The sequence below is a fragment of the Alexandromys fortis genome, unplaced genomic scaffold (genome assembly GCF_014885135.2).
Source record: "Alexandromys fortis isolate MF-2015 unplaced genomic scaffold, M_Fortis_MF-2015_v1.1 scaffold_266, whole genome shotgun sequence".
NCBI classification, from domain to species: Eukaryota; Metazoa; Chordata; class Mammalia; order Rodentia; family Cricetidae; genus Alexandromys; species Alexandromys fortis.
Window position 1 is genome coordinate 1,376,990 of NW_026068155.1, and position 72,089 is coordinate 1,449,078.

The 72,089-nt window shown below is 39.6% G+C and overlaps 1 protein-coding gene and 1 pseudogene across 3 annotated transcripts; one reads left to right on the top strand and one right to left on the bottom strand.

The window, feature by feature from the left end:
- The first annotated feature begins 16,132 nt into the window (after positions 1-16,132).
- Positions 16,133-47,524, top strand: Uprt (uracil phosphoribosyltransferase homolog). 3 transcript variants are annotated; one of them, XM_050127336.1, is made up of 8 exons: positions 16,133-16,167; positions 16,268-16,692; positions 29,581-29,623; positions 33,343-33,412; positions 34,476-34,538; positions 36,070-36,231; positions 36,885-36,983; positions 41,292-47,524. In XM_050127336.1, the coding sequence occupies exons 2-8, from the start codon at positions 16,304-16,306 to the stop codon at positions 41,396-41,398; spliced, it is 933 nt and encodes a 310-aa protein (XP_049983293.1). In that variant the 5' UTR covers positions 16,133-16,167; positions 16,268-16,303; the 3' UTR covers positions 41,399-47,524. The 3 variants fall into 3 exon arrangements, with proteins under 3 accessions (XP_049983293.1, XP_049983292.1, XP_049983294.1); XM_050127335.1 differs by lacking the exon at positions 16,133-16,167 and having other exon boundaries at positions 16,174-16,692; XM_050127337.1 differs by lacking the exons at positions 16,133-16,167; positions 36,885-36,983 and having other exon boundaries at positions 16,174-16,692.
- A 10,214-nt stretch (positions 47,525-57,738) lies between these two features.
- On the bottom strand, positions 57,739-58,039 carry LOC126491590 (transmembrane protein 254-like; annotated as a pseudogene).
- Positions 58,040-72,089: the final 14,050 nt, after the last annotated feature.

Consider the following 72,089-nt stretch of genomic DNA (forward strand, 5'->3'; position numbering starts at 1 on the left):
AAAAATTGCAATCTTACAAAAAGGAAATATGCAGATTCAAGGCAATCCCCATCAAAATCCCAACACAATTCTTCACAGAAGTCAAAAAGAACAACCCTCAACTTCATATAGAAAACCAAAAACCCAGAATAGCCAAAACAATATTGTACAATAAAGAAACTTCCGGAGGCATCACCATCCCTGACTTCAAGCTCTACTATAGAGCTATAGTAATGAAAACAGCTTGGTTCTGGCATAAAAACAAATACATGGATCAATGGAATCAAATCAAAGACCTTGCTATTAAGCCACACATCTATGAACACTTGATGTTTGATAAAGAAGCCAAAATTGTACAATAGGAAAAAGAAAGCATCTTCAACAAATGGTGCTGGCATAACTGGATGTCGACATGTAGAAGAATGAAAATAGATTCATATCTATCCCCATGCACAAAACTCAAGTCCAAATGGATCAATGACCTCAACATAGATCCAGTTACACTGAACCTGATAGAAGGGATAGTGGGAAATAGCCTTGAATGCATGGGCAAAGGAGACCACTTCCTAAATAGAACACCAGTAGCACAGACACTGACCTCAACAATCAATAAATGAGACTTCCTGAAACTGAGAGGCTTCTGCAAGGCAAAGGACATGGTAAATAAGACAGAATGGGAAAAGATCTTCATCAACCCCACAGCTGACAAAGGACTGACCTCCAAAATATATAAAGAACTCAAGAAACCGAATATCAAATAATTCAATTTAAACATGGGGTACAGATCAAATAGAGAATTTTCAACAGAAGAGTGTCAAAGGACTGAAAGACATTTAAGTAATTGCTCAACATCCTTAGTCATCAGGGAAATGCAAATCAAAATGACTCTGAGATACCATCTTATACCAGTGAGAATAGCTAAGATCAAAGACACTGATGACATCTTATGCTGGAGAGGATGTGGAACACTCCTTCACTGCTCTTAGGAGTGCAAACTTGTACAACCACTTTAAAAATCAGTATGGGGGCCGGGCGGTGGTGGCGCACGCCTTTAATCCCAGCACTCGGGAGGCAGAGGCAGGCGGATCTCTGTGAGTTCGAGACCAGCCTGGTCTACAAGAGCTAGTTCCAGGACAGGCTCCAAAACCACAGAGAAACCCTGTCTCAAAAAACAAAAAAAAAAAAAAAAAAAAATCAGTATGGGGTTTCTCAAAAAACTGGGAATCAATCTACCTCAAGACCCAGCAATATCACTCTTTCACATATACCAAAAGGATGCACAATTATACCACAAAGATATTTGCTCAACTATGTTCATAGTAGCATTATTTTTTTTCAAGACAGGGTTTCTCCGTAGCTTTTGGTTCCTGTCCTGGAACTAGCTGGAACTAGACCAGGCTGGCCTCGAACTCACAGAGATCCGCCTGCCTCTGCCTCCCGAGTGCTGGGATTAAAGGCGTGTGCCACCACCGCCCAGCTAGTGTTTATTTGTAATAACCAGAACCTGAAAACAACCTAGATGTCCCTCAATCAAAGAATGGATAAAGGAAATATGGTACATTTATACAATGGAGTATTACTTAGCGAGAAAATCAATGACATCTTGATATTTGCAGGCAAATAGATGGAACTAGAAAAAAATATTCTAACCCAGACCCAGTATATACTCATTCATCAGTGGATATTAGATGTAAAGCACAAGATAGCCAGACTACAATCCACAACCCCAGAGAAGCTATGTAAAGAGGAGGACCATAAAAGGGACACACAAGGAGGGCCTCAGGAAATAGTTAATATATCCTGAGTAAACAGGGAATGGGAGTAAAAGGGAGGGGATGGAGGTTGCAAACATGAGTGCTCAAGGTGGCCGATTTTGGGGGGGTAAAGGGGGGGCAATGAAAGAGATATCTGTTGACAGAGGTTTCTGTCCTGCCTGGTCCTACAGCCATTCATTCCCAAAGAAACACCCAGAGATCTATATTAATTATAAATTAGCTCAGGCTTCTTATTAACTCTTACACCTTAAATTAACCCATAATTCTTGTCTGTATTAGCCATGTAGCTTGTCACCTTTTATCAGTGAGGCATTCTCATCTTACTTCCTCTGTATCTGAGTGACCACTGCAGACTGAGCCTTTTCTTGCCCCAGAATTCTCCCATTCTGTTTGTCCTGTCTATATTTCCTGCCTGGCTACTAGCTAATCAGTGTTTTATTAAATCAATACAAGTGATAAATCTTTACAGAGTACAAGACCATTAGGAATTGGGGAGAAACCAGGTGCTAGGGAAATCCCCATGAATCTACAAGGATAAACCAGCTAAGACTCCTAGCAATAGTGGAGAGGATGCCTGAACTGACCTTCCCCTATTATATCAGTGACTACCCTAATTGTCCTCATAGAACCTACATCCAGTAACTGATGGAAGCAGATGCAGTGATCCACAGCCAAGCACTGGGCTGAGATCCTGGAGCTTAGATTCCCGGAGGAGGGATCATATGAGCAAAGGGGAATCAAGATCATGACTGGGAAAATCATAGAGACAGCTGACCCAAGCTAGTGGAAGCTCACAGACTCTGGACCCACAGCTGGTGATCCTGCATGGGACCGAACTAGATCCTCAAAATGTGGGTGATAGTTATCTGACTTGATTTGTTGGGGGTCCCTGGCAGAACTTATCCTGGGTGCATGAACTGACTTTTTAGAGCCTATTCCTTGTGGTGGGATACCTTGCTCAGTCTTGATACAGGGCTTGGTCCTGACTTAACTTGGTATACCAGACATTATTGACTCACCAAGGGAGGTCTTACCTTCTCTGAGAAGTGGACAGGGGTGGGAAAGAATGGTGGGGGGCAGGAGAAGGGGAGAGGGAGAACTGAGTCTAGTATGTAAAATTTTTAAATAAAAATGAGCTTTTGAGTATCTAATACAGTTTGGCCCCTTCATCTAGTCGTTACTAGGTAGTCGATACAGAAACCACTTGGGTTATGACAATGATTCCCAATATCCAGTTATATGGGCCGATACTAATCAAGTTGAGATAAACTGTTGGGTTTAAAATCTCCTCCATATTCTGTCAACTAGTATAGTCAGGACATTGGATGCATATATATGCATGGCCTTAAGAAGAAGAGAGTGAAGGTGTTGTGAATAGTGCTTGGAATATAATTGTTGTGGGCCTGTATTAAGAGTCCAGATGAGTATCAGTCATTATTTTACTCACAAATTCTGTATCTCATTTAGTGAGACTTCTAAAGACATTGCATAGATTATAAATATCAGATATCTTGAAAATAGAGTCTGATGTCCGGAAGGGACTCCGAAGTACCCTTCCTTCAGTTCATGAATGAAGATCACAAGGCCCACAGAACAGAAGAAACTTAAGTTACTACAAATATCAGAAGGAAGAAATGGAAATCTTTGCTCTTTTCTTCTTGTTTAATGTTTTATAAGGGGTACCCCAATTGAAGAGAACTCCCAAGATAGGCAAAAGCATAATATAAGTCAAATACAGTATAGTGAGTCCAAAGTTTGATTTACAAAGTAAGCATAGTAAGAGATCATTGACTCTTTCAAAAGATCTTGTTATTTATTGGTAGTAAGTGAAGTCAAGAAGACCAAAACTATGAACAAGGCAGAACTATTTTATAATACATGATGCTATACTTACCAAGGAAATTTCATCTCAGCAAGACAAAGGTATAGGCATAAAAACAGATTCATATTAGTTCATAGTCTTGCAACTCCATTTTAACAAATCAAAGCTAGAACAGGTCTAATTAATTTTTGTCAATCCAACTCATTGAAAAATGGTTCTGATACTGCAATTTGCAAAGTAGAAATTGCATGATCTCTTATGATTTTCTTTTTTAATTTTAATTTATTTTTTAAATGTCATTTTACTTTCCATCCACAATGATTTTCTTTTGACAGCTTAAATAAATTCATACAGTACTTTGATAATGAGATGATCCAGAATTATGTTTCTTTCTGCTACAGAATGGATACCTCAGAAACAGGCCTAAGTTGAGGTTTGAATGAAGAGAATTTATTCGGGGAGTTTTCTTGAGAATATCTGCCTTGGAATAAAAGATATGCCTAGCTTGATGATACCAGTCTTTAATCCTAGTAATCAGGAGGTTGAAAGGCAAAGACAGAAGGATCTCTGAATTTTTGTCCGTCTTGGCCCCTAGGAAAACCAGGGCTACACAGAGAGACCATGTCTTAAGAAAAGAAAAAAAGAAGAGGAGACAGACAGAGAGAGACAGAGACAGAGAGACACAGAGAGAGACAGACAGAGAGAGAGTAAAAGAAAGAAAGAAAAAATAAAAGGGAAATTTGTTCATGGAGAAGCAGTAACAAAGATTCACTGAGTCAAGTGAGAAGTTCTGGGGATTGAACTGGCCCTTGAGGTGCTTTTCAAATTAACGCAACGTTAATTAGTTACCTTTTTTGTTGTTGCAACTAAATATTTTTCACGAAGGAATTTCTGGGGGAGAAAGGTTTATTTTGGTTCCTGGTTCAGGAAATATACCATATCATAGTGGAAAGGCATGCCAGCAAAACAGCTCCTATTTGTGCACTGGGAAATTGCTTCTTCATATTTCAGAAGATAAAAAAAAAAAAACAGATAAAGGGGCAATGCTGAAAGACTGATGTCCCCCTTTTTTTTTATATATTCAGTCTGGAATCACATTCCTGGGGATGGGACCTGTTCACATTCAGGGTAAGTCTCCTTCACCTCAGTTAAATCTGTTTTGGAAAAGCTCTTGTAGACACTCATATCTCATTAATGTCATGCTTAGTAATCCAACCAGATTGACAATTGAAACTATCCACCACAGAAGGGCATGAATCCTTGTATTCACACAGGATGCAGTCTGCCCCTGTGGAAGAAAACAGCCTGTGAAACATTGAATACAGCCAATCTCCCAGATTCAGCCTAGGATATTTCTTAGGGAAGGAATTAGTTGCAAATCTTGTAAGGTAACATTCTAGGTGACAAAGGAATTAGCATAAAGCTCTTAATGGAAGATGTGGGTGGCACACCATAGTAGCCATCCCACTCTTCTTTCTTTGTAGCCCACCTCCCACAATTTACTTATACTAACATCTTCAAATAGTTTCATTCATCCCATGCCTTTCTCTGTACTATAAAGCCTCTCACAGAGTTCAAAAGAATTATGCTCTCTTTTTCTTTGATTTTTTAATAAACACTTTATTAATGAATAAGGTAGGAGGAAGTGAGGGAGCTAATCAGAAGCTATAAATTTGGGATGATGATCCCTTCAGCTCTTAGCATGTAGATTTTGCAGATTTTTATACATATAATGTATGCTCTTTTATATGAAATCTGCCTATACTGCCCCCTCACTTCCCTGGAGATTGTTTAGGATCTATCTCTAGGGAAGGCTTTGTGCTTAACAAGTAATTTAACTTCCAAAGACTAAGTGATATGTATTCAAAATGTTACTATCATTTTAAAAATGCTGAAATTTTTGATAGTATCAAATTTTGATAATATCCTCCAAAGCCTGGAGGATATATCCTCCAAAGCCTTTAGGATATTATGTTCAATGAAGTGGGTCAGGCACAGAAAGACAAGTACTGGGCCCATGTTTGTGCCAAATTAAAAAAAAATTGACTAAAAAGTTAGAGAGTAGGTTGGTAATTGCTAGGGCTGATAGTATGTAGGAATAAGGAGATAGTGGTAAAAGGATGTGTTGGTTAGCTTTTCATTTTTTAACTTGACATCAGCTAGAGTCTAGAAAGAGGGAATATCAGTTAGAAACAAGTTCAAGGCTGCACAAAAGGAGTACACCACTCTAATTGAAGAGTCCGAATAAGGTAAACTTTATTCTTGATCAAAAGGATATGTTTGGAAGAGTGAACACAAAGATAAGACATGTACTTGGTTTTTATTCTGTTTACTTGGTCATGACTGTGTCTTTTCCCCATTTGCTGGGGTCTGACCTCCAGGTCTTTCAAGACTGGCTACTTTTAAAAGAGTTCACAATAGAAATGAAGGCAACGAATTGCTGTTCCAGATCATCAAGTTCCTGAAATGCAATAAGAGCCTTTTTGCAAACAAAGAGTTTAGTAGGCTGTGATGGATTAAAACATTTGCATAAAAGTCTTACAAGATGGGAGATCAAAAGAGTTGAATTCTTTATCAAAACACAACATTTATAGTGTTTGATAGAAAATATTAATATTTACTATTTCTTAAATGTCTTGAGGAATTCTGTAAGGTGATGTGAGATTCCCCTCTGTATACTGTGAATACCACTGGTTAATAAAGAAGCTGCTTTGGGCCTATGGAAGGGCAGAATATAGCCAGGCTGGAAGAGATATAGAGCGAGAGTAGGTGGAGTCAAGGAGATGCCATGTAGCTGCCAAAGGAGGACACACCAGAGCTTTACTTGGTAAGCCACAGCCCTGTGACGATATACAAGATAATAGAAATGGGTTAATTTAAGATAGAAGAGCTAGCTAGAAATATACTTGAGCCTTTGATCAAACACTGTTGTAATTAATATAGCTTCCGTGTGATTATTTGGGTCTGAACAGCCAGGAAATGAAAGAGCAGTCTCCAGTTACAAATGGCATAACAATGTGAGGCAACTACACCCACATAAAAACTCAGAGAGCTTGGGAAGGAATTCTAGACACAAAAGAACAGAGTTAAGCACAACTTCTTGGTAGCTGCATTTTTTCGATAGACTCTGTTTCCTGGCTGCAAGCAGAGGTGCAGCACCTTTAGGAGAAGTCTTCCTGACTCAGGGTTAGCAGCAAAAAGTTGCATGGCTTCTTTAAGATCTGACATCCTGGTTCATGCTGCAAAACGCACTCTGGCTCTTTCGTGAAGTCCTACACTTTAAATGGGGTCTCTGAGTAGCATGTAACAAATTGCTTAATGGTGACACAGACCCACTAGATCCTTAGAGCTGGGGTAGTAAGAATGTTTCACAGAGATGGTAAACATGCCTCTGCCATGTTGGACTAGGCAGAACAAATAGGCAGGGCCATGGAGTTAGTCCTAGTCATGCCTGCTTAGCATTTAAAAAAAAAAAGAAAGAAAGAAAACAAAAAAGAAAAACTCCTGGTCAGAAAATGGTTACAGATATGCAATAAAGACAGATTCAGATGAAAAAAAAAAAAAGACCTCTGGGGCTGGAGAGATGGCTCAGAGGTTAAGAGCACTGCCTGTTCTTCCGAAGGTTCTGAGTTCAATTCCCAGCAACCACATAGTGGCTCACAACCATCTGTAATGAGATCTGGTGCAGAATACAGTATAATAAATAAATAAATAAATAAATAAATAAATAAATAAATACCTCTGAATGGGTCACAGTGTTGGATAAATGTACATAAATATACATAGGATTGGTAGAGAAAAGAAAAAGTATAAACAGTTATAAAATAAATAGGTTAAAAAATAAAACAAAGTCTTTAAGGAGACAGTAAATGCAATATAAAAAAGAATAGTCATAGATCAAAGGAGTAAAGAAAAATAAGCCACATGAAAGTAGAATATACATAGAAAGTCACGATTATGTATATTATTGTGTTTTCTTTGAATTTTTTGACTACAGAGAGAAATTTGATTCTAGGAGCTGCTAAGTTAAACCAACATAAAGGTATCTTGACTTCAAAATTTGGTTCTAAGGATATGTTGCTTTGGAAAAGAGGTTCTGCTTTTGTTTCCACAGCAGATGAGAACCTGCGGATTTGTTCCTGGCTATGTGGTTTGATGGAACAAGACCCCCCCCAAAGGTCTCTGTGAACCCTAAAAATACTTCACCCCCAAACAGCAGTTTGGAGAAAACAATGCCCAAATTTTCAAAATGATTGTTTATAAATGTTTTCATTTAAAGGGGTTGATTATAAATGGTTAATAGTCACAGTCAATTTCTAAAGAGGGGGGGGATATAATATATAGAGATGAATACTTTATATTGGTATGAACTTTGGTCTATTGATACAAATTTAAGGTCATTTTGTTACACTGTATATATGTGTTTCTGTTCTTGTTTAAGGTATTGTGTTTGTGCAGCCCATTTAAAAATATAACGTATAGTTAATAAATACAGATTAATAGTCATCTATAATAGTCAAGCTATAGTCATTTTAGTAAGTTTTCTAGATGTACAGAGATATATTTTAGATATGTATAGAAATATATTTTGGATAAATAGGTACTTTTCAAACTTTTCAAAGACCTACAGAACATGGCATTTCAAATGTTTTAAGTGCTTAGACTTTTCTCAGCATTGAGACATGTCTGCTTCTGGCAGCACCAATTATTTCAGAGAGATTTATGGGCATTGAAAAAACTCGTTATGGAATTTGCCTTCAATGTGACAAGGCTAGCCATTTGGGCAAGAAATTGCTTTTGCCTGGACTGCTTGATGGTATGCTATATGAACTGGACATACAGGACCCACAAAAAAGTGACTACTAAACATTCTTAAAGACAGGATCGTCCATCAGGGTTCTTGCTTCACAGAAGAAGCTACCAGACATTCTGCAGGATACAGAGGAAAGTGACTGACAAACTGCCAAGATAGGCAAAACACCTTTCAAATTTCCTACTTCATGAAAAAGTCTGCCAGATACTATGGGACTGTAGGTTGAAGATGGATGCCCCAATGTTACAGAAGAACTTTGGGTGACTATCCAGGCAGTGAGATATCTCTGTTGATTCTAGAGTATTAGAAGTTGCTTAAAATGTACTTCCTATTTACTTAGGTAATATTATATCCTTTTGGGGTCTTTGATGGAGTTGAAGAACAGATAGTGATATAGTTTTCCTTAGTTATGATAAAAGTTAAATTAGATATGAAATGTTCCAAATACAAAGACTAAATATTGTAAGTGTAATTCTTGCTTGATAACTCTTTTGTATATGTAATTTTATTACATTAAAGTTAAATATCTTTCTTTTTATTTAGACAGAAAAGGAGAGATGATGTGGGATTCCCCTCTATGCTGTGAATACCATTGGTTGATAAAGAAACTGCTTTGGGCCTATGGAAGGACAGAATATAGCCAGGTTGTAAGAGATATAAAGAAAGAATAGGCAGAATCAAGGAGATGCCATGTAGCTGCTGAAGGAGAAGGACATGCTAGAACTTTACTTGGTGAGCCACAGCCTCATGGCAATACACAAAATTATAGAAATGGTTAATTTAAGATATAAGAGCTAGCAAGAAATGCACTTGAGCCATTGACCAAACAGTGTTGTAATTAATATAGGATCTGTGTGATTATTTGGGTCTGACCGAACTGTAACATGAAGGTGGGCCAGGCTTGTTTTGTTGGGGTTTCTGTCCCACCTGGTATCCCATAACTGTTTAGCCCCAAAGAAAATCACACATAGGTCTCCATAAATTATAAGCTGATTGGCCTATTAGCTCTAGCCTCTCACTGGCTAACTTTCACATCTTGATTAACCCATTTTTCTGATCTATGTTAGCCATGTGGCTCAGTACCTTTTTTCAGTGGGGCAGACACATCCTTTTGCTTCCGTGGTCTGGGCAGGAATGGAAGGAATCAGCTTCCTCCTTCCCAGAATTCTGTTCTCATTATATCATTTCTACTTCCTATTTGGTTTTCCCACGTATACTTCCTGCCTGGCCAATCAGCGTTTTATTTAAAACATGATTGACAGATTACAGACAATTCTCCCACACCAGTGAACAAGAAATGAAAGAATAGTCTCTGCTTACAGTCGGGCATTTTCTTGATTAATGGTTGATGTGGGAGGGCCCAATTCACTCTGGGCAGTGCCATCCTTGAGCAAGTGATCCCGAGTTTCATTAAAAAGCAAGTAGGGGTGGAGGTAGGGTGGCTTAGCAGTTAATAGCATTTGTTGCTCTTAAAAAGAACCTGGGTTCCATTACAAGCACCCACATGGTAATTCTTAACCATCTGTAATTCCAGTTCCAGGGGTCCAGTGGCTTCTTCTGACCTCCATGGGTACCAAGCATGTACATGGCATACCTACAAACATGTAGGCAAAACACACATAAAATAAAATGGTGTTGTTCTTGTTGTTTTTAAAGAAAGCTGAGCAAGCCACAAGAAGCAAGGAGCAACCCATAAGCAGTGATCTTCCATGGTCTCTGCTTCTGTTCTTGCCTCCAGGTTCTTTCTGGAGTTCCTGCTCTGACCTCCCTTCATGATGGACTGGATTGGATAGAGTAAGCCAAATAAGTCTTTTGCTTCCCAAGTTGCTTTCAGTCATGGTGTTTTACTACAGCAATAGAACACAAACAAAACAAAGGGTACAAAATTTCAGCCAGAAAATGAATGGATTCTGGGATCTAGTAGGCAACACGATGACTACTATAGGACCCAGCCACGACAAGCTCAATAGAGACCTGAGTTTCAGTTTACCCTAAATCAATACAGGTTCGAAGAAAAGACCACCCAGGAACCACCCAGGAAGAGACCATCCAAAGGAAATTCCTAACGTTCCAACCATTGTAGACAGGATCACCTGCCAGCCCACACCCATCACTTTTCACCAGGACACCCCTAGACACATGTCAGGCAATGAGGGGTCCTAAACCTTAGATATCCCTCACCCCAAACTCTGCTATTATAAACACTCCATGCCAACTGAGTTCGAGGCTATTATACCAATACATTGGACAGATGAAGAGTCCAAGTTCGAACTTGGATAAAGAATAACTTGCTTTTACAAACAGGACTCAGTCTCCTTGTTTGTTTTTGGGGGACTCTGTGATCTGGGCATAGCAACTATCATTCATATTATATTGTATCTTTGACATGTCCTTGCCACAGAGTACAGTAGCCTTTTAGGGTGTAGAAGAGTTAATGCAGGGTTTTGTTACAAAGCTCGAGCTAGGCTAGGTCTCACTGCCTAGGCTGATCTCAAATACTCTGTCCTCCTGCTTCAGCCTCCTGAAGGCTAGAATTATACCTGGCATACACAGCAAGACTTTATTCCAATAAATAAAAAAATAACCAATGTAGGTGTTAAGTTTTAAATCCTGGTTAATGAGAATCCACTGCCACTGATGTAATAACCCAATCAAACCAAACAAATTAATAAATCCGGGTTTATTCTGAGCAAAGCATTTCTGGATGGCCCCAGGTGAAGTTGAGGAGACCACATGGGAACACATAGGTGGGGGCTTTTAATGCCCTTAGGGGTGGAATCGCTGATAGTGGACTTTCTCAAGGCTGAGTCTGGACTGAGGCAACTCCAGTGGAGGGAATTTGGGGTGAACCTCCACTTGAACATTCCAGACTCTTTGGGTATATGAATGCTAGGGGCTGAAGTGAAGCTTCCATCCAAAAATTCCAGACTCTTTGGTTATATAGGGGCACTGGTTTAAGTCTGGCTTCTTCCTGCTGACAAGGGGCAATGTGGGGAGGTGAAGTCAGGAGTTGGTGGGCTCATATACAGCAGAAGAAGCATTGTAGAGAAGCACTCAGTTAACTGTCATCTCAAAGACCTTAGGCATCTGTTTATTGAAGGAGCTGAGAAGGAAGGTTGCCAGGAGAAAAAACTAGAATATTATCATTGGCCCTATGAATGTGGCTAGCCATGGGAAGTATGACAACTTCCAGAATGAAAGGACTGGAGAAGTGCCCTGATTGTATAGGAGAGGCGAGGTAAATGAATGAGACATGAGAGCAGCTACGCCCTTTAAAACCAGCTCTCAGTTGCTGGGTAGGTGCCCATTTGAGCCTGGAGAGGTGGTACCAATGGTGAAGTCCCAGGAGCTGGTGCAGACGCTGGCGTTATCTGGAGGATACTCTGTACGTTGGTCTTGGCCCAGGCAGGATGAGTGAACCTGCAAAATAAGCTCGAAAATGGGTGGGGTCAAAATGAACTCTGGAGACCATTAGTTTTCATCATATCAGATTTCTTGATAGAGCAGCAGAACTTCTCCCAGGAACCTGCAGGTGTCTGTGAGACAGCTAGAACAGGTTTACATCTTGGTGTCACAGCAAAAGGTTATGGCTCTAGGCTTAAAGGCATGAACACTTTAGAAGACAATTAGAGGGAATTGAAAATTCTGAACCTCTGAAGATACATCTGAAACCTGTTAATTCTGGACTATAAAGCTTGTGGAAGAGGCACTCCTGTCCGTACTTTTAGCAGGCAACTTAACAAATGAGGTAATGAGCTACTAGTACCCTAGTCATCAAATGCCATCAGACAGATCTGAGAGGGATAAGTAAATGAGCAGAAGTGAGACAGCTTTCCAGTTACCCAGGCAATCCCAAGTCTCTCCGTGGTCTTTGGCGAACACCAGTCTTATAAGTGGCTTCCCCTTGGCTGCTATACCCAGGAGCCTGACAGATTTTCCTGTGTGGGTAGGGCTCAGTCTACCTGTCTTGGCAGGATGAGACAATCGGTTCTCCCAGTGTCCTGTCGTCTTTTCCAGGCAGGGGCCAGGCAGCTGATGAGGTCAAAGGCAGCGTTTACTGTGTGGGTGGATTTGCCACATTCAAAGTAAGCCTCCAGGAGGAAGTTCTTTAGCCATGTGTCTTCCTGGAGGAGCTACAGGATTCTGTAGGAGCTGGCATGTCTCTTTATCATAAGAATCATTTTATTAAATGCCATATTCTCAGATCTGTAAAGGTGCTTGGGAATCAGTGTATCATTAGCTGTCAGGCATATCTAAATTACACACATAAGTTAAAATTGGTCTGAAAGACTCCCGGTGCGGGGAGACTCTCATTCAAGTCTCGGGATAACACGACCCCTCAGTAACTCACGAGAGACCATCCTTGCTGCAATCACACGAGGCTTTAATGATGAGATGAGACGGGAACCAGTGCACTGGGGCCGAGACTCATAACCCACGCAGGGGGAGAGTTCGACCCCAAGTGACCCGGAGAAGCAATTTTTAAGGGAAGAAACCACAGCCCAGTGATCCGGAATTGGCAGGGAGTGTGTCACAGAAAATTCCGAAAATACCAGTGAAGATTACAAGGGGGCAAGCCCCTGCCTCTCAGGACCACTCCCAAGGTCATAATCAGCTGGTTCTCAAAACACATAACAATGACAATCGCAAAGGGGAAACTCCCTGTTTCTCAAGATTATTCTCAAGATTACAATCTAACTTTATCTTCAGCTAGTTCCTGAAACACAATCACTAACCGGCTAATCCTAGATTTGATTCTCCTCTTCCTGCTTGGATTTTTGGCTATTTTCTTCTTGCTGGGGAGGTCTGGATTTATCCAGGTCTTTCAGGTTTTTTTTTTTTTTTTTTTTTTAAATTAAGCTTCTAGGCCGGGCGGTGGTGGCGCACGCCTTTAATCCCCGCACTCGGGAGGCAGAGGCAGGCGGATCTCTGTGAGTTCGAGACCAGCCTGGTCTACAGAGCTAGTTCCAGGACAGGCTCCATAGCTTCAAAGAAACCCTGTCTCAAAAAGCAAAGCAAACAAACAAGCAAACAAAAGCATTCTGATGTGATGAGACTGCACAGCTACATATGAAGGACTTTTGTTAGGATGTATAATAGATCTAGTTTCTCAAAACCTTTAAGGATTGTCTTAAGTTCAGAACTTGAGCCTCTATATTCGGCAGTCTGACCAATTTAGTGCCTGGACTTTAATCCACCACAGGCTAAGAAATACACAACAAAGGCTTGCAAATAAAAAAAAAACTACTCTTGTATTCATTGCTTTTCAAAATGTGTTATCTCTTAAATATATCTTTGTAACAAAGAGAAAAATGTATTAAGCTGATCTAAAAACAAACAAACAGCAAACCACCCAAAATGAAGTCATGTCAATTACCGCAGGGGAATCGTCCGGCTTTTAATTTATATAGTTTTCTACCTGTATCAGAAGGGGGTAAGCGAGAAAGCCTGGATGAAATTACTTAATGTTGCTGTTTCCATCTAGTATAAAGGATTTGGTGCTGAGCAAACTCATCCCTGCTCTGCAAAGATGCAGGCTTTCCACCACCACTTGAAAAATTCAAGACCTTCATTTATTTGTATCTTTTATCTACTTTGACACCCAGCAAACTGCACAGATTGTAATAGGAAAGATGCACTCAGTATTTCATTAACTGAATGATTTTATGTGTGGGTAAAGACTGGATTTAGAGTTCAAAGACTAGAGCTCCTGTGTTAGCTCTACTCCTTTTGAATGAGTGGCCTTAAACAATTATTTGACTTTGTGAGACAGGGTTTGTGTTTTCTCCCTGCCGTGTGTGTGTGTGTGTGTGTGTGTGTGTGTGTGTGTATCCCAGGCTGGCCTTGAATTGGTGATCCTCCTGCCTCAACACTCTGAGTACTGGGATTATAGTTATATGTAACCATATCTGGATTTTTTTCCTTGAATTTTGAAATAAGAAAATGCATATGAATGCTTTGTATATTATAGAACACAAAACTTAATGTGCAATTATGATTAATCATTAGTAAATTTTATCCCACCAGAACCTCAAATATAGACCTGCTAATGCTTATTGGTTAATATAAACAAGTATACATTTAATATGAAAGTGAGGACAGAAGACAGACTGGCAATTGTACTATTCTAATTCATTATTCTATGGCATTGAAAATAAGGTCACAGGATTGATGAAACAATGGACAAACTCTAGGGCAGTTTTGGAGCCAGGATATCTTTGTTCATGATACAATACTGGGCTTCAGTGAATTCCCTTAGAGTATTCATTGACAAAACAGTCATTTGTTCTTGCCTACTTCACATATGCAGATGCAGGTTTTAAAACTAGAGACCCTTGCATTTGCATTATGTGCTAGGTGGAAAGGTGTACAAGCTTTCAAAAGTGTGTGGGATTGCATTCGAGATTTTAATTTCACAATGCAATGAAATTTATGTAGTCTACATTATATTCACAGATAGTAATGGACAGACTTGGAAGTAGGACACAGATGAGACACACAAAGCGGAAAACATGACTAATAACAACACCGGAGCAAAAAATGAGTGAATAAAATATAAAACAGACAACTAGGTCAAGGTTCATTTTCTGCCAAAGGCCTGGATAGTCCCATTATCTGTTATTCATATTTCTGTAAATTTGTGTGTGTGGGGGGGGTATACTGTGGTATAGGTAATGAAAATAGAAAGGATATCACAGCTGGGGAACAGAGGTTTTACTAAAAGGCAGGGGAGAGAATACTCCATGACATGAAAGTGAAGAATGAACTACTGGGGGTGGAAGAGGAGAAGTAGGGGATGCAGGAGAGGCGCGGGGGAGAAAGGTCAACCCAAATAAAGCATTATGAAGATGATATAATGAAACCTAATCGCAATGAAACAAGCAAACAAACAAGTAAGCAAAACAGATCTTTGAGTTACTTGTTAAAAATAAAGATTCTTTGGTCCTATTTCATGATTACTGGGTTAGAATCTCAACGGTAAGCTATGAGGCGTTGCTTACATTATGAATTTTGAGACTAGGGCTTGCTGTGTAACCCAGGCTGGCTTCAAACTCTTAGGCCTTTTGTGTCAGCTTCCACAGTGCTGGGATTACAGATGTGTGCCTTTCTGTCCGGTCAAAACTTAGCATTTTAACGAGCTCAACAATTGTTCTGATACACACAGATGTTTGAAAATTACTATCTTAGACATTTGTGTTCATCTCTTTTGTGAGTACCTATGCATTTTTGAAAGGCATCTTTCCAAGTATTGTTTGGAAGAACAAAGTGACCGTGTATCGAAAATGACAACAAATTTCCATGGCAACATGTGCAGTGTAGGGCCCAACCAATACTAGTAAGAAAAACTTTGCTTATCAAGCACACTTATGAGACTGCAGCTTCTAAAACTGTCTTTCTAGAAAGGCCGTACTTTTCAGTGGCCTACTAGGAGTTCTTCCTCCTTCCCTAACACGAATAAACTATTAGCTTGAAGACGCAACTGACTCAAGTACAATTTCTTTGCCAAGTCAGAAAGTCTGAAAGCATGGGCCTAACATGTGGGTCTGACTGCAGGAAGTCCTAGGGATTTTCCGGGGACTCAGCAACCAAGAATTTCTGGCTTAGCCGGGTTTGCCAGGCTACGTGTGAGAGTCAAGCAGGAGAGACTCAAAAGAGTTAACAAACCAGCACGCTGCAGACTGACAGAGAGACAGGCCAATAAGGTGTCTGAGCCGGCAGTACGTCTGGTGTGGGCGGGTGTGGGACAAAGCGTGCAAAAGGACCGCGGAGGCCTAGGGGTGAGAGGGCAGCCAGGGTTAGAGACTGCTGGAGGCGGGGGCCCGGAGAAAGCACGTGTCCGCATCCTTTTCTTTCTGCTCTTTATCTCTTTATCCTTAGGGTTGATAGCTGCGGGGACAGCCCGGGGCCCAGTGTATGGCCACGGAGTTACAGCGTCCGGACTCCATGCCCTGTCACAACCGGCAAGTAAACACTACTTCTACCCCAAGTCCCGAGCATCTGCGAACAGACGACCCTATCCTGGATCATGCTGAAGAAAATAACGCTGCTATGGCTAAGCTGACTCTCCTCCCTGGGCACGCCCATTCCAGCGTGCTCTCGGAGCGGGACTCTCAGGCCTGCTGTGGCATTAATCTTCACTCTGAGAACCACAGTGACCGTACTGACAGTGGCAGCTACTACGACGCACTTGTCGGTGACTCCCTCCTAGGGGATTGTGAACTGTCCCGACAGATCGGGGCACAGCTTAAGCTGCTGCCTATGAATGATCAGATCCGGGAGCTGCAGACTATCATCCGGGACAAGTAAGCCCAGAGCGGAAGGGGAAAAGGGAGTGGAGGGGCTAACAAGGTGAAAGTAAAAAGCCTGTGTTTGGATTTGGCAAACTGGCCTTTGAGGATTAGAGCCAGGCCTCTTTGGAGTGTGAGTAGGAGAGTCAGCTAGACACATTCAATAGCCCTCTCTTAGTTCTTGTGGCTAACACTGCTTTGTGTAGAAATGAAACCTTTTAGGCAGCTTTCAGCGTCTTCCGGCCTCTTTGTCTCTCTTAAGCAGAACCAATCCTCAACTATGCCTGGCAGGTACACACCCCTATGCCATCTGCTCAGTTCCTGACCACGTGGTAAATGTATAACCCAGAAATGGTAACTGCTTGTGGTTATTATCTCCTAACAGCCCAGGCTCACAGAAATAAAGCAATTGCAAGGGAAATGATATTGTGCTTCTCTGGCCCTCTGACTCATAGTTTGTGACTGCAGTGTGCCATGTTGTTTACTGTTCGGGAGTGCAGGTTTACTGGTCTCCAGAAAGTTGAACATTCCATTCTTATCAAGATTGCTTAACAGGCCTCAGTTAACTGCAAAGGCTACCAAAGAACGTGTTGGACCCTTCTAATCTCACAAATCAGTGTAGCAAGAAGTTCAAGAAGTTTGGAATATGAGTTTTATCAGATGAAATACAGCTGCCATCCTTCCTTCTTTCCTTCCTTTCTTTTTCCTTTCTTTTTCTTTTTTGAGACAGCGTTTCCCTAAGTTGCTGCTCATACTCTGGCCTCAAACTCAAACACAAGCCAGCCTCCCAAGTGGGTGGAACGACTGGACATGAGACAATGCCTGGCTCTTACTGGCAGCTTTAAATGAGTAGCTATAGCATATAAGATTACTATTTTTCCAGCGTGCCTTGACAGTTAAAAAAATGCCCTAATGGCCCGGTGGTGGTGGTGCACACCTTCAATCCCAGCACTGGGGAGGAAGAGGCAGGTGGATCTCTGTGAGTTCGAGGCCAGCCTGGTCTACAAGAGCTAGCCAGGTCAGCCCCCAAAGCTACAGAGAAACCCTGTCTCGAAAAACCAAAAGAAAAAAAAAGAAAAGAAAAAATGCCCTAACTTAAATCAGATCCTACCAACCATACCATGCTCTTGTAGTAGGCTCCCGAGTTTCCTCACTGCACTGTTCCTGACTCTCACATACATGCACCTTTTAAACACAGCAGCCTTGATTTGCTGACTGCCTCTCAGCAGCCTTCATTGGATTATCTGAACCTACCAAAGGTGGGAGTGTTTGGCCCCTTTCAATTCTGAGACATCCTTGTTTCTGCTTTCATTTGGAATTCCCTATATCCCCATTTAGGAATGGTCAGATCCTCTTTTTCAAGGCTACACTCATTCTTTCTGGCTCCCTTTCCCTGACCCATTAAAAAGGAAGACTTGTCTTCTATTTTGAATATTATTACATGGGCATGGATCTTACTTTGCGTATTAGGCTTTATTATGCTTTATGACAGAAATCTTCTTACATTTTTGAATTACAGCCATTCCTTGCCAGGAAGAGATGCTCAATCATTAAAGAGTGTTTCTCCCTTTTGTAGAGCTAGAGTTTTACTATATAGCTATTTGGTCCTTCTGCTTTAGCTTCCTGGATGCTTGAGTTATGGGAGCGTACTACTATGCCCGGACCTAGCTCATAAAATTTTATTTATGAAACTGTACTATTTGTTTATAAAGAATCAGTGTTGAAAACTGTGATCATGTGATCTAATGGCATAGAGGTTTTGAAAAAGATAGGGCATAGGCTTGGTAGTTGTTGGAACAACTGAAGTAAAACATCTATGAAATAAAGACAATTTGATGATTCTTTTTTTTTTCTGTAGCTTTAGAGTGTGTCCTGGAACTAGTTCTTTTAGACCAGGCTAGCCTTGAACTCACAGAGATCCACCTCCCTCTGTCTCTCAAGTGCTGGGGTTAAGGCGTGCGCCACCACTGCCCAGGAATTTTATGATTCTTAGCGTTAACTAATTTCGGTTCTTGGACCCTATTGTACTTATCTGTAGATGAGTTCCAGGGCTCAGGAAATGTTTGGTTATTTTATTTTTCTGTTGTCATGATAGTTTTAAAAATAAAATCTTGAAGGACTGGAATTTAGCTCAGTGGTGGAACTTTCACATTGTAGACACAAGACCTTGGATTTGATTCCAAGCACTGCAAATAAGAACATCTTTATTGCAATACAATTCATATACAATACAACTTAAGCATTTTAAAGTATATACTTAGTAGTTTTATGTATGTTCATGGTTGTTTATCATCACCTACCACAGTCATGGCCTTACAGGTCAATCCCCATTTCTCTAATATTCCCTCAATCCCTAAGCAATAATTAGTTTACTTTATATTTTCTTTGGTTTGCCTATCCTGGACATTTTATCTTTCTTCATGTGTGTGGTATATGTGTATGTTGCTGTTTGTGTGGGTACAGGTGTGCATGCATGACTTATGTGTGTGGAGTGCAGAGAGAGGTTGACATCTAGACCTTTCCACAATCACCACACATCTTATTTTTGTGTCAGTTTCTTTTATTTTTTTAAAAAAGAAAACTATCTCTTTTCATTGCACATACCAATACCAGTTCCCACTCTCTCCTTCCCTCCCATCCCCTCTACCTCCCCCACCCTCAATCCACTCCTCAGTGGCACATTCCTTTGGGAAGGTCCAAGGCCCTCCCTATTATATTTAGGCTGAGTAGGCAGATTCATGAATATCATAAATGTCACCATAGAGCCTTCATCCAGCAACTGATGGAAACAGCGGCAGAAACCCGCAGTGGAACACTGGACTGAGCTCCCAAAGTCTAGGTGAAGAGTGGGAAGAGTGAGAATATGAGCAAAGGGGTCAAGACCATACCTTATTCTTTTGAGACAGGGTTCGTTACTGAACCTGGAGCTTGCTAATTCAGCAAGACTAGTTGACCAGCAAGCTCCAAGGATCCTTCCATCTCTGTTTTTCCCGTGTTAGGATTAAAGGTGGGCACCAACCCATCCTTTTACATGGATGCTGTGGGATCTGAATTCAGTCCCTTACGCTGGCATGCAAACACTTTACTGACTAAGTCATCTCCCTAGTCCTTATATTTATTTAACTAATATAAAAACATAAACATTTCAATATCAATAGACAATTATTACATAATGGTTAAATCAGGTTAAATCTGTTTCTTCCTCCAAGCACTTATCAACCTTTTATGGTAAAAGCTTCCTAAATCTTTTAACCTCACTTTTTGAAATGTGCGGGACATTCTTCTTATTATTATTCTTAGTAGGTAGTCAACCTACTGTGTAACAGTACTATCTCGAACTCAGTACTCATTGATGAACCTTTCTACCTCCTTCTCTTCCTCCTTTCTCCCCCAGCCTGTGGTGAAATTCATTTCACTGTCAAATTCTTTGAGCTCAAGACTCTTATGAGTGAGATTGTGGGGTTCTTGCTATTTTGGATAGATCAAATGAAAGGAGTCATATATATGATGCTTATGTGGCTAGTTTCTTTTAGTGTAATGTTTTCGGGGTTCATTCCTTTTTGTGGCTGAATGGTACTACATTGTATAGATATAATGCAGTTTGTTTATGCATCCAACGGGTAGCGGATATTTGGGTAGCTTTCTGCTCTTCGGTTATGATGAATAAGGCTGCTGTGACGATTTGCTTATATGCCTTGTGCAGGGGTGGGAAGCTTCAGTTTTCATGACATTTCATAAAGGATCAGGATGTAAAGGTTAAAAACCATTAATACAGAGCTTGGAGAGAGTATGACATTCAGCATTTATATATGATAATATCTATATGTCTCGATTATATTTTATTATTTAGAAAAGCTTGGGTTATATAGCAACCTGGGAGTAAGTGGAATCCTTTGTATTTTCCCTTGAGTTTGAAAGAGGAGACAGTAGAATCCTGTAAAGGGATCTTAGGCAAGATGTTTTGGCTTTATCATTTCTAAAATGAAGATGTTGGTACAGTCTCATGGAACTCCTGAGAGGCTAAAACAAGATACTGTCCCTGAGCAGTGTTACAAACTGTGAATCACTGTGTGTATTTACAGCATTTAAATTCTTCAAGTTGGAAATTATGCATGCTTTTTACTGACATAGTAGAAGGGATTTGCTTGTACAGAGAATTCAAATTCTTTATTTGCAAATCAATACCAAAGCTAGCTCTTGTGGCTCTTGCTGCTAATCCCAGCATTCAGGAGGCCGAGTGAAAAATATTGCTGTTGTTGGGGGTTAGTCTGTAGTGATTAGCGAGGAACAAGCCAGCCATAGCTACCTAGCAAGGCCTTCCTCAAAACGAACAAAAATACCGAGAGAGCCTACATAATTTGTATCCAGCTTTGACACAGTACAGAAAGACCTACTGTGATTCTCCCCTAATGAGGTGATGCTTATTCAGGCTGGACACAGATTTTGTTTCTGTTAAGAAGCATAATCTGTTAACAGAAGCGTTCTCTTTCTTCTTCCTTTCTCTTTCTCTCTTTCTTTTTTTGACTGTCTTGCGGTTATGCAAACAAGGCCTGTTTTAGGTTCTGTAGGAGCCGACCGAGTGTCTATTGTATGTAGAGCAATATTTATGTCAGTTTAATTATGGAAGGTGCAGTCTTCCATATCATAGTCTGTCCTCTTTGAGGCATATACTTTTCTCTGTTTTGAGAGGACAGTATATGTATATATTATGTGTCTGATAATAGAAACCTTTGGAGTACATGTTGTTTCTTTTATTGTTCCTAGTTCTTAGACTCTATCTAGTAAAGGGATTGCTTTATGAATTGGCTCTGGCATGGAGAAATGGGGTGATCCAACAGGACTGCAAGTGTTGTGTATCTATAAAGCAAGCAAGATTGAGAACATTGTACTGATTTAAAATGACTTTATTTTTTGAAGTGTACAATATTTGAAACGTAATATGTTGGCTGTATTATTGAATTTCAAGGAAATGATTTTCTCTCTTTGAGAGTGCAGTAATCTAAACACCAAATGGAATGGATAATTTACTCAGCTACACATACATGGGTCACTGGCAAACAAACGACGAAAAAGCAATGACTCCTTCATTTTCCTGTGGTTTCTTTTTTTTGTTGCTGTTGAAGTGGATTAAACTACACATTCTTCTCTTCCTGAATAATAAACCCAGTAGAATGGGAGTGTAATGTACGTTCCCCCCTGAACACGGTTCATGACCTCATACGAAAGGCAATGAAGTGAATTTTTAAAATCATTCTCCAGGCCACAGTTTTCGGGCGGGGGAGGGGGGAAAGAGAGGGAGGGAGTTTGAGAGAGATTTTTGTGTCCTGAAATACTAGAGTAAAGCTGTATTGTGAACTGTTGAGTCTATTCTGTCTGTATCTTCTTGTCCTAGGAGAGGCTTTGGCATGGCTTCTCTAGCCTACTTAGATGGAAGCTGAATAATTATCCTAAGAGTTTGTCAGTCCATAAAATGGCACCAAACAACTACTACGTTCAGCCTTGTGACTAGTTTTTAGTCGTCCAGACAGGAGACATTTAACCTCAGGTTGGATGAAAGACCCGTGCCAGCCTATCACGAGTGTTGCTTAATGTGATGTGACTCATCTAAGTCATGTAATGTTCTTAAGCAGAGCTGTGCATGAAAACTAATAGTGAAGTCTGTTTTACAAAACAAGTTCCTGGCTCTCATCCTTGGAGGTGGTTTGTGCAATGTTGGGTGGGTCCTATATTTGCAGCATTACAAAAACCACAAATGATTATTCTGTCCTCAGATGAGATGTGGTTTTTTTTTTGTTGTTGTTGTTTGTTTGTTTTTGTACATTTCCCATTTGAATTTTCTAACCTGCTTTAGTGAAATAGGGAGGAAATCCCATCTTTTAGCAGCAGAAATCCCTGATATAATATGTCTCGGGTCTATCCTCGTCATGTCTCACCAGTGACATTGGACTCTAACAGGTGAAAATGATACCTCTTGTTTTTCTACCTGTTTCTTGGCATTTATATTGAACTCTGCTTGGAGAGTAAACAATGAATGGAGGTCTCTTTTATGAGGTTACTAATAAGGTCCTAACAAACTGGCTTTGCTGACTTGCATCTGGGGGGGTAGAAGAAGCTTTTTTTTTTTTTTTTTAAAAAAATTCCATTGAGTTAGATTTGTTCTAAGTATATTATTAGGGGTTTGTTGTTTGAAGGCGATGGGAGGAGCAAAATCAGTTGCAAGCCATCTGCATGCTACAGCAAGCCTTGGAGCTGTTCTTGATTTTAGTAATCACATAATGGAGACATAGAAGTTAACACTGTGTGAGTGCTCATTACACCGTAGCTTGAAATGAAATCTATCTTTTTGATTGAGCCTGCCAGAACTGCTTTTATGTTCACTCTCCTTCCACCTGTTGATTTTACAAACAAACAAAATGTTAAGTCTGAGTACTCACATTCTTCGGAAAGTTTATTAAATTATTCCTGTTCTTATCAGGTAAAACACAGGATGCCCAGTTAAATTTGAGTTCAAGCAAGCAATGAACACCTTCTTTAAAAATATAAGTGTAACATATATTGCATGGGATTTCTGAAGTTCAAATTTAATTGTGGATCCTGTATTTTTATTTGCTGAATGTTCACCCCAGTCTCCCTTCTCCAAATGTCACAAGCAATCCATGTGTATAATCTTCCAGGAAGAAGAGTGATGTATTTAAACTTTTGAAATGACATCCAATTCAGTGTTCCTATGATTTGATTTTAGTTAAGTTGTTTTGAGTTATGACTCAGGAGAGTTTGCCTTTAATTGCTTTTGGGAAGCATGCATTTTTTTCAAAGCAGGGTCTTGTTATGTGGCCCAGGCCTTAAACTTGTTAGGGATGCCAGACTGTCTTTGAACTTTGTGAACTACTGACATCATCCTCCTGAGTGTTGGTATCACAGCTTTCTACCCCCACACCCGGCAAAGGGTGTGTTGCATGTGGTAATCACAGTGGATTACTCTTTACAAGCTATATTATAAAATCATCTGCCTCTTCAGGAAGAAGGTTTTGTTGGTTTGCTATTTGTACTTTTTTTTTTTCGAGACATGGTTTCTTTGTGGCTTTGGAGCCTGTCCTGGAACTAGCTCTGTAGACCAGGATGGTCTCGAACTCACAGAGATCCGCCTGCCTCTGCCTCCCGAGTGCTGGGATTAAAGGCGTGCGCCACCATCGCCCGGCTGTACTTTATTTTGAAATAAGGTCTTGCTGTGTAGCCTGGGCTGGCCTGAAACTCCTGGGTTTAGCTGATTCTCTGTTGTGTGACACTATTCCTGGGTGAACAAACACCTATTTGTCCTAGATAGGGAGCCAGTGACACACTAAAGTAAGAAAACTACCAAAGTCCATCTTGGTGAGTGAACCAGCAGTAAGTTTTAATGGAGTTACTTCCAGGAGCAGAAATGACTCAAGGGCAGCTGCATCACCAAAGCCCACCTCAGCAGGGATGACAACTCAGAAAGGCTGGGAACTACACAGCCTGCAGGCAGCTCAATAGGCTGGAGAGTGTCCTTTCCAGGCAGCTCAGATGGTCTGAGGGTGAGTCTTGGCAGTCCTTAGAATTTATATATGCTTGGGGGTGTGAGGACCTAGTTTATCTGGTCAATTTCAGGGACTTTCTGAAGCTATTGAGTTGTTTATTGCTTAGCTTAACCACCTTCCCTGCAGGATGGAATTTTTCATTTCCCTTAATAACATCCTGTTGTTTCACTACCCCTTTCATATCCTGTGGCTTAACAAGCTTGCTTCCAGGATGGAAGGTTTCAATCTCCCGAGGAAACTGCTACAAGACATCCTCCTGCCTTTAAATCTTCCACTAGTTAGGCTTACAGGCATGTGTCACCACACCTGATGTGGTGGTGTGACTGAGAATGGCCCTCCTAGGTTTATAGTTTTGAATGTTTAGTTCCAAGTTGGTGGACTGTTTAGGAAAGATTAGTAGGTGAGGTCTTGGAAGAGGTGTGTCACTGGGTGTAGACTTTGAGGTTTCAAAAGCCCACACCAGGTCCAGTCTCCCTCTCTCTCCTTCCATCCCTCCCTCTGTCCCTCCCTCCCTCCTTCCCTTCCTCTTTATCTCCCCATCTGCTGCTTTTGGAGCAAAAGCAAGCTCTCACCTACTGCTTCAGCACTATGCCTACCTGCTTGCCCCCATGTTCCCAGCCATGTTTTTCATGGACTCACTCTCTGAAATTATAAGCACCTTTCCAGTTCAGTATTTTCTTTTATACATTTACTTACGCATGACATCTCTTCAATGCAATAAAGCAGTAACTGAGACACCTGGCATCTAGTTTTTTGTTTTGTTTTGTTTGAGATAGGATTTCCTTATGTAATGCAGTCTTACCTCCAACTCACTATGTAATTTAGGATGAACTCAAACTTTTGATCCTTCTGTGTCAGCCTTCTGAGTGCTTGTATTATAGGTATAAACTACCATACCTGGCTCTCTGGAGATTTTAAAAGTACTATCTAGACAGTCTTACTTAACAAAAAGGAAAAATGTGCTTTTAGGTACTCCAAGTTAAAATGAGTATTTGGTTTCTGGTATTATTATGCTCAAATCTGCGAAGTCCCCCAAAAGCCAACAAGAAGACTGATTCCCGGGAGCTGGAGAGATGGCTCAGTGGTTAAGAGCATTGCCTGCTCTTCCAAAGGTCCTGAGTTCAATTCCCAGCAACCACCTGGTGGCTCACAACCATCTGTAAAGAGGTCTGGCGCCCTCTTCTGGCCTTCAGGCATAATAAATAAATGAATAAATAATTTTTTTAAAAAAGAAGAAGACGGAGTCCCATATGTAAAAGCAAAGAGCCTTTATTTTATGTAAGTTTGCAAGCTCAGTCTCTCCGCATGTCCAACGTATTGGAATAAACAGAGAACTCCGCGCTCGGTTAGAGTTGGTTTTTCTAGTAGTAAAGGTAGGGGTGAAGGGTTTCTGAGGTTCAGGACCCCTGATTGGCTGACATTTGTCTAGGGGTGTCTTGGTGAGTGTGTGCTGGCAGGTGATTCTATCTACAAGGTTGGAACATTAGGCATTTTCTTTGGATGGTCTGTTCTTGGGTGGTGCTTGGGTAATCTTAGTTTATGGTCCTTCCTACAACCAGGTATTGCTTTAGGGTAAACTACTGGGACTCAGCCCTCCATTAAACTTACCTATGGCTGAGTTCTACTCTGGCAGGTGATAATGGTTGGAAGTAAAGAACTTCCTTTGGGTGATCTGTTCCTATTTTGCTTATCATGGATGGCTCCTACATATCCCCCTTGTCCCTGGTTTTAAGAAGGTATAGAACTACTTAAACTAAGAAATCCTACAGTATGAGTCTCGTTTCCATGTGATAAGTGCATTTTGAAATGACTGCCTTTGGTTTTCATCATGTTACTACAGTATGTGACACATGTATTTGAGGGGAGACTGTTTAGACAAATAAATATTCTTTGCCAGGTGGTCAGGAGGCAGAGGCAGGCAAATCGCTGTGAGTTCGAGTCCAGCCTGGTCTACAAGAGCTAGTTCCAGGACAGGCTCCAAAGCTACAGAGAAAACCTGTCTCAAAAAAAAAAATCTTAGTTACAGTTATGTCTTCGTTGTTGGACATGCTTGAAGCTTGTATCATTTTTTTTTTTTTTGAGACGGGGTTTCTCTGTGCAATAATCCTGTCTATCTTGGAACTCTCTTTGTAGATCAGGCTGGCCTCAAAGTCACTGAGATCTGCCTGCCTCTGCCTCTGAGTACTGGGATTAAAGGGATGTACTGCCACAATCCAGGGAGCTTGTATAATTTAAAAGATCTCAGTTTAGCTGGATGGTGGTGGTGCATGCCTTTAATCCCAGCACTCGGGAGGCAGAGGCAGGCGGATTTCTGTGAGTTCGAGGCCAGCCTGGTCTACAAGACCTAGATCTAGGACAGGCTTCAAAGCAACACAGAAACCCTGACTCACAAAAACAAACAAAATAGATCTCAGTTTAATATTAATTACAGTTCCATGCTTTGGATTTTGATTGTTCAATTGTTTTATTTATTTAAGTATGAGATATTTGGTTACCTAAATGTATTTTTGAATATTCAAGGATCTGGGTATGGTTGTGCACCCCTTTACTCTCCGTACTTGAAGGCAGAGACAGGGGGATCTCTGTGAGTTTGATGCCAGCCTGGTCTACAAGAGCTAGTTCCAGGCCAGCCAGGGCAATATAGATCCTGAATTAAAAAATATTTTAGGGATATGTGTCTGTGTGATTTTGCTTTATGTCAGTTTTATATTATATTATTTTAGCTTATTCTTAGAAAATGGTTGGTATTTTACCAAGCTTTTTTTTTCCTGTGGGACAATATTTTTTTGAATGGTTTTGAAATGATATAATTTTGTTTTGAAACAAAGTATATAGGGAGAATAATACCCGGAGTCTAGTTTCCATTAAAATGTGTATTTAAACAAATGATTCAGACCAGCATTGGGTCCAAAGGAAGAGCTCAGAGAATACAGGTACTTTGATCTATCTGATGAGGAAATTCTGATTTTATGAAGCTGTTCTCAACAGTGTTAAGAATTTCAACATGATGTTGAAGGCCACTATGTATTTCTTTTAAAAAAATGTAATCAATTTATTGAATTCTAGATTTACTTTAATTTCTAAATTGATTTAAAATAAGTAGTACGAGTTGAAGTCTGTCTAAAATAACAGAAGGCAAACTAGTAATTGCTGTTTATAGTGGAACAGTGAATGATTTCTTTTGTAGGTCAAATAACTGTCAAGAGAAGGCGATTCCTATTAGATTCTCAGTGTATATCTTTTGTAGTATGTAGATAATGTGCTTATTTTGCAAAGTTTATCAGATAAAGCTGATTTCTGGGGGGAGAGAGTGTATAAAAGGTGTTAAAAATGTCTGATTCCAGAGTAAAATAACAGATGGTGATATCTTTCATCACTTTCCCTGATATAACTCCTTTGTGTAGTAAATTGATGAGTGAAAGACATTGTCAAAACATATCATAGGTTATTTCTTTAAGAAACTCCAGGCTGGCTGGGTGGTTGTGGCACAGACCTTTAATCCCAACACTTGGGAGGCAGAAGCAGGTCAGTGGCTGTGAGCTTGAGACCAGCCTGGTCTATAGAATGAGTTCCAGGACAGATAAGGATACATTGAGAAAAACCTATCTTGAAAAACCAAGAAGAAAAAAAGGAAACTCCAGACTTAATGTCTTGGGAGATGCCTCAGCAGTTAAGAGTACTTGCTGCTGTTGCAGAGGACCTGGTTCTCATCTGGTTGTCCATATGGCAGTTCAGAATCACCTTTCATTCTAGTTCCAGGAAATTGAATGCCCTTTCTGACCTCCATGGGCATCAAGCATGTACATGATACACAGATATACATTCAGGCAAAACACCTGTATGAAATAAAATCAATATAAAAATGTAAAGAAATGCATAGTTTCTAAAATAACCTGAAAAGGTCAGGGTTTTATTCCCCCTTGAAAAGAGCTGTGTTAACAGCCGGAGAGCTGGCTCAGAGGTTAAGAGCGCCGCCCACAGTGCCCGAGGTCCTGAGTTCGATTCCCATCCCTGTGTGTGTCTGTGTGTGAATGTAGACATGCATGCATAATTAATTGGGAAAAAAGAAAAGAGGTGTGTTTTGGCTGCTTAGGCAAATTTGCATAGGTCTACCATTGAAAGCATTATTTTTTTCTAAATTTCTCTGCTTTTCATTTCATTGATAGGTGTTTTGAAAATGAGTTTTAGAAATGAAAGACACTGGTCTCATTCTAAAACAGCAGTACATGTAACAGAACCTGTTTTAAATGTTATCTCTATGTATATAGGTAGGGGTGTGTGTGTTTATGTGTATATAGAATTTTTGAGTCTAGAGCATAGACTGTATAAAGACTACAAACCCATATTCTTGCTATTGCTTAATTATGTTCATAGTTTAGGGAGTTAATAGCTAACTATGACAGAGCTGTGGTTACTGTGAGAAACACAATGATATTTGTATCTGGTATATTTTATTGTTTTCCTCTGTTAAAACAAGATGAATGATCTGCTGAGATAACTGGCACTTGCAGTTGTCCTATTGATGCTGTGATGGGAATATTTTAGTTTTATGTTTTAGATAGGAAAGTAGAAAATTCTAAGTATATAAGCTGATAATCCATTCTATCAAAATGTTTAACTTCCATGAAAGAGGGGAAAAGATTTTACATACAGAAAAGACACAGGTCTCCTAACATTCATTCTTTTGCCTGGTTATAGCAGCTGGTGGGAATGTGCAAGACTGAATTACTATTGCTTGAACACCTCAGGATAGGATGGTATCAACCCAGAGGAAATGTATAAGAAAATGACAGAAAAATCAAAGAAGAGAAAGGCTTCATTAGAAACCAGAGAAAAGGAACAAGTTATAAATGATTTGAGAAAGAGGGCTTAGCAATGAAGGTGCACATTTTTTGAAAGCAGTGACCACAACAGAAGACTTACTCTAACTCTTATAATCCCCAAAAGGACAAGCAGCAAAGTAGATGGGTTACTTAGCTCTATTGTGTGCCAGTAAAACTAGGTGAACGGAGGGCAGGGTAGTGTTCTTACTGTAAAGTTTCTTCTCAATTTGAGCTTTTCTGTCATCTTCCAGGGGATCTGTGTTCCCTGACAGCTCAGTGTAGATCGCATGATCTTCAATTCCTATCTCTAATATTGATGTCAAGTAATCAAATAGCTTTTCCCAATAATACTTATGAAGTCTTTTCTTTTTTATGTCCGTATCCTAGTAAAAATATATTGTACACATAAGCATTTCAGCCTGTACGATGTAATAGGTCTTAATATCAGTGTTACTATGTGTATTAATTATATTTTACTTTGAAGCTCTAATTTAGACTAAAACTTGTACTGTTTTTTTTAGGACAGCCAGTAGAGGGGACTTCATGTTTTCTGCGGATCGTTTGGTAGGTGGAGGCTTTCCATTTTCATTTCATTGTTATATGCAGTGATATAATTCTGGCAGGCCAGGGGGCTTTTCATTGTAGACTATTCTGGGGTTAAGAGAGATTGCCCTGAACAACCATCGTCTTGTGAGGCTTCTGAAGTTTCCTTTCCATTATAGCATTAAAGTGCTGCCTCACTCCCTTTTACTCCAAAACATTGCCTATGAACCCATTCCTTGTCATTCTTAAATGGATCTTGGCAGTCTGGTTCTCAGCAACTCATAAAATGCCTTATCTTAGGGCCATAAACTGTAGCACATTAGAAGAAAACTGTGTTCTGAGACCTAGCATTCACCCTGTGTATGAGCTAATGTGCAGAAACTAGTGTATTTTCTTTTGTAGTTTACAATGTTAATTGTATTTGTTTTGCTTCTACCGTGTGATATATTGAACATATATATGCATACCCCTTCTTCAAGGGCATCCTGTTAAGTCCTGAGCAAACCCAGTCCTCACATAGTGTCATCTCAGATGATCTCTTTGCCACAGCTTTCTGTTCTTGTGTTGATACCTAAGTGTGCTCCATTCTTGGAGTGAAATTGCTAAGTAGTTGCTAAGACTAATACTCTTCATTAATGAAAATAAACATTGAGTACATATTAGGCTGTGCACTAGACTATTTTGGGAGAGAGGAGATAAGACAGTTAAGGATATATAGATATGGTCTCTGCTCTTGTAGAATTTACGATCTTATCGCTCTTGTCAGTACTTAGCTTAAAAAAGAAATGTGGCTTATGAACCTTGTAGGTATAATCAAATCATAAAAAATAGAAAAGGAAGTGTGAAAAAAGGCATACAACTTTTAATTTTGATTTTTTTCTAGAGCACATATATTCTAAAAGAGTGTAGGCTATTCCTCTTCTGCTTTTGGCTTTAAATATTCTTGATTGAGAGACCCAATTCTATTTAAACTTACTTTGGCTTCCATGGATAGTAATAACTGATGTTAGCAACAAGAGAAATATGGTTGACATTCCTGGGACAGAAGCCGTTGTCTTTAATGTTTTCTTCTGTGTGTGCACGTGCTGTTTGTGGAGGTGCATGTGTGTGCATGTGTGGAGGCCAGAGATCAGTTTTGGTTGCTTCTCAGGAACCATCTTCCTCATCTTTTTTTTTTTCCAGATAAGGTTTTGTACTGGGATTTGGGGCTTGCCAGTTAGGCTAGGCTGACGGGCCATAAGCCCTCCAGAGATCCTCATGTCACTAGTTTATAAAGCATATGTTACCACTTTGCTTTTTTATATGCCTTCGAGAGATTGAACCTTGGTCTTTGTTTACAAAGACCAGTTGAGCCATCTCTTCAGCCTTCTTTTATGTTTTCAGCAAAACCCAACCTAATGAACAAAAAAAAGCCATTTTTTTTTGGCTTAATGACTGCTGAGCAAAGAATAGGAGTCTCTGTTCTCTGGGATAAAATTATTCATCTTTCTTTTGTTTCTCTTGTGCCCTCTCTCTATTTTCTTTTTGAGACAATCTCTCTTTTTTTTCCATAATGATCTCAAAATCCTGGGCTCAAGCATTCCTTCTGCCTCAGCTTCCCAAGTAGCTGGGACTACAAGCCTAATGACAGCTGCATATGTTCCTTTTTGTTATAGAAAGTAGGAGTCAAGTTCATGGATGTTCTAAAATGCTTCTCTGAAATAGCAGGCATTATATTCTAGCCAAGCAAGAGAGGTGGCATACTTCACCTAGGACATGGTAACTTGGATTTCTCCATTCTTTGTAGTTGGCTTTGAAGGACCAGTGATGGGGTGGGGTTGAGAAGAATCTGTTATGGTTATGGTAGCAACTATAGCTGTTTATCTTTTTATTGTTGAGGATTTCTAATACACTATCTCCTCAACACAAGGGTGATATCCCTGATAGTGGACAAGTGATCTTATCCTGAGTTGTTTTTTGTAGTTCTTTACATTTTAAAGATTTAACTGGGGGCCTTGCGTGTATTAAACACATGCTGTGCACCCCACCCTTTAAAAGGATTTGAGTCATTCTTCTTCTAGTTTTATGCTCTCCTCTTATCTATCTCCATACTTTTGTTTATGCATTTTTATTTCTTCTTTGAAAATTTCATGTATGTATACAATGAACTTTGATCATATCCACCCCTCATTCTGCCTTCAACTCCTCTCAGACTCTCCCAACCAACTTCATGCTCTCTTTCTTTTCATAGCCCGCTGAGTTTAGTTTATGCTGCCCACATGCCCCTGGGTGTGAGGCCACCCTCTGGAGTATGGTCAACCTTTCAGAGGGGCCACACTTCTAAAGAAAACTGACTCTCCCTCCTTCAGAAGCCATCAACTGTCAATAGCTCCTCAGTTAGAGGTGGGGCCTTGTGAGCTCCTCCACCATATATGTGCAATGTTGATTGGCTTGCTCTTGTGCCTGTCGTGTGTAAGCAAACACAACTGCGGTGAGTGTGCAACAGCCCTGCCACGTCCAGAAAACATTTCACAGCAGTCCTCTCCAAACTCTGGCCCCTGCAGACATGATCACTTCTGTCCCAGAGTTTCAGGGGATGGAGCAGGAACAGGGCTCATTTGAGGCATGTCACCAGAGGAAAGAGATATGTACTTTTCAAAGAAAAAAAAAAAAAACCTTGTCTGCAATTTTCTCCTAAATAAACATAAGTAGCCAAGGAAGGTGGTAGCTAGCAGCGAGTGTGCTCTTGCATACACTATTCAAAAGCTTTCTGGGCCATTCTCTGATTCTGCAGGGGAACAAAGTGATGGGCCATTTCCAATTGATCCCTTTAATGACAGCAGGGTGATGTGTTGTGATAACAGAGAATGAAGCATCGTACTTCTCCCTGCTGTTCCTGATTCTCAATCATTAATGTAATATTGATTGGAGAAAATGTGCACTACAGGCTCGGCACTGGCTTTGTTATAGTGGGCTCTGGTTGCTCATGTCTCGCTGTGAGCGACTATTTCTAGTAATTTTGAGGGATTCTTCCTTTCTACTTCATAGTTGCTATGCAACTCATAAAACTTTGTTTAAAAAAATTTTAAGTATTTATTTACTTGTGTGTGCATGTCTGTGTGTGTGTGCACACACCTGCTCATGCCATTGTGGATGCATGTGGAAGTTGTAGTACAACTTCTGGGAGTCAGTTCTATCCTTCTGCCTGTTTATCTGCCATCTAATTAGCCTTCATAGTACTTTTCTTTAACTGAGAAGTCCCGGGATAGTCTACTGGGTCCTCCTTGAGATCCAATAAATTGCTTCAGTCTGTCTATTCATTCATTTTCTCACAAGGACTTTTCGATATAGTTTACATTATGGTGTACCTTTGTTAGAAGTGAATCTAGGTTCATTTTTAAATTGCAAAGATTTCAAAGGTACTAAGCAAGGTAGAGAATTCTAGGTGGACACTTTCCACAGTAACCCATAATTTTATTACTACCAATGGTGTTTTTGCCATAACTCTTATTGAAGTTTTGTGCCTCTCATATTCTTGACTGACTCAGAAGGCACATAGAAGCCCTTTGGTGATAGTCAGTGTGCTACAATGGAGGTTGGGTACTTACCAAAAAGCAGCCTGACATTTAAATGTGTCCTTGTAGTTAAGCCATGGTAGGGGCCCCCTTCCTTCCTTTATGACCTAAGCCCTCAGCTCCCAAGGCTAGCAGCTAGCAGGAGACTCTGAAGGCCCTCAATTTATTTTTTCTTGGACTTTCTAGATCAGACTTGTTGTAGAAGAGGGACTGAATCAGCTGCCATACAAAGAATGCATGGTGACCACGCCAACAGGTAACAAGGACTTGTGCTCTCAACTTTTCCTCATAAAAATCCTGAACTAGAGTTGGGGGAGGAAAATGGAAAGAAGACATTCTGTGTAAAATCAGTGTGAAAAATGAGTTTAGGTAGAGCTGTTTTTTTTAAACATCTTTAAAAACTAAGAGACTTTTCTAAAGAAATATATGTACGTGACTTTTCGTTAATGCCTTGCTTGTCAATTCAAGTTAAAGGTTATTACATAGTCATGTAGCATGCAGGTGTTGCTTCTGATGGCAGCCCGCAGGGACCAAAGTTGAGAATTGCTGGCAGCTTATCTTCACCTCTGTGGGGAAGCCACTGGCGCTAACAAATACAAGAGACTGGTTTGGCATAGAAACTGCAGGTTTAAAAAGAAGATGAGATGTGGAAAAGGGAAAGAAAAGTCAAAATGATAAGATTTGGAGTAGGTGCTTTGCTCTAATAAGAATAGCCTACAATCCCCCTTTCAGAGATGGGAAATTCTGATTTGGTTTTTTTTTTTTTTTCATAACTGATGGAAAACTCTACTATTCAAAGGGTTGGCTATGAACAATTGAGGGCTGAGTTTGTTGCATCATAATTGACACAATTCAGAATGAGACCAAGTTTTGAGTAGCTTAATAACTATTTCAGCCTCTTTCTTCTGCTTTTTAAGGCAGAATGGAGGATCATAAGAAGGGATGGAATGAGGCGGCTTTCTGCTGTGACTCACAGTGGGGCCCCGGTGTGAATTGATGGGGTATCTAGTATTCATGGACTGCAGTGAGTCTCCTTTGAATTCAATTTGGAGGATGTGTATGGGAATATTGTGCTATAATAAGTCCAATTCTCACTTGAGGAAAACCTCCTCTCCCAATTACTCTCACAGGTTTCTTCTGAGGAATTAAGAAATAACTATGAAAGATCATGACTCACTACTTTCACAGGAAATCCAAGGTGCTATACATTGTGTCTGGGTTGCTTTGTACTCATCTGCTTTGAGCCACGAGTACCTTATAGAATATACCCATGTCTCTCATGATAAAGCAGCTCTTTTTTTATTTTTATTTCCCAACAGGGCACAAGTATGAAGGAGTGAAATTTGAGAAAGGAAATTGTGGGGTCAGCATAATGAGGAGCGGTAGGTTTGCATGTGTATGATTTCGTTTCTTTGCATGCATGGAAACGGTTGCTGTTTTCCAGGAGAGAGGCGGGCTGGCTTGTCATAATTGCATGCTGCCTTTGCTTAAATCTCAGCACCTGTGTTGCCTAGCCTCATGGTGCCTTGGAGTCATGGCCTATGTGCTGCTAAGTTTGGGTAATTGTAATTGCAGGCCTCATCCCTAGTGGCCTGCTCCCACGAGCAAGGCAGCTTTTAAAATGCCTCAAAGGAGGGTGGGAGGATAGCAGGAGGGGAGAATGGTTTGCAGACTGAAGGAATGTGGCATCAATTCAATTCTTTCTGAAGAAGAACATTTGGATAGCTGGCTGGAGAAGATGCTGCCTCTGCTTTTATCTGTGTTGCAGGGAACTCTGCCAAAAGCTGGACTGATTTCATATTGTAAATTTTATATTCTTTGTATATGTGACTGCATAGGCAAAAAGCACGTAGCTGTCATTAGCTCTAGCTGTTTCCACTTGCTGATCCTATACAGTCTGTATTGGTGCTTTGAGTCCAACTGATCATCTTAACTAGCAACTTTTGTGCAGCAAAATGGCATGCCTGTGATGAGAATGTGTGCCTGCTATACAGGAATGATTGCTCCTCAGCAAACAACTTTTTTTTTTTTTTTTTTTTTTTTTACAAGAGCTGGAAGCCTCACTTGTTTGCACTGGAAACAGACGGACTTTAAGAACATATAAACCTTCATTTTTCTCTTGCTCTTGTTGTGTTTGTGAACACTTGAACACCTCAATTACAAAAGGCGCTTTAGGCTCTGTTCCTACAGGAAGACAGCTCTTAAGCAGTGAAAACCTTCTCAGAATAGTGCTGTTCAGCATCTGAAGTTGTTGAACACCTGGATATGGTTTCTTCTCAGCTCTGAAAGTACCAACTTCGCTGAGAGTACCACCTTGGTCCTTGCACCTCTGATGTTTTTCTGTTGGCTTAGCGGTTGCCCATGAATCTACTGAGAGGCTGCCCCATGACCCCTCAGTCAGTGCTCCACCAGGTACTCAAGACTTCGCCTGATGGGGCTTCTGGTCCCACAGCCTTGCTGAACTAAGTGATGGATCCTGGCCACTTATATCTAAAAGGAAAGCCTATGGCCTATAGCCCCCACTTTTTCATGAATCTTTTATATTTTTCTCAGATGAAAGTCACAAATTTAATTGGCTTAAAATCATCTTTAAAAATAACGAGTAAAAGTATCTCTGTATAGAAGAAGCTCAAGGAACAACCCAGTCAACCTTTCATTTCCATCATCATGGAAGCAGAACAGCTCCATACCTTGTAAGCAAGCAATAAGTCTAGCTTACTGTGATTTCTTTGACGTTCATCTGCTTTCATTGAGTTCCCACTAAGAATAAAATATGAGAAGAATGCTTCTGCCTTGATAGGGCTCTTTTTGTATTAATAGCAGTGAGAAACTCGACTTTGGCCTGTTCTTGGATTTGCACGCTATCTGCTGCATCTTTTTTGTCCCTGATTCCTTTTCATTTCCTTCTTCAAGGTGAGGCAATGGAACAAGGTTTACGTGACTGCTGTCGATCCATACGAATTGGGAAGATCCTGATTCAGAGCGATGAGGAGACACAAAGGGCCAAAGTGTACTATGCCAAGTTCCCCCCAGACATTTATCGCAGAAAAGTCCTTCTGATGTATCCAATTCTCAGTGAGTGGCTTGAGTTGCATTTGTAATTTTTTGTTAGAGTTTAAATTCAAGTTAGTGTCTGCCTCCTACGCACACTTATATAAAAGGCAAAAACAGTTTCTAAATGTGTTTTTCTCTGTTGGATTTGGAGTTGCCCTGGGCAGTTCACTGGGAAATTTTTATTGTGTAATAAGGGAATATACATTAGTCAAACTTTGTTAGCTCCAAAGAACATCTGTTTTGAAATGAACACATTGAAGCAAAGGACCTAATGAAGTAAAATATAGAGAACACAGAAAATATATCAAAACATGTCCTGTCTCTACCCTAATGATCATGGCACTGATTTTCTCAAGGCTTTATCCTCTCTACAGGTAATTTTTCTGGTATTCTGTTCTCACCCCTCTACTTGCTCATACCATAGTCTCTCAGGGAGGTGAGCAGGGGTGTTAAATTTTGTATCTCAAGAAGTAAGTGAATTTAGGGCTTGTTGTACATTTAATACAACTGCTTCTGTTGTACCTATCATTAAAAATAACATTGACAAAGAACAGTCAGTCACTTTCAAATGAAGTGTTCACGAGTCAAGTCTTATTCCTGCCTTGACCTTACTCTCAGAACAGTCAGCTTAGGTGTTAACATTGCTAATGGGTTTCGTTGCCTTTTTGTTTTAGGCACTGGCAATACTGTAATTGAAGCTGTAAAGGTTCTAATAGAACATGGAGTTCAACCCAGTGTTATTATCCTACTCAGTCTCTTCTCCACTCCCCATGGTGAGTTGAACTTGCAGCTCCAGATAGTCATGAGATAGTGTGTATCTCTCTAGCCTCTCATCCCAAGGCAAATTATAGTTGTCAGTCCATATTAAATTTAAATCTAGTTTTGCTAGTTATGACTTGTGTTTGTCATCTCTAATCTCAGTGATAATATTAAACAATTTTTTGGACAATGTGTTGCACACTGGTCTTGAACTCCTAGACTCAGGTGATCCTTTTGTCTCATCTTCCTAAGCAACCGAGACCACGGACATAGATAAACATGCCTGGCTTGTTTTACACTATCCTGATGTTTAATATCTTATTCCATTATTTTATACATGTATATGTTTGTGTACCTCAGAAGCCAGAAAAGGGTGTTGCATCCCCTGGAACTGGAACTACAGATGGTTGTGACTTGCCATGTGGGTGATGGGACTCAAACCTAGGTTCCCTGGTAGAGGAGCTGGTGCTCTTAACCACTGATTTATCTAGTCATTCTGATGTTTAAATTCAAATGGGAACATATGAATTACTTCATTGAAAATAACTGCAGTTGTTTTCCCAAGTCCTATTTGACTAGGGCCTACAAATGGCTGAAAGGTCCCAAGCTTCAATGGTTTTCCACCTGAGCCTGAGAACAGCTCTCGAATAACAAGGAACTTATGGTGTTATTGAAGTAATCTTTGCAACGTGATATGAATATCAGCTGTTTTTTTGAATTAGATGTCTGTTTTAAGTAGGTGTGAGGAAGTCATCTATTTCCCATTTCCTTTAAGAGATATAGCTAAATTAAGACTCTGCCTTTCTTACCAAACAGTCTTGGGCAATTAGGAATACATAGTATGAAAATAATCATACAGGCATTAAGAATTTAGTTTCTAGGGTCTTCATTATGGAGTTGATTAGTATAAGAAATAATTTGAAAGTGTGTAAATGATGGCTGGGAATATCCCAGCACTTGGGAGGCAAAGACAAGAGGATCAGTGCAAGTTCAAGGCCAGCCCACCTTACATAGAAAACCTTACTATATAGCAAGACTGTCTCAAAAGCAACAACAAGAAAGGAATTATAGGGGCTGGAGAGATGGCTCAGAGGTTAAGAGCATTGCCTGCTCTTCCAAAGGTCCTGAGTTCAATTCCCAGCAACCACATGGTGGCTCAGAACCATCTGTAATGAGGTCTGGTGCCCTCTTCTGGCCTGCAGGCATACACACAGACAGAATATTGTCTACATAATTAATAAATAAATATTAAAAAAAGAATTTAAAAAAGAAAGGAATTATATATACTTGACTGATAAGGAAATGGGTATATAAGTAATATCTATTTAGAGGCTTATTACATACCTTGCAAAAGTTTGTTATTGGTTGTTTTAGTCTTCTTACCCTATTCGCTTTTTGGAGGGTCCACTACTCAACTTTTAAATTAATAACACATGGAGTCTTATTCTTTCTTATAAATCCCCATCCTTAGCTTGTCTTGTTTCTAGCCAGATTTTCTTAATTACTTTTTTATGTTAATTAATTTTTAAAAATGATCTTTTCTCATTTTACATGCCTATTCCATTTCTCACTCCCTTCCGCCCACCCACTCCTCAGAGAGGGTAAGGCGTCCCATGGGGAGTCAACAAAGTCTGACACATCACTCTGAGGCAGAACCAAGTTCCCCCGCCCCCTCCATATTTAGGTTGAGCAAGGTATCCCTCCAAAAAGAATGGGCTCCAAAAAGCCAATTCAAGCACTACGATAAATCCTAGTCCCACTGCCAATGGCCTCACAAACTGCCCCAGCCACACATCTGTCACCCACATTCAGAGGGCCTAGTTTGGTCCTATGCAGGTTCCCCCACTATCAGTCCAGAGTCAGTGAGCTCCCACTAGCTCAGGTCAGCTGTTTCTGTGGGTTTACCCATCATGGTCTTGACCCCTTTGCTCATATTGTTGCTCCTCCCTCTTCAAATGAACTCTGGGGGCTTGGCTCACAGCTTTATGGATCTCTGCATCTGCTTCCATCAGTTACTGGATGAAGTTTCTATGATGATAATTAAGGTAGCCATCAATCTGACTACAGGGCAAGGCCAGTTCAGGCACTGTCTCCACTATTCCTTAGGGTCTAAATCTGGGGTCATCCCTGTGGATTCCTGGGAATTTCACTGGTGCCAGGTATCATGGTAGCTCCATAATGGCTCCCTCAGTCAAGATATCTCCCATTCCCAGGGAGATCCATATATGTCTCTCTTAGGGTTCTCCCTGTTACCTAGCTTCTCTGGAGTTGTGGACTATATAGCAATATATTTTTAGCTTGAAATTATCCCATCTATCTTTTCCCTCTGGGCTTTTACTTTCTTTATTTCTGTATACTTTACTTTGCTTCTTTCTTCATGGCTTGCTGGGTGGCTGGTCCCTGATGTCCTCGTCTCCTTGTTCTATGTTGCTCCTTCTTATCCCCATCCAGATTTCTCCTCCTATCTATTCTCTCTGCCTGCCAGCCACACCTATCCTTTCTCCTGTCTTCCTATTGGCCATTCGGCTCTTTATTAAACCAATCTGATGTTTTAGACAGGCAGAGAATCACAGCTTTACACAGTTAAACAAATGCAACATAAAAGAATGAAACACATCTTTGCATCATTAAATAAATGTCCCATGGCATGAATAAATTAACATATCTTAAAATAATATTCCACATCAAAAGTTGCTTTTGAAAAAACATTTAGTGATATAAAAATATAGATAGCAAGTGTGAAAAAGCAGCACAAACAATAGAATTGCATACTGTGAAATGCATCCCTCCTTCAAAGTCTCAAGGACCTTTTAGGAGGGGTGGGACGATCTTAAGAGCCAGAAGTAGTGGATGACTTTAGGGAAACAGTGTTTTACAGACAGAACAGTTACACATATGAACTTATAGAGGATGTATGACAGTGTGCATAAGACCCATGCAGGCTCAGGTCAGATAGAATCCTAACATGGAGGTAGGGAAGGTGGACACGGAGTCCTACCATTAGCTGGGGCGCTGCTGGCCTTTGATAGGTGCTGGGAGAGGGAGAGTCAGCTTTTTTAATGGTTTGACTCCTACCAGATCAACACACCAGAGTTGGGTAAAACAGCCTGGGCTTGATGGTTGAAGGTGAGAAGAGGAAAAGAGAGAATGCAAACATCCACAAAGGTGGGTGGATAGGGAGTGGGGACGAGGTATGAATAAGATCAAAAATATATTGTATGGAATTCTCAAAGAATTAATAGAAATACAAAGAAATACTGTGAAATGTTACCAGTAAGTTTAGAGATGACCAATACAAATTATAACACTAATTACCAAAAGTAGACTTCAGCATAAAACCAAATAAATTTGACCTCAACATGAGTGGCTAGGAAGATACTCAATGGTTTCAAATTGCACATACAGTGCTAATGGTGCTTATTTTCCGGTTTGATTCTGAATGACTTTCACTTTTAAGCTTTTGGGGTTTTGGACATTTTCTCAGTGTTTTACTCACTAGTTAGGCTGTTCTCGCATTTCCAGCTAGCCTAAGTTTTAGGCAAACTTCAAGAAGCCACAGCATGTGTGTTAGAAGGCTATTCTAAGTAGGCTATTGTGTACTAATTGTGGTCTATTGGATTACTTTGTTCTTTTGTAACCTCAATGTACCTGTAATTCAAATACCAGCGGTGACAAAGGGTGATTTGCTTGATTGTCCATTGTATGTAGCACTGGTGACATTCAAAACATTAAGATAATCCAGTAATTATCCACCTCTAGCAAAAGAAAAAATAATCTCTTTAGTTGTAGTTGTATTAATTGGAACAGTGTATCATTGTTTGGCATTAAAACTGAAAAATCCACATTGTGTCGCAGCTATTACTGTGGTGCTTTGGTTTGGCGTCCCAGCTAGTCTAAATTCCCTGCCCAACCCCTCACCTAAAGCTCAAATCCTTCTTTCTAAACAGTTAGCATTCTCTGACATACCAAATACGCCTTCACACTTATTTCCTGGGGTTTTCATTGGAAAACTCTCATTTCATGGGATTATCCTTTTAGGGAGTGCCATATTACTTGATTCTAGCCAAAGCTGGTATGACTGAATAATTTGATTTTCAGACCATATTATTGAGTGGGCCGGAGCATGGTCTGAACTATTAACAAAACTTTTCACATAGTGGATGTTATATAAAGAGATTAAGCATGCCTAATTCAGTATCCAAAGATGATTGTTCCCTGTTTTCTGTCAGTATTCAAGTCTGGAGGCAATGATTATACAATTCCTGAATTCTAACTAGTGTTACCAAAAATCTTGCAGTAATAATTATTTTTATATTTTGAAGGTGCCAAATCAATCATTCAAGAATTTCCAGAGATCACAATTTTAACTACTGAAGTTCATCCTGTTGCACCTACACATTTTGGACAGAAATACTTTGGAACAGACTAAGTTGTTAAAGGAAGATGAAGTGCTTTGCATAATATTATGGTTGTAAATGAATTTCATATTTGTTTTTATTAATTTGTTTGAGAAATAATGGAGAAAATACATTAGGAATGCCTTTTAACATTGGAAGTAGGTGTAGTAACAAGAAATATAGGAAGTTTATGTTTGATTTCATCATTTCTTCCCATGTGGTACCAAAATCAACAGTGAAGCACACCCACGGTGCTTAGAAAGATGGAAATTGCAATCATCTGCTCATGGAACTCACTGAACCCTCACTCAGTGCATGCAAACTGTCGAACTTGTGACCCTCTTGGTTTGGAGGTTGCTTGCAGCTGCAAAGAAACCCAAACTAGAGTTAGTTCTTTGGCCCGCTGTAGTTTACATTTGCTTTACTGTGCTTTTAGCTCTAGGGTGTTTTTCTGTATGTGGCTGTTGTCGCCCTCCGTACTCTAGACTTCCTTGTACTATATGCACAGGTATCTTGGAAAAGAGAGAACAAGAATATATCCTGGAATTTTATATTGCCGTTAATGTCCTCACTTACTTTTCAGATCCAGGATGTCTGGTTAACTCTTCAGATAAACTGTTGTGTTCCTTATATAGATCATTTCCCAAACTGGGGATTGAGGGAAGGTGCTTGCCAAACTGTAATACAGTGAGAACGTTGGCAGGGCCTTGACAGTTTCTGGATCTGTAACATGGATGAATGTACAGGGACCGAACCATGAATGCCTGATGCTGACAAGAGAGAGCTACATCAGCCCTGCACAGGGAATTGGGGATTCTTTCCGAGGTGTGCTGGAAAGTGTAGAGGCTTTGCTGCATTTTGTGGCCAATAAGTAAATCAGCACGGTTCTTTTTATTAAGTTGGTTCTACTAGTTGTTTTCGGTTTGGAGCTTATTTTGCATGTTTTACAGCTATAGCTATATTAAAGTAGAGAAAAAAAAAACAATGTTCTTTAAAGATATATGAGGTTTGTGTGTGCTCATATCTAAGCTTCTGAAAGGGAGAGAAACAATATTAGACTCAATCTTTGCACTTTTGAAATGTGCTTGTAAAACCCCATCCCATTTTACGTTGATGTTAAAACTTGTGACTGTGGCTTCTACGTGATTACTTGCATAATTACATGCTCATGGCCCCACAGACAGCTGCTGTGGGGTTCTGTTCAAAAGCATACAATTGAGCAGAAGGTAGATTCTTAAGAGAAAGCTAAAACTGAAAAAAAAAATCAGTGAGGGTCAGGAAAGGAAAGCACCCTTGAGTAGATTGACTGGATTTTACCTTGTGATTCTAAACTACTAGGGTTCACTGTACTTTTACTTTTGTTGTTGTTGTTGTTTGTTTGAGTCAGGGTTTCTCTCTGGTAGCCCTGGCTTTCCTGGAACTTGCTCTGTAGACCAGGCTGGCCTTGAACTCAGAGGCCTGCTTCAGGCTCCAGAGGGCTGGGATTAAAGGTGTGCACCACCATGCCCAGCTACTTTAGTTTTGGAGACTACCATGTAATAAGATTAAAATTCATCTAACAGTTCTTCCATGGCATAATGTTGCCTTCAAGTTCTTACTGATTTGTTTTTTAAAGACAGATCTCACCGTATAGCCCTGGCTGGCCTGGGATTTTCTATGTTGACCAGGCTGGCCTGGAACTCACAGAGATCCTCCTGCTTGTTAAGTGCTGGTATTAAAGGTGTTCAGCACCTTTCCCAGCTGCCAGTTTTATTTGCATTTGTTAGTTAGGTGGCCCAAGAATGATGTGGGTAGAAAATTCAGATGTGCCAGATCTGTTGACATCATTCTCGCATTGAATCAGTTGGAAAGATGATGCCAGATGTGGAAGAGCATTCCTGTCACCCCAGCATTGAGGAAGTTGAGGGAGGAGGATTTGGTGTTTGAGGGTAGCTTAAGTAACTGAGCCAGATTTTTTCTCAATTTTTTTTTTGCCTGCCAATCTGAGAATTGCTGCAACTGAATTGAATTGGTGCTTCTTTGGGCTGCAGTATTTTGTTTGAAGTGCTTTCCAGAACTTGAGATAATTTCATGTCCAACTTTAGGCATGAAACCATATTTCAAGCAAATTCTTTTTTGTTTTGAAAGATGATCTTCTGTAGCCCAGGCTGACTTTGAACTTTCCGTGTAGTCAACTCTGACCTTGCCTCATTGCCTCCATTGAGTTCTGGGATGAAAGGCTTACAACCAGCATGCCCAGCTTAAACAAATTCTTTTTATATCATTAACCATTTAGATTCAAATGTTTGTTGCTTTTCAGCAGTGAACATGACTAAAAGTTAACTACATTTGATTCCCATGTGGGAAGCCTAGTATAAACAGTAGGAATTATTCAATAAGGTCATATTTCCCACTCATGCTTGTACTCTACACTCCTGCAGATATAACAATGGTCTCTGAATTTTGGAATGTTTTAGCAAACAAACTCTTACTTGCAGGGTTAATCACTTGCAGGACTCTATTTTCTAAAGTCAACATAAGATTAACAGACTACTGAAAGTAAGATTGACTTTAGTGACATGAACTTCAGAGCAGTATAAATTGTGTAGGTTCTTTATTGAAGAATAAAGGCTAGAGCAAAACCAACATGCAAATAACACATAGCAGTAATTCTCAAGGTATGACATGCATCATAATTGCTTAGAGGGCTACAGATTGCTTGGACCCCATCCCTACAGTTTCTGATTCAATATCTTGATTTTCAACATTTTTCCTTTTTATAATATAAACATTAATTTTAATGATGTAAAACTCCCTATAAAGATTTAGCTGTTTTTTATGTGTTTTCATTTTTATTCAGGTAAAAATATTTTCTCATTTTCTTTTTATTTCCCCAACCCAGGGTCATTTAAAATCATCAATAAATTGCAAATATTCGTGCAATTTCTCCATAATTTTCTTTGATACTATTTCCTAATTTACTTCCATTTTGGTGAGAGAATATAATTGTTATGTTTGAATCCTTTTAATTTATGAGGGTTTTTGACATAGGATCTTGTCCATAAATTATTGTTATTTGGTAAGTCTTCCATGCTTTCTTAGAATGCATGCATATTCTATATTGTTTACTATGAATGTCAGGTTATGTTCATTGATAAAGCTGTTCAAGTTTTCTACTCCTTGACTGATTTTTTTTCTGTCTACTTGTTCTATTGATTATTAGAAGGATATTGAAAGCTCAGATTGAAGTGTTGTATTCGTTTTTTTTTTTTTTTCTTTCAGTTCAGTGAAGGTTTTGCTTTGTGTATTTAGAGTACTCTTGTTAGGTACAGACTGTTAGAATTGCAGTAGTCTCTTGATAATATGACCCTTTGCCATTCAGAAATGTTCTGTTTTGTACTTGTTAATACTCTTTGTGCCGAAATCTGTTTTAGCTGATGGTACTAACAATTCCAGTTTTCTTTGGACTAGCTTTACTTTTAAAATGGTTGTATTTCATCTGAATTTCTTATAGGCAGCTTTAGGGCTGTGTCTTGCTTTTTAAAACATCCAGTTTGACAGTGTCTGCCTTTTGGTACAGTGTTTAGATAATTTTCTTGTCATGTAATTATTGGCCTGATTGGTTTTAGATCTTCAACTTGCTCTTTGCCTTCTATTTGTTCTTTATTTACTTTTTCCTCATTTCCACCTTCTTTTGGATTGAGTATTATTCATGATTCTACTTTATGTCTTGATGACATTTGTGTCAATTCTTTCCACTAAGTCTACCCTCCAGGACATTGACCCAGTCCCTTCCCCTCTTTTTGAGGAATAGTCTCTCTATTATGTAGCTCTGGCTGTTCTGAAATTTACTGTGTAGACCAGGCTGTCCTTAAACTTATAGTGCTGGGATTAAAGGCATGTACCACCACACTTGGTCAGCCCAGTCTCCCTTAAAGGAAGACTGTTTTGTATTTTTCTGAGCATCTACATTTAATATAGCAGTTATATAGCAGATAAGTTATAATAACATAAGTATATCCAACATTTGGAGGTTTTCATGTAAAATATAAACAAACTTGAAGCGGTTAATCCATCCTATAAAGCCATTATATACACCTCCATATTTTTATATTAATATGATTATTTTCCCTTTGTCTTATTTGAACTTTATGATAAGCTTATATTAAACTGCTTATCATTTGTTAGCTATATCTAGTTTCTCCTCATGTCAGTCATTTTCTACTGATATGTCTTAAAGAAACTTAAATTGTTCGATACATATAATTATCCATGCATTCTGTGACCTGTTTAATGTACTTGAACTTCACCAGCAACACTCACCTTCCACCATATCATGCAGAAGTTGTTTTACCTACAGGTCACTGAAATACCATTATACTTTTCCCCAAATAATTGGCTCTTAACCGTGTGCCAGATGTTCTTAGGGAAAGATGATGTCACAGCTCAGCTGGATTTATGTCCAGGTTCCAAGTCAGTATATTAGTGTATTTGTGCTGTTGTAACAAAATACCAGACTGAATGGTTTTAACAACAGAAATAGTTTTGGAGGCAGGCCACATGTCCACAATCAAAGTGTTGATATGTTTGTGTACTTTTCAGAAGCCTCTCTTTGACTTGGCTTTCCACGGTCTTCCACCTGTATGTATGTCATTGGTGTTCCTTTGTGTGTTCAGATTTTCTCTTCATATGATTATAGTCAGATTGTATTAGGGCCTATTCAATGGCCTTGTTTTAACCAAATCACTTCCTTAAAAGCCCTAGCTCCAATATAGTCCCAACCTGAGGTATTGGGGATTAGAGCTTCAATATGGATGGAGGGGGCACATAATTGTAGTGACAAAACTAGTCATCGTCTTCCAATCCACAGGCTTTTGCTGAGACTGTTTCCATGTGTGTTATATGGCAGGGCCTGTTTTTTCTTTGTTATTATTACTTTTTTGAGATAGGATTTCACTATATAGCCCTGCTTACTATGCAGACCAGGCTGGCCTCAAACTCACAGAGATCCACCTGCTTCTGCCTCTGAAGTGGTGAGATTAAAGGGCAGCATTCTTATGGCAAATCTAAGGGTGTAATTTAGAATTATTTCTACTTCTGCTGTGAAATCAGGTGCAACTTCCTTTGCTCCATTCTTGGGGTGAGAACAAGTAAGTGCATATTAATATAAGTTGTTTTGACCTTCAGAGAACTTATAAGTTTGGAGGCTTATAGGAATTCCACAAGTGTTGATATGTCATTGCGTATCATGAAGGGCTATATCTGGGTCAGGCTCCAATTATTTTAAATTGTTCTAAAGACCCTATTTGTTCGTGATACAAGCCTTTACCTAGCTGTGAGTCCTAACACTGTCCAGCTTGATTCAAGGAATCTGCCTGGCCCAGGTTGCTAAACCCTTACCATCTTTCCAGGCTGATTCCTTTCCTTTTCTTGTCTTCTGGAAGAGTGACCCTTCGGCTCTTCTAGTCCACTTGACTCACCATTCTCTTGTGAATGCCATTCTCTAAGAGGAAACTCACTTTGCTCCAGCAGTCACACTACTGAGTATGTAAGCAGAGAGAATGAAATTATCAGGCTGCAGAGACATTTGCACTCCCATGTTCATTGCAGCAGTATTGTCAATAACTAACCAATAGGAACAGCCAAAGTGTATGTCAGTGATGAATGTATCAATAAAGTATAGTACATTTGTACAATGGGATGCTATTCAGCCACACATAGGAATGATTTTGTGACAAAATTGGATGGAACTGGAGATTATGTTAAGTGAGTGAAACTGTGAAACTGTATGACTTCTACTACGTGGGATCTGATGACAACTGATCTTGTGCAGGTTGACAGTAGAGTACTTGTTACCAAAGTTTGGGGAGGGATGGCTGAATGAGGAAAGGCTGAACAAGTGTCACTAAATTATAGTCACTTATATAGAAGAAAGTTCTGCTGTGCTATTACATAGTAAGGGTGTCTGTAGATCATCATTAATGTACTATACAGAAAAAAATTAGAAAATATTTTGTTAAGTTTTTAATATGAAGAAGTAATAATGAGGAAAAAGATGAACATGATTTAAATTTATATAATGTGTACATGTACTGAAATATCATGGTATCCCATTAATATGTACAAATTTTGTTTTTATGGATCACTTAAAATAAATTTAAATAAATGAAAAATAATAACGCATGCTGTCTTTCTTTTTTTTTAAGAAAAGGTTTTACTCTGGAGCTCAGACTATTCTTGCATCACTACATAGCTTAGGGTGACCTCAAACTCACAACAATCCTTCTACCGAGCCTTCCTGGCAGTTTGATGCCTAAGCTGGTACCTGTTTCTCACATAGCTCTCTTCTGTCCTGTGGACCAGTGTCTAATCCATCAGGCATGTTGTTGCCATTGTAATTGCCTTAGCACGATTAGAAAACATGTTTTGTACCCACAGATACTGCATCTCCCTACTAAGATTATGTGGATGGTAGTCATGCTTGGAAATAATTTATTCTTGGATAAAGAAAATATGGTACATTTGCGCAATGGACTGTTACTCAGATGTTAAAAACAATCACATCATGAAATTCTCAGGCAAATGAGTGAAACTAGGAAAAAATCATCCTGAGTGAGGTAACCCAGACCCAGAAAGACAAACATTTACTCACTCATAAGTGGTTATTAGTTGTTAAGTAAAGGATAACCAACCATAATACAATCCACAGCCCCAGAGAGGCTATATTAGTGACTACCCAAGTTGTCATCAGAGAGCCTTCATCCAGTAACTGATGAAAACAGATGCAGAGATTCACAGCCAGCCACTGGACTGAACTCAGGGAATTCTGCTGAAGAGAGGGAGGAAGGATTGTATCAGGCAGGCCAGGGAACCTGCATGGAACCCATGTAGACCATCTACATATGTGTGATAGTTGTGTAGCTTGTGAGACTCCTAGCAGTGGGATCAGGGAATGTCCCTAATGCCTTGGCTAACTTTTGGGAACCTAGTCCTTATTCTGGGTTGCCTTGTCCAACCTTAATAAAAGGGGAGGAGTTTAGTCCTACCTCAGTTTGATATGCCATGCTTTGTTGATACCCATAGGAGGTCTGCCCCTTTCTGAACAGAAACAGGAGTGGGTTGGGAGGGGAGTTGGGAAAAGGGGATGGGAGGAGAGAGGGAGGGGAAATTTTGGTTGGGATGTAAAATAAATGGATAAATTTAACTAGTAAAAATACACAAAAAAAGAAAAATAATTTATTCTCTCTTTTCCTTTGGCGTTCCACCTAAGATCCTCTTGTCACTATGCGCCATAGCCATCCAGCCTGGTGTCATTTGTATTTTAAGAACAATACTTAGAGACTCACTTCTGCCAGGGCATAAGACTTGGGACAGAAGGCACAAGTTAATGAATTAAATGTGAGGAACTCTCCTCTAAAGCCCTTGAGGGCCACTTGTACTTATGCCAACAAATACGTGGGAAAGAGTTGTGGCAAGGATGGCTTTCATATCTAAGTGAGGTGCCATCTTTTACATGTCATTTTCACCAACAAGATGTTCTGTGCTGAGTTTAACAGGCTCAACACAGGTATGTGTATGCCTTTTGGCAGCTCCAGGACTCCTTGGCAAGGTCATCATGTCTGTCCACACCAAGCCGCAGATTAAGGAACCTGGAATCGACGTTATGTGGGGAGCTAAGTTCAAGCTCCCTGGCCACCAGGAGATCCATATCTCAAAGATGTGGGGCTTCACCAAGTTTAATGCAGATGGATGAAAAGACATAGTAGCTGAGAAGTGGCTCACTCCTGATGGCTGTGTGGTCAAATATATCCTCAATTGCAGTACTCTGGACAAGTAGCCAGTCCTGCAATCTTGAGGTCTAAATCTTACGTCCAGTCAAAAACAAAAACAACAAAAAAATTTATTCTGCATAAGCTATAGAGATCCTGCCTAACTTTTCTTGTCTCAAGGTAGTCATTTCCCATGGGAATTTGAGCTAAGCAATAATACCTTCTGCTTTAGACCTTTCATGAACCCATTGTCTCAATCTTTTTAAAGATTCACCATATTTTTAATTATGTATATGTGTGCCTTTTTGTGTGGATATGTGCTCGTGAATGTGTGACCATGGAGTTCAGAAGAAGGCTTCAAATCTTCTGGAGCTGGAGAGAGGCAGATGTGAGCTGTCCAGTGTTGTCTTGAGAACCGGTCTTAGGTCTCCTTTAAGAACAGTACATGCTTGTATTCACTGAACCATCTCTTTAGCCTCCAACTCTGTTTTAATAACTTTAAATCTGCAGAAACAAGGGTTATTTGTATATATGCAGAGAACACTTTGACATCACAGGCAATGACTGTATTCATAATAGCTAAAGATCTTTTTAAGTAGTGATCAAAGTCGATAGTTATTCAGCTGTCAGGCTCTCCGTTGTATATTGCATAGTTTGATGACCAGACTGGAAGTAACTTTCTGGAAGTTCATTCTCAAATGATAACCTCTGTAGTAGATGTAACTTGGAAAAAAAAAGCCTTCGGAGGTGCCTGGTACCAAGCCTAGGGCCTAATGACACGGTAGGCTAGTGATCTACCAACCTATAGGCCAACCCCTATAACCTGCTTTTTAAAACTAAAACCACACAGGTTTGTTTATAGCGCTCCTTCATAGCTGTTATTATTTGAATCTGAAATAACCTTTATAAAGGCAATTTAAAAAATTAACTTATTTCTATAGTTTTCATACAAATAAATACTATATGTTGAAAAAATATCCCCATCCATGTCATCATCCCACCTTTGCCCACCTGTTACATGATATTTTGTTTGTGTTCTGACAAAGCTTGCCTGGTGATCAGAGGTTGGAGGTAGCCACTAGTTAACCATAAAAGCTGAGCACTCATGGCTCATGCCTTTAGTCCCAGTACTCAGGAGTTGGAGACAGGAAGTGAAAAGGTGGGGTGTAGACAGGACCTCAGCCCTTTTGGACTGAGGAATGAGAGAGGAAGGAAGCAACTGACGGCTGCTCCTCTGCTTCTCTGACTTTTCAGGTTTTATCCCGATATCTGACTCTCGGTTTTTATTGATTAAGATTGATTAGATTTACACTTCACCCAGTCATCCTCCTGTCAGTCATTTCCACTTCTGTTTTCCTGTCATATATACTTGATTTTACATGCCTGCATTTTGCATACTTGTTCCCCAAGTGGAGGTGCTCTTTTGAGGGGCAATGGAAGCCTTAGGAGGTGGAGTCTAGCTAGTGACAACAGGTTGCTGGGGCAGGCCTTTCAAGATTACGTATAGCCTAGCTTCTAGTCACAGCTGCTTTTCGTTTTTCTGATCTCCTGGGATGTGAGGAATTGCTACAACATACTCCCATAACCATGAATTCTGCCATACCTTCTTTTTTTTTTTTTTTTTTTTTTTTTTAGTTTTTTTTCGAGACAGCGTTTCTCTGTAGCTTTGGAGCCTGTCCTGGCACTAGCTCTTGTAAACCAGGCTGGCCTCGAACTCCCAGAGATCCGCCTGCCTCTGCCTCCCAAGTGCTGGGATTAAAGGCGTGCGCCACTACCGCCGGCCTGCCATACCTTTTTTATCACAGTGGACTACTGGGGATTGAACCCAGGACCTTGCCACGTAGTAGGCTAGTGATTTATCAGTGGGCTGTAGCCTCGGGCATACAGTTAATTATAAGCATAGGAAGGAACGTCACATTCATTGACTGTTGACTCTCAGTGACAGCAGTAGCAATCTCAGTCTATCTAGCAAGTGTGTTCCTTTCAGGCCATACTTACCTTGTAGAGTTGCACCGATAGAGACTCACTGGGAGATCTTAGCCACCAGGCAATGGAGCTACATTCTTGATGAGTCCAAATTTTGTAAGATCGGGTGAAATTATAATTTATCCCATTAAGCCCTTACAAATTGTGGCCTAAAAGTTTAATGATATAATTGCGGTAGTTCTTTCTGCATCCCCGAGGGATGAACTGTAAGGCTGCGGTGGATGGCTGTAAACTGGGATAATACCAAACCACGAACTCCATTCCTTTCTATCTCAGTCAAGCACTCTTCATGCTGTGCCCATAGTTTTTGCAGTTTGAGATGTGACTGCAAAACCAACACAAATTTCTTTCTCCTTCTTTGCGATTTCATGGGTGGAGATTCATTCTTACCGCGGGTCCTAGCAGCTTCAGAATACTTCATTGTTTTCTTAAGCCAGAACTTCTGCTTTTTCACTTAAAGGAAGCACTTTATCACTTTTCTTTGGCATAGCCAAAGTGAAAGTATCTCTACTCTAGTACTTAGGAATGATTATTAAGTAAAATAAGTGTTAATCAAAATTGAGCACTCTGATACTGGTTATGAAAATAATTACTAGTGACTAAATTAGTGGTTGGTATATGCAGCATGGAAACACTGAACAAAGCAATGATTCACTTCTTGGAAAAGCAAAGTAAAATGGCATGAGTTTATCACAATATTTATAACTTCACATTTCTTTTTATTTTAATGTATTTTTAATATTTTATCTTACATTCCATCCATAGTTCTCCCTCCACCCAACCCCTTCTCCTGCCCCACCCTACCTTCCCCCAGTCCATCTCCCATCCACCTCTCCCAATGGGTAAGGGTTAACTGCAATTTTCAATTCTTTTTTTTTCTTATATTTATGTGTGTTGTACTGTGGTATAGTACTGAGGGTTGAAAACAGTGTCCTGTGCATAGTAGGAAAGCTATTTACCATTGACCCATAGCCTAGAACAAATATAAAAGTTTGTGTTATGGACTCTCAATTTTACTTCATTACCCTTTGTTTGTATCCTTATGCTAATTTTGATTACTGGGGTTTTATAATACATCTTGGTATCAGAAAGTGAGTTCTCTTACTTTGCTATTCCTTTTCTTCATTGTCTAGCCTTGTAATTCGTTATGCATTTTAGGACTCAGAAGAGGCATTGGGATTTTGATAGAGATTCCAATGAAGCCATAGGTCACTTTGGGTAATAGTGACATCTTACTATTAAGTTTTCTAATCTGTGGACATGGAGAATCTTCCCACTTACTTGTCTTCTTTGCCTTTTTTTTGATACAATGTTTTGTGATTTCCATGCCATAAGCTTTTATCTCCTTGGTTCAATTTACATTTAAACATTGAAAGCCTTTTATAATATTCTAAATGGATTTTTCTTGATTTTCTTTTAATTCATTCATTGCTAGTGTATAAAAATGCTAGGATATTGTGTGTTGACTTTATATTCTGCAATTTTGCTGAATTCATTTAATAATTTTCATTTTGAGTATATGTTCATTAGGATTTTTCCATATACAAGGTCATGTCATCAATGGACAGGGATCATTTTCCATTCCTTTGCAATTTGGATAACTTCTTTCTCAAAGTGGCTGGAACTCCATTCCAATGTTGAATGAAAGTGGTGAAATCAAATATATTTTATTGTTACTGGTATTTGGAAAAATAATTCCATATTCTATCATTGGGTATCATTATAAAATTTATGTCTTTATCTTAATTAGCATTTGTTTCCACTTTTTGAAAATTATTTATTTTTATGTGTATTAATGTTTTATATGCATGTATGTATGTGCACTATGTGGATTCACAGTGATCAGAAAGGCCAGAAGAAGGTGTCAGATCCTTTGGAACTGGAGTTACAGATGACCATGGGCTACCATGTCGGTGCTGATAACTGAACCAGGTCCTCTGCGAAAGTACCAAGTGCTCTTAACCACCGAGCTATATCTCCAACCTCTCAGTTAACAGTTTTTAAAGTATATATATATATACTTCATATATCACTCAATTTTTCTTTGTGTGATAAATGTCCAGTCTCTCAGTTAATATTTTTAAAAGTTTATTTGGCCCATTACAACCACTTGATTTTTCTTTGCATGATAAATGGTTTTTAACCTTTTATTTTCAAACTCTTTTTATCTTTAAGTCTATATTGTCTATGGAGTTTTAGCAATATATAGCTTTTAGTTGGATTGTTTAATTCACTTGTGCTTAATATTATTATATAGTTGATTTTATATCTATCATTTTATTTGTTATTTTCCATAAATATCATTCTGGGTCATCTGCTCCATTTGCCCACTTTTTAAAAAAATATATTAAGGCAGTGGTTCTCAACCTTTCTAATGCTTTACTGACCCTTTAGTACAGTTTCTTATGTTGTGAAGACTCCCAGCATAAAATTATTTTCATTACTACATCATGTCTGTTAATTTTGCTACTGTCATGAATCATAATGTAAATATCTCTGTTTTCTGATGGTCTTATGTGACCACTGTGAAAAAGTCTTTCGACCCCCAAAGGGGTCATGACCCACAGGTTGAGAACATCTGCATTAAGGGAACATTTTCTAATGGTATACTTGAATTACTTCAATTATTTTATATTACTTTTAGTTATTTCCTTACTGGTTAGTATACATGTTCCTTAACAAATGATAAATCCATGATCAGTTGAAAATGTCATAAATGGAAAATAAATTTAATATATCTAAGTTACCAAACAGCATAGCTTAACAACTCAGCACACTGTAAGCGATTATGTGGTTAATGGGAACTGTGGTTCATTGCCACTACCCAGCATAGCAAGGTCATATTATATTGCATATTGCTATCCTGGAAAAAGATAAAAATTCAATATTTGGTTTCTACTGAATACATATCACTTTTTCATCATTGTAAATTCAAAAATTGTAAGCCAGCTCATCAGAAGTTGGGAATCATCCATATATTTTCACTTGCCAGAATCTACTTTATATCCTACTAGATAAGGAGAAAAAAACCCAAAGTGTTTCCTGCTCTCACACACTCCCCACAACACTGCTGGTATCAGATATGTGGGATTTCGCCTCACACACCAAGCAACCAATTTTCCAGGGTGTGAGTGCCAGCTGAGTGTCTGATTTGATTCAATTTTGACCTGTTGTACCTGAAAATAGCATTTGATCCTACAGGTCAAGTGCTTCGTTCTCCATCACTGACCACCATTACCACTTTGCAATGCCAGTTGCAGTCTCCAGACTGTTTTACCCATTTCTGACCAACCAGCTTGAAATTGAGAGCTCCTAAGATCACTTCCTTAGGCTTGATTAAGTTGCCACGTAGCTCAGTACTTGGATAAATGCTTGTTTATTGGTTTATTGTAAAGTCAAAGATGTGGATAACAGCCAGATGGAAGAGATGCATGGAGTCATGTATTTATGAAGTGAACAGCTTCTGTGACCTTTTTCTAGGTCCTCCTTGCTTCAAGAAGCTCACTTGTTCAACAATTTTGAAGTGCTCAGAGTCCTGCCTGCCTGAGGGTTTATGAAGGTTTCAGTACATACAAATGGCTCATTACATCACTTGCTATTGATGATGATCTCAATTTTTTTTTCAATTATAAACTGGCCCAGTATCTCAGGCTCTTCTTATTAACTAATTCTTATAACTTATATTAGCCCATAATTATGTTGTCTATGTTGGCCATGTGACTTGGTACCTTTTTTGGTGAAGCAGTCTCATCTTGCTTCCTCTGAGGCTGGGTCAGGACTGCAGACTGAAACTTCCATCTTCCCAGATTTCTCATTCCCTGCCTATACTTCCTGCCTGGCTACTGGCCAATCAGCATTTATTTAAAATATAAGTGACACGGAACAGACCATTGTCCCACAATACTTCCCTCGCCCTTTTTTTAAGAACTCTGAATCGAATCTCCTTTGTTTATCTATTCTGTTGACCATTATCCACAACAACTTGTAACCAACATTCTAAACAAAGGCAAACATCCATAATCCATTATTTTTTGGTAATATGGGCATAGTTTTTCAGGCTACTTCCTACTGATTGGGGGTGCTGATAATCTTATGGGGACCTAAAAAATTGAATTTTGGTCAAGTCTTGAATGGAATATTCTGTGAGGCTTGATTATCTCAGCCAGCAGTCTTGAAACTGTCTTGGATACAGAACTCAGAGAAAACTCCAACAGAGGTCCTCTGAAATGCTGGATCATCTGGACCATCTGCTCCTATTGGAGATTCTTCAGGGGGTCTTCTTTGATCAAACCTGATTTTTCTTAACCTGGAATGAGTCCATAGTCTTTCATTTCCTGTGGAAACAAAAGCAAAACCTCTTCTCCAAAGTAATATACCTTTTGACTTCAATTTTGAAGTCAAGGTATTTTCAAAATACCTATCTTGGATTAATTCAGCAGCATTTATAAACAAGTATCTTTTAGCAGCTGTTACTCCTTCCTCAGCATTTAAACAACTCAAAGAAAACATAATAACGTACAGTATCCAGATTATCTGTATGTTCTCCATGTTTTACGTGGCTTTATTTTAAACTCTATTTTTTGATTTTGATTTTTTGGCTTTTTGAAACAGGGTTTCTCTGTGTATCTTTGGCTGTCCTGTAATTAACTCTGTAGACCAGGTTGTCCTTGAACTCACAGAGATCTGCCTGCCTCTGCCTCACAAGTGCTGGGATTCATGGTATGTGCCACCACACCTTGAACCCACAGAAATCTGTCTGCCTCCAACATGTTGGGATTAAAGATGTTTGTCACCACACCCAACTATTCTCTTTCTTTTTTATTTTTAAGGATTTTTTTTCTTTTTTCTCCCAAGCCTACAAATATAAACACACTGTAAACCATTTAGAGGTTTTCTTCATCTGAATCTATCTTTACTATATATCTCTTTTTCTGACCACATAAGTCTTTAATTTGCTAAGTGATATGGCTAGGATTAAAGCCATGGCTTTGATGACTGGATCTAGGCCATTCCTTAGCTTTCTGAGATTCCAGCCTCATGGTAGAGGTACCGGCTGGAGCCCTGTTTATTACCACAACTCTATGACATTTCAAGGTCCCTGCCACCACCAAAAATCATGTGGTCAGCTTTTCATCAACACCATTTTAGTGTTTTATGGCAGTACCCCTTAAAAGAGCTGCAAGATTTTACAGCTAATGCTGAATCAGGAAGCCTTTCTTAAAAGAGAGTGCTCGCCTCTAGCAAGCAGAGCCCACTTGAGAAAGTGCTGCTATCAATAAATCATGCTTTATTCTATTCTTTTCTGTTTGGAATTACTTCCCAAGCTCTCTCAGGCTTTATGTGGATGCAGGTGTCCACATTGGGTGCCATTCTGTTGACCAAGGTTTTCTGTCCTGCCAGGTCTTGCAGTCATTCAGTCCCAAAGAATCACACAGAGGTGTACATCAACTATAAACTGATTGGCCCAGTATCTCAGGCTCTTCTTATTAACTAATTCTTTGTTTATTATTATTATTATTATTATTATTATTATTTTTAAAGAAATATCCAGGTTTAATGGGATTCCTGTGCTCTCAGGTGGCCCTGAGGGGGAACCAGGAGGCCATGAGGAAGGAAAAAGGACCACGTGTTTCTCCTTTGGGAGCTCACATAAATACTCTGGGATTTGGAGTCCAGACCAATACAGCTCGCAGGTCTGGGGGCTGGGGGCTATGCTTCCAACTTAACAGTCACCTCCTCTGGTACGTAGCATCAGGAAGGACACCCCCAATGTTCCAGACTCAGGCTCAGCAGGTCCCTCCAGTTTCTATGCCAGGCACTTGCTTTGTTTTTATCTTTCTCTGTAGCTGGAGAAATGGAAACGGGGTGTGGGGTGGGGTGGTGGCTCTGTGTATGTGTGTGTGTGTATAAGATCCTGCTTTGTGTGGAACTGGTAATATGTGGAAGTTTTACTTTATCTTAGTCCCAAACCAGGGGGAAAGGTGGGGGTGGAAAGCTATCAGTGGGGAGGAGGGGAGGGAGCATTAGTCTGAAGGAAGGGCAAGAGTGAACCTATAAAAAAAATCCAGTTTGTGTCTTAGCCAAAAGACACAAGAGGAAAGTGCCTTGGCCAAAGACCTCAGGAAAGAGGTCCAAGGCCTTCTCCAAACAGGTCATCTGCAGAGCTGGAATGGCAGGGTCTTTCTTTTTTTTCTTTTTTCTTTTTTTTATTGAGAATAGGAAAAAAAAGTTTCCGCCTCCTCCCAGCCTCCCATTTCCCTCCCCCTCCCCCCACTCTTCTCCCCCTCCCCCCACTCCTCTCCTCCTCCCTCTCCAATCCAAAGAGCAGTCATGGTTCCCTGCCCTGTGGAAAGTCCAAGGTCCTCCCCCCTCTGTCCATGTCTAGGAAGGTGAACATCCAAACTGGCTAGGCTCCCACCAAGCCGGAACATGAAGTAGGATCAAAACGGCAGGGTCTTTCTTAAACAACAAATGGTCTATCCAAGTTTGGTCAGAGCACCCCAAATAAGTGCAATTTAGACAGGTTTAGACGGGTTTCTGTGACAGACCCTGCCTAGAAGGCAGAGAGGTCATCCCAGAAACAAGGACCCACAGAAAGGAGGACTTAAAGAAGTGGAAAAGAAACTTGGCTATCTCCATCAATTGTGTTTTTTGTGCTTTAGTCGGTAAGCGATCAGGATGGAAAGAGAAGCTATGCCAAACAAGAAAGTCTGTAGGAACCATTAAGTACTTTGTAAAGGGACCCAGGGGTCCGAGGCTCTGATAAGGGACACTCTGAGGCCAGAAGACAGCCCACCTGTAGTAGGTGAAGGAGACGGTGATGACTGTGAACCAGAACAGGCTGCCCCTTTGGAAGTAGCCTGCACCTGGCGCCGTCCCCATGGCTGTAGCGACTCGGCTGGGCTGTCTTTTACACCGGGCGAGGCAAGCGGCTTCCTGTGCACCAGACCTAGAAGGCTTCGGTGGCGGGTGACCCCGGGAATCCGGTGCAGGAGGCACCTCCCTATTTCAGCTAAAGAGGCTCCTGTTTTGCCGCCCTCATAATGGCGAGGCTACTTTCCGAGCCTATTATAATTTAAAAAAAAAAAAACAATCTAAGTCCCACTCCCTTCCCTCCTCCCACTCCCTCCACAGACCCTCCCCCTTCCAACCCTAAAGAAGTGCCAATACACCCCACCCGGTGGAAAGTCCAAAACCCTCCCTACTACATCTAGGTTGAGCAAGGTTTACATCCAAAGAGAATAGGATCCCATGAAGCTGGTATATGCAGTAGAGACACATCCCAGTGTCACTATCAGTGGCCCCACAGTCTGCCCCAACTGTCAACCCCCTTCAGAGGGGCTTGGTTGTTCCTATGATCATTCACTCCCAGTCCAGTTGGAGTTGGTGAGCTACCATTAGCTCAAACAAACTATCTCAGTGGATGACTCCCTCATGGTCTTGAATTCCTTGCTCATACTTTCACTCCTTCCACTTTTCAACTGGAAATGGACTGAATTAGAAAATATTATCCTGAGTGAGGTAACCCAGACCCTCAAAAAATGAATATGGTATGTATTCACTTATAAGTGGATACTAGTCATAAACAAAGAGCAAGCAGCCTATAGTTCAGGATTCTAGAGAAACTAAATAATAAGGTGAACCCAAAGAAAAACATATATAGACCCACCTGGAAATTGGAATCAGACAAAATTTGGCAAGGGGTAGAAGTAAGGGGAGAAGGGGGAGGTTGAAGAGAACTTGAGCAAGTTGGTCAGACTGATGATTATCTTAAATATCACCATAGAACCTTTGTCCAACAACAGAAGGGAACAGAGGCAATGACCCACGTTGGAGCATTGGACTGAGCTCCCAAGATCCAGTTGAAGAGTGGAAGGAGTGAGAGTATGAATAAGGAATTCAAGACCATGAGGGGGTCATCCACTGAGACAGTTTGCTTAGCTAATTCTTTAACTTATATTAGCTCATAATTCTTGTCTATGTTGGTCACATGGCTTGGTACCTTTTTCGATGAGGTTTCTTGCTTCCTCTGTGGCTGAGTCACAACTCAATGATCTCAACCTTCATCCCTTTTCTTTTCCCAAGAAAGCTGACTTGGGGAGAGTGGGATTGACATTTTCACTATTCTAATAATGAAGTTCATTTCCCAGGCAATCAGTTTCCATCATAAGGCAATTCAGGACCCCTCAACAATCAGCCATCTCATTACCATACAAAAAGTCACTTACAGCTTAAGAGACTTTAAGGGCTTTAAGAGAGTAGTGCACCAGGATCCAGAAGAGAGATCACATATGTGTTTCTTATTCTATCACAGTACCTCAAATCTATACCAACTTAATTTCAATGACGTATGGGGATGCTACTCCTTTGTAGCACTGTCTTCCCTTCCCATCCTTGAGCTATTGTATATACTGTGTCTCTATGTATTAAAAGCTGACAAATATATTGTTTGCAATATTTTTTTTTGAGACAGGGTCTCTCTAGGTAGCCCTGGCTATCCTAGAATTCACTAAGTAGACAAGGCTGGCCCAGAATTTGCAGAGATCCTCCTGTCTCTGCTTCTCAAGAACTGGGATTAAAGGGGTTACATGTGTGTGTGTGTGTGTGTGTGTGTGTGTGTGTGATCACACCTAGCCTGCAACCATTTTTAATATAATTTTATGCTGTCATTATTACTATGGTTTTTGGTGGTGCTGAAGGTTTCAGTATGCTAATCAAACATTTTGTACACTCATCTCAGTTTTATAAATTTTAATGAAGCCAAGTAAAGAAAAAACAAGTATATATTTGTAGAATCTGTTAGGTTTCCATTGCTGTTACAAAATACTTGGGGAAATTAATTTAAATGGAAGAAAAGTTGATTTTGGCTCATGATTTCAGTCCATGGTCATTTGACTTCATTGTTTTGGGCATCATGGCAGGAAGTAGAGTGGGACAAAGCTGCTTGCCACATGGAAAGGGGGGAAAGATGAAGAAGAGGAGGGGGGACAGAAGGAAGGGAAAACTAAAAGAAGAAAGGAGTGAGAAAGGGAGAAGGGGCAGAAGGAGGAAGGGACAGAGGGACAGAAGGAGAGTGAGGAGACACACACACTCACACACACGCACACACACACACACACACACAGAGAGAGAGAGAGAGAGAGAGAGAGAGAGAGAGAGAGAGAGAGAGAGAGAGAAACCCTTAAAGGTATGCTTCCAAAAGTGTAACTTCCTCTATTAGGCACTATGTCCTAATAAAGGGTCTACAATTTATACATAGTTCTATCAGTTTGGAATCAAGCCTTCAACACGTGTACCTTTAAGTGGTATTCAAGATCCCACCATATGAATTAATGCTGGTCTTTCCCCAGGCTTCCTTCCTTCCTTCCTTCCTTCCTTCCTTCCTTCCTTCCTTCCTTCCTTCCTTCCTTCCTTCCTTCCTTTCTTTCTTTCTTTCTTTCTTTCTTTCTTTCTTTCTTTCTTTCTTTCCCTTTCTTCCTTCCCTCCTTTCTTTCTTTCTTTCTTTCTTTCTTTCTTTCTTTCTTTCTTTCTTTCTTTCTCTCTCTCTTTCTTTCTTTTTTTTTTTGAGATAGGGATTCTCTATAGCTTTGGAGCCTGTCCTGAAACTCACTCTGTAGACCAGGCTGACCTCGAACTCACAGAGATCTGCCTGCCTCTGCCTCCTGAGTGCTGGGTTTAAAGGTGTGTGCCACCAGCAACACTCCTCAGGTTCTTGTTTCCAACCTTGCCATGTGGTCTCTTTCTCTGGCACTTCTCTCCTCCATTGTGATGCCAAATATCATGAAATCTTCACTAGAGCTGAAATGATGGCAAAACTGTGCCCTTGAACCTCTAATACCATGAGTGAAATAAACATTTCCTGGTAAAATAACATACTTAAGTATTTTATTACTGTCTTCTAAAAGTTTTATGGCTGTATTTTTATGATCTTTGATACATTTTGAGTTAGTTTTGTGAAGCATGATTAATAGACTCAGAGAGAGATTGGGATTCAACTTGAAGATCTGAAAAGCAACACAGTCAGGTACTGGCTCAATTCGAAATGGCAGCCCTGCCTCCAGGAATCTCAGAATAAGACTGTGTGTTGAGAGCTGTTTCCTCCCATTGTATAATTCTCTCTAGGGCTGGGATTAAAGGTGTGAACCCCCATAATTAGAGTCATGTACTGCCCGGTTTCTATGGCACCTAGTGTGGCTACTGGGATTAAAGGTGTGTGTTACCATTAGCTGCTTTGTAAGCCTGACTAGTGGGGCTGTTTTACTCTCGGATTTTTAGGCAGGCTTTATTTATTAAAATACAATTGAAATGCCACTACAATTTTATTTATGGCATAATGTACATGTCTGACTTCATTCTTGTGTATGTAGATACTCTGGAGACTGAACATTCCCTTCTCACTGAATGAATTTCACACACTTGTCTAAAATCAACAGGCTTATTTGGGGACCCTCATTTGTATTGAATTGGCTAAATGTCTATAGACCTGTTTGATTTCTGTAGCTTGTTAGTAAAGTTTACTGCTGAAAGCTGTAACCCTTTCTTTTTCAAACACAAATTGGAAACCATAATATACAAGTAAAAGACCCCCAAAAATGCCCAAACAAAGCAATATGAGATAAAAAGTCTTCAAAATTGTCATGGAGTTTATTTTGTGTTGGTCATCTACTGATAGTCTGGGGGGGGGGGTCTACACTTAAGTGTGGTTAGTATATCCAATGATACTCTTTGGAGAAAACTATTTTTTTTTTCAAATGGGTGCCAACTGCAGACAGCTTATGTGGTAAAGGATGAAAGCCCGTGTCTACTTTCCCCTCTCAGTGCTGGGACCCTGTCTGGCTTGAACCTGTGTAGGCTCTGTGCTTGTTGCTACAGCCTTGAGAACTGTCAATCTTGATTTGTTTAGCTCTTTGGGGAGTATTTTCAAAAACACTACAGGTGTAGCTCTTTGTAGTTGTAGGTGGTTTGCTTAGCATAACTTATGGTCCTGGGGTAGACTGCCAGTACTTCAAACGAACAATGATTATTCTGGCAACTTGGACCCCTTACAATCATCATATGAATCTGTGGATCAGCTTACTGATATTTGCAGAAAAAACAGTTGGAATATTGATAGAAATCAATTGTGTCTGTGGAGTGCTTTGGCTAGCATCACCATGATGACAGTACTAAGTCTCTCTCTATCCGTGAGGACTGGATGTTTCTCCATTTATTTATATTTTTGTTAATTTCCTTGCATGGTATTTACTATTTTTCTGTGGGTAAATCTTTTACCTCTTTAGATAAATTAATTTCAAGATATGTATTATTTGTTTGATATTTCAAATGGAATTATCTTGTTTTCTTTTGGAATTGCTAATTGATGATTTATTTATAGAGACAAAGCTAATTTTCACAAGTAATTTTGCTGAAGTAATTTTATTAATCTTTTGCTTTCTTGTGTATTCTTTGGTATTTTCTATTTTTTTCTTACTTGTGAATGAAAGTAGTTTGTTTCACTTCTTCCTTTTCAGGTTTGTCTAATTTCTTTTATGCTTTCTTGTTTGAACCATTTCTGTATAATAATGTAATGTTGAATTTCCAAATAAATATGAAATTTTTGTTTTTTTCTTGTTATGGATTTATAGTTTTGTTATCTTGCCTTTTGTCGATTGCCTCAGGGCAGAATACCATGGATTATTTGTCTTAAACAACAGCCATTTCTTTTCTCTCAGTTCTGGAGGCTAGAAATCCAGCACCAAGGAGTGAGTGGACACCAATAGGGTTTTTTTTTTTTTTTTTTTTTTTTGAGGTCTGTCTTTTTGATTTGGAGAGAGCCACATTCTTGTGGTGTGTCTTCTACTCTCCAGTCCCACAACTGACATTTCCACCCACACTACTGGGGATTGAATCTAGAGCATTTCACATGTCAGGCAAGTGCTCAACCACTGAGTTTCATTCTGAGCCTCCCTTTTAGTTTTTTTTTTTTTATGATACTAGATTTCTCTAAATTCCCTACGATGTCCATGTAGTTACCTATTTCTGTCTTCCAAGTAGCTGGAATTATAGGCCTGCGACACCCATCAGTCTTCCATTGTATACACACACAGCTGTTCTATTGGATGAGGACTCCACTCTTCTGAGACCATCTGACCTTAGTTTCTTTCTTTCTTTTTCTTTTTATCTTCTGCAACTCTAGAGACTAAACCAGGGGCATTTTTCCATGCTAGGCAAGTGCTGAGACTCACCCCAGTCTCCTTAATGACTGTTTTAAAAGATTTTATTGCTGACTGTATTATAATTGAGGGTTTAGATCTTCAGCATATGAACTGATGAAAATGTGATTCAGTCATTGCATTAGAGTTTGCTAGTTTTTTGTCCTGAAGTAGTTAGTCCTTTTGTTTAGCGACTTTCATAAACTAATTTTGTATGTTTCTTGTTGCTTTTGATCAGTGAAGTCATTGTTTCTTTAGCTCATGTTTAGTTAATATTTTGACAGAGATTTCCCTGAATATTATGAGCTTAAAACTAAGTGGAAAACAAAAGAAGCAAAAAGCAAAACCTAAACCAAACCAAGTACCTCTTCCAGTTTTTGCACATAGTTGTGGGTCACAGAAGCCCTTTAACTCATATCAGACTTGCACTGAGTCCAGAGATAAGTTTTGTTCTTTTTGCATCTTTTCTGTCGTGTTCATCTTATCCTGGATAGACACACAGATTTCTAAATTCACTATATACATGGGGGCTTTAGAATATTTTAATTTTCCAAACCGTTTCCCCCAGTTTCTGCCCAGGTTTCAGATAGTCTGTTGTCTCCACTGTTTTGCCTCAGTTCTCTGTAACTTATTCATCTTCCTTGTGATATTTAGCAGCAGTGCCACGTTTCCTACACGAGTTCCAAGTTTGTTTTCAGTTTGGACTGGTGGCTTCTAGAAATCCTACATAAAATGAGAACAGAAATATCATCAGTTTGTGAGTCAGCACTATTCTGTCTATAGCTTCCATCTTCTAGCTAAGTCTTGGGAGTTTCCAGCCATTGTTTGTACAGTTTTTCTGCTTTCCTTCTTTCCACTCCTGGTGTGTGTGTGCTCCATATAAGTTAGTGCACTTAATGATCTCCACGCTCATGTGAATTCTTACTTTTCTCATTTTTTTCCATCTCTAATCTTTCACTCGCATAATCTCTGTCAGCAACTTCATTGAGTCTTTTCTCTTACAGCTCAGACTGATTATCAAGCATCTCAGGAAAGCTTTCATTTCAATTTTTATACTTTTCAATGTGAGCTTTCGTTTTCGAATTTCTGTTCTATTGATTTTGCTTAGTAATTCCGATATCATACTCATTACTTTACACATAGGTTTGTTTAATTCTTCAACTATATTATAGATATCATTACAGATGCTCAGAAGTCTTTGTTAAATCTGACCTCCAGGCCTTCTCATAGGCCACTTCTGTTGCCCAATCTCCTGTTTGATTGTTTACACTTTCCTGCATCCTTATCTGTTTAATATTTTTATATTGAAGATTTGACATTTCAGATAATATATTTTTGACACTCTGGGTACTTATCTCCCTGCATTAGGGCCTTTTAAACGAAATACGTGTTTTGTAGTTTCAAAACTCAGCTAAACTATTTTAGTGAAGTCTTTTTCTACTGCAATTTAAAACATATGATGTCATTCTTCAGAGGATATAGCACACAACCCTCACTGGATGATACAATTTTAGCAAAGCTCTTTTTCATTGTCATTTCCCCTCATGTCTTTGTTAAGTTGTCTATCTGTAAGTATTATATTCAGCAGTTTAGCCTCTACTAATTCCTATCTTGATTGTTGCAATCTTGATGATAAAAAGGTTTTGTTTTTTTTCATCATCTTTGGTGCATTTGATGGCATGGTTGATATTACTGGAGACTGAACCCTGAGCATCATGCATATGTTCTACTGCTGAGCTACACCCACAGCCCTGGAAGTAATTGGATTTTCTTTCTACCACAGGAAAGCTTTTCTTCACTGTCTCTTTCCCTGATTTTCTCTGGTCTATAGTTTCTTTCATTTCTCTCACTCTCAGCATCCCTTAGTAGCCTATAGTTATTTGCCTAGAGTGGAATCCTCATGAACTTTCCCTCTTTCATGTTAACATGTCCATGGGTGTCACCCTTGTTCAGTTCAGGTTTAGGCAATCATAAAGGAGAGACTTTACAGGGAGACACAGTTTCACAAACAAACGCCTTCTACCTATGGCGCCTATGATTTTCCTATCCCCTCTTTCATAATGTTCTCTGAGTCTTACATTGGAGTTGTTATGTAACTCTATCAGCTGGGGCTGGTCTCTACAACTCAGCATTTTGTTTTGTTGTGGTTTTCTCTAACGATCTTGTTGTTGCAAAGACAAGTTTCCTTGATGTGGGATGAGAGCTACACTCATCTGTGGGTTGAAGGACAAATACATAGAATGTAGTTAGGAGATCATGCTGGTTTAGTAAAAACACTGGCTATCCTCCAAAATCCATGACTTCACTCACTCTGAGTTATTGACTAGATCTCCAGTATTAGGCACGATTTCCCTTTTGCTGAGCAGCTCTGAAGTCCAGTTATAGAGCTGTTCGTTATTACCCACGTATTCGTGTCACTTTGCCCTTAAGGTTACGGTGCCGTGCTGGTGGTTGTTGTAGTTCATAGGCATCATCACTGGGTAGGATTGTTAGTTGATTCCCTTCTTTGGAAACTTGCATGGCACCTTCTGGTACCATGAACGCTAGTCCTCGGGGAGGAGGCTTTTGGGTCAGTTCAAGCTCAGGTGTCTCTGGGTTCTGTGTCTGAAGTACATGGTGTCTTCTAGTAAGGAACTTGAAGATATCACATAGCTCCGTGATGATTCTTTTCTTTATTCTGTTGTATAGTTTTAAACTAGCACCTTCTGTGTGATAAAATTCGCTGAACATCTTCATGCAGCTCTACACATATAGCATGTTTCATATCTGTGATTTTTGAACTCTCGAAATTCAGTATTTTATTTTCCACGTTTCTCCTTAATGTGATTATATTTTCTTCTTCCATCTAGAGATTATATAATAACTTTGATGCTTTTCTGCAAATTGATTGATTCATCTTTATTAGTTTTATTTTTGTGACTTCTTTGAATATCTAATAGTTGTTCTTATGTGCCAGATGTGAATTTAATTAGGCAAGGTGCTGTTGTTTCTCTTACTATTAACATTCTTGAGTTTTGTTCTGAGACACAATACAATTACTTGTGAATAATTTGATCCTAATAAGATTTGTTTTTAGGGTTTGCTGGGCAGATCCTGAGCTCCTTGTAGCATATTTTCCCCCGTTATTCACCGTATAAAATCTTTGTGCATATTTAGATTTTTCCATTCTAGCTGGTGGCAAAAATGAACTGTTTCTGGGCCCACATGAGATCCAGAGATTGTTTCCCAAGCTTCTTTTGTTTAGTTCTTTGAGATTCCCACTCTGAAAATCATTGTCATGTAGTATTATTCTATGTACAATTTGAAAAGCCATTAAAATTCCAGGCATATGACTTCCACAATCCAGTAAGTGACAGGGAGTTGTTGAGTAAAAGTGAGTACAATGTCTATGAAGATTTTTCTTTAAGAAAACATTTCTGACATTTAAAAACCATTGTCAGTGTCACTAAAAATAACACTGACATGTGCTAAGTATTCCAAAAGCTGTCATCTTAAGATTCCTTTAATTTGATAAGAAACATTTGGTCCCCTGTTGTTGGAAGAGAGGACGGTATATAATACCTGCTTTGTACATAGCCCATCCCTCAGATAGCCTTAGAAACCACCATGTTGCTACTCAGCCACTGCTCCAGAGCCTCAAGTAATGAGGGTGGAGGATTATGGAAATAGCAAATTTAGAAAGTAGAATAAACTCAGTGCTCGGTTCACACTAATAGGTGGCTCAGTTTGGTAATATAGTAGTGTTGGGTCACATTCAAGTACAGTTATTTTTGATTTGATGCATATGGAAAAATGGGATACAGTTTCAAGTAGAAATTCTTTTTCTGTGTGTGTGGTGCTGAGTTGGAGCTCAGGGCTTTATTTATGATGAGCATGTTTTATCACTAATTCAAGACCTAAGACCTTCAACCCAAAGTAGGAATCTATAACTACCATATAAATACATTTCAGAGCCACCTGGAAGCTTATGAAATTATAAAATTATATGTGTTTCTCTATATATATGTATATGTATTTTTATGTAAAGAGTTTTTGTAGCTTTTTCCAGATTCTAAAAGGTATTATGACCATACTAAGAGTTTTTCTCACCACCTCAGGAAGCCCTTTCCTGCTTTGCTCTACGATTTAGACCCAGTGAGTTTAATTATGCCCACTTGCACAAGCAAATGGGTATTTACTGGAACATAGGCAACTTATTAATGACTATACTGCTAAAAAAAATGACATCCCTTTCCCAGAACCCATTAACTGCCCATAGTCCATCAATGCAAGCTTAGTTTATTTAAAATTAGCTTTTCATTTTTGAGACATGTTCTCATGTAGCCCAGAATTTGTTATATTGCTGAGGATGACCTTGAACTCCTGAAAGTGATACCTTCAAAGTGATAGGATGACAGCTGTGAACGTGATGCTAAGATTTAAAATAACCTCCTAAATTGGTTAGGATAATCAATGCTAATGTCTAAAAATAATTGAACTGTGGAGATAGCTCCATTGATAAAGTGCTTGCCATGTAAGCATGATGAAGAAGGACTCTTAAAAGAAGCCCCACGCTAGCTCAGAATTGAGTATAATAGAGGGTTATTTATTTAGGGGTAGACTCACAGATTACAATCCTCTGCTGGAACGGGGAACAGCAAACAAATCCCACAGCCGAAAAGAGGCTGGACAGCGCTGTACATAGGCCTAAATAGTATAAGAGGCCACGCCCAAGTGGGCGGGTAACTTGAAGGCTACTGGCGGTAGGAATTCCTATAGCAGCATGAGGACCCGCATTCAGTCCCCAGAATTCATATACATAAAAAAGATGTGTGGACACACACACACACACACACCTCATATCATTTCAACCCCTGCCCCTTTTTTCTCTCTCTTGTTCTCCTTTTCCTTCTTGTCAACAATTTTTAACAAAAATGGTGGCTTCTTGATAGTTAAAATTATTATGAAGACAACTATTCAGTACATTGGATCGCACTAGCTTCATTCCATTTAATAAATAACTTTTTTAGTGATCAACTAGGACTAGAGCATCTTTAAAAAAGAGTAATATGAAATAAAATTGTTTCTGATGGTTCCAGCTGTCCAAAACTCTTAGGTGAATAAAAAGCAGAAAACATCATAAGCTTATGGCTCATAAAAATATTTAAAAGTAACGCACTGGTACTATAGGTATGTGCCGTCATATCTGGTTGCAACATTCTGAGATGGGAGGATCACCTGAGCTGGGGAGTTGGAGACTGTAAGACTCCTGAAAAACAAAAAGCAGAAACACAAGAAGTAGGCGCTTCTACTGGCCCTGTTAAGATGATCATACTGAGGCGGTGATAGAGTAACAGGGCACAAATTGAAGTTGCCTCCAGGTCACTCAGTTTGTAGGCTAGGCACGGAACACTAAATGACTTTTACCCTAAATAGATGGCAAAAATTTAAAGGATTTACTTATTTACAATGTTTATTTATTTATTCATTTCCTTATGTGTACACATACACGCACACACATACACATACATACTCGTACATGCATGTATAAATATAGAGATCAGAAGATCCCTTTAGAGAATCAGTTCTTTTCACCACATAGGTTCTGAAGATTGAACTCAGATGGTCAGGCTTGGTGGCAGCCTTTATCTGCTGGCTCAGAAGTGTAAACATTTTTTTTTTTTTTTTTGCATAGAGTCACCCTGTGTAGCCCAGGCTGGACTTGAACTGGCAGTTCTTCTACCTGCCTCAGCCTCTTGAGTGCTGGGATTTCAAGCTTGAACCACTACACCAGCAAGAACTGCAATCAAATCATCCATCTACTACTAAGCCTGCTGCTCTATGCTGGGGAACCTTAGGGCCTCTTGCATTTCACACCTGCTCTATATCCCCAACTCTTCAAACTTCCTTCCTTCCTTCCTTCCTTCCTTCCTTCCTTCCTTCCTTCCTTCCTTCCTTCCTTCCTTCCTTCCTTCCTTCTTTTTCTTAAGATACTCTCCCTAGGTTATAGATACTGGCTTTGAACTTACTCTCTAGCAACCACTTGCTTAAGCCTGGGATAACAGGCCTGGCTTAAAACTGTAATTGCTATAGCTTGAAAACACATATAGTTAGGAAGTAGCTTCCCAATTTAGAGGAAATACTAATAGGTGGAAAAGGGTTAAAATGTTGATGCTTCTTATTTCATTTTGGATGATTTGCCTGGTGTTTTCCCCTAGTTTAATATTTTAGAGGACGCTCAACTCCAGCATCCTGTAGCCCTGCTGTGTGCAGATCCTTTGTGATCCCAAAGCAACTTCAGTTTTGCATTCTATTGGGTCTCTAAAACCCATTACTCTAATAAGTGCTTTCTAATTGCTCGGGGTGTTTTATGTATGATATGAGGGTGGATTGGTAAGTGTAATTTAGTAACATTTTGACTAATTTGTCAGTCATCTACATTCTGTGATGTTTTAACAGCAAAACTTTTGCTTTCCTGTACAGTGAATTGTATTTTATTTTCACAGAAAATTTTATATGCTACAGCTGGATTGATTTGAGAGTTTACTAACACTGTCAGGGACAGAGTATGAGACTCTACTTCATGAAATTGACTTGAGTATTTCAGTAAAGGTTTATGAAGAAATTTCCTTTTAAGACCATAAATGTATTCAAATATCATTTAAAAAAATGTCTGCTTAACTGGCTTTTTGGAGCCCTTTCCCTATGGTGGGATGCCTTACTCAGCCTCTATGCAGGGAGGAGGGGCTGGTCCTGCCTCACCTTAATGGGCTTTGTTGACTCCCCATGGGAGGCCTTACCCTTTTTGAGGAGTGGATGAGGAGGTGGGAGGGAGGAGCAGGAGGAGGGGAGGAAGGGAGAATTCTGGCTGGTATGTAAAATGAATAAAAAATTTCAAATAAAGAAAATGTTTGCTTAAGATGTACTGTTTTTGATCTTACATTTCTGAATCTTCAAGAGATGGTAGTCTAAACACTGAATCATGCTACTATTGTGCAAGTGTGAGTATTTTAATATTCAAAGAGGAACTGACGAGCTTTTCAATGTCACTGTATACAGTGAAAAAATTAGATTTGAAAATTTCTGTTGCTTATATCATGAAGAAAATACATACTAATATAATGCGTTCTATATATTTATATCTTTATAAATATCTATAAAGTTTCTTTGGCTATGCCTTAAATTTCCTTGGTAACAGCCTTAACTCAAATAAGATTCTTATATAGAAGCTTCCTTTATGTCTTTCTTAATCTAGAAAGAAATTAGTTTTCCTTTGTTTCTACCACATTGTGATGCAAATGAAAGCTGTTTGTAGCCGCTGCATTGTAATATGTCAAATAGCATTTGCAGCACAGATATTTAAGGTCTTCACCTAGCACAACGTAAATACATTTTAAAATACCAAATCTAAATAAACGACTCCTTGCTGGGTTTCTGTTGAACCTGACCCATACAGGTTGGGCTTCTCTTAAGTGGTTCCAGTTTTCCACTCTTATTTAGTCAGGTGCTCACCAAACTTCAGCTGCTTGCATTCTCCATTTCAGTGAGTTCTGCTTTCTTTGTTGGCTGATGGGAGGGGAGAGAGAGGGATTTTCATTCTTCCTGGAAAGGATTTTTTTTGTGTGCAAATGATGCATTTATTGATGGAACTCTTTATTTCATCTCTGTGTGTGTGTGTGTGTGTGCTTGTGAGTGTCGAAATTAGGGCAATGTCAGATGTCTCTCCGTTCACTTTCTACCTTGCTTTTCAGACAGGATTTCTCATTAAACCTGGAGCTCACAGAGTCCTTGAAACTGGCTGCTAAGCAAGCCTCAGGGATCCTCTTGTATCTGCTTCCTTGATGTTGGGATTATAGGCAAGGCATTTGACTTCTTTAAAAACAAAACAAAACAAAACATAATTCTTTATTAATTCTTTGTGAATTTCACATCATTTACCCCAATCTTTCTTTCTCACCTCCCAGTCCCTCCATATCCACCCCTCACCCCTGAAGCATGTCCCCTAAAATAACACCCCCAAAGCAATTAAAAACAAAACAAACACCCCCAACTCCACTCCTCTGTCTTTCTAACACCTCTTCATTCATCCTAGTGGCATCAGGAGCTGCGGTGTCACACAGTATATCCTTTTGTCCAACCAGCCCCATGCAAAATATTCAGTGTAATGAGTCATTGGTCTGGTTCAAGGTCTCTGGCACACCATCGTTTCTGGACCCTCACCGAAACTCCTCTCAGACATTCTGCTGTTGCTTGGAGTCATGGAGATCTTGCGGTTATACATCTGGCTTTTTACATGGGTGCTGAAGATCTGAACTCGGGTGCCTCACCTCAGATACTTTATCAAATAAGCCACTTGTCAGCCCTGAAGGAAAATATCAGAGAGCTTACTTGATGATGCCAGTTTCAAATATTTCTCTAAGTGTATAATGTGTGGGTTAGGAGCAAGTGGGCTACTACATTTTACTCTCAGGACTATTGCCTTTTTTTCCTTCAGGTTATATACTTTTGGAGACCAATAAACACAGTTCTCAGTATGAGAAAAAGCAAGCCAGACTTGAGAGCATGTTTAGACACATCAAGCAAGACTTTTCTTTTTTCCTTCCTTTCTTTTTTTTTTTTTAACTATCATAATGGCAAAGTAAAAGACAGAAGGCGTGTGAGGCTGAGCAGAGGCTGAACACGATTAAGTGCCATTAGCCTGGTCAGTGTTCTATCAAAAACCCATTACCGTTAATTTCTCAGCTCTACTCATGTAAAAGAAAAACACTGAAAGTGTAGGAGGGGGGTGTTCACAAGATGAGTTGGTACAGAGAAGTCTA

Excerpts from the sequence above, each read along its gene's own strand:
- Uprt (XM_050127336.1), top strand. The coding sequence starts at position 16,304 with ATGGCCACGGAGTTACAGCGTCCGGACTCCATGCCCTGTCACAACCGG. Across the intron at positions 33,413-34,475 it reads CATGGTGACCACGCCAACAG|GGCACAAGTATGAAGGAGTG; the intron begins GTAACAAGGACT and ends ATTTCCCAACAG. Across the intron at positions 36,232-36,884 it reads TCTGATGTATCCAATTCTCA|GCACTGGCAATACTGTAATT; the intron begins GTGAGTGGCTTG and ends TTTTTGTTTTAG.